This window comes from Macaca fascicularis, chromosome 7, assembly GCF_037993035.2.
Source record: "Macaca fascicularis isolate 582-1 chromosome 7, T2T-MFA8v1.1".
Taxonomy (NCBI): domain Eukaryota; kingdom Metazoa; phylum Chordata; class Mammalia; order Primates; family Cercopithecidae; genus Macaca; species Macaca fascicularis.
In genome coordinates, this window is record NC_088381.1 from 83,378,788 (window position 1) to 83,450,876 (window position 72,089).

Here is a 72,089-nt window from a genome sequence, read left to right on the forward strand (position 1 = left end):
CGGGGACAAGGACACACGCCTCTCACCCCCGCTGTAGGGAAAGTGAAGTCACAGTTTCTTAAAGGGGAAAGGTGGAAAGCTTCATTACGTACATCATAACAGCAGACTGCCACCACGAACGATAACCACTTGCCACAGGGGAATTCACAATTCCAGGATGTTTTTCATTTGCTTGTGGAGTTATCGGAAGTGACTGTGATGAATTCAACCACCTTATCAATAATTAACTCACACCCAGGGCTTATCAAACAGCTTCTGATTCCTTTAGCTTCCATTTAAACACACAAATACACAAACATGCACGGCCTTCACAAATAGAACTTCTCCAAGAAAGTGACAAAGGAACTAGTGATAGCATTCTCCACGGTCACAGCTAAGCATAGAGGGGAGGTGACACATTTGTCAAAGCTGCGAAGAGGGTCCCTGATACCATCGGCTGCTGCACAGTCCACATGCTTCAAGTCACAAGACATGCTCTGGAAATGTGCGATGTGTTTGGGAAAGAACTCGTGTCTGCTTCCAAATACCGGATTAAAGAGCGAGAGCGTGGGGCTCCAGGAACACCTGAGTGCTTTTTTTGAAACCATGCAAAATCACAGCCAACACAATTGAGCCCACAGCAGTAGGAAAACATTTCGAAACGTTATTTAAAGTGCTATTATATATAACGAATGGTCCATAGTGAGATGTCTTGGAGCTTATGAATATTTATTATAGTACATTCTTGAAAACAACAAAAAAAATTAAGTCCAATACAAATGAGAAACAGATTTATAAGAGTCAGTCATATGTTTACATTATGCAAATTGTAGTTAAAGACCTATAACCAGAATATTGTTAAATGCCTAAAAGGGGGTGGTGGGGCAGCTGATATGTGAGCATTTTCTTAAAATGGGCAAACAATATTCTTAGAGTTTTTGACAATCTGTGCACTGAAGGGTTCATGTGGGTACATCTTGTTACCTTCAGTGACTTGGTGGTGGAGTCACAAATTCAAGGCAACATCAAAGGCCTGAGTTTCTCATAGGCCCTCTGTTCACAACACCCAAAGCTCTACCGGACAGAGGTAGGAAACACCCTGAACCTTGATAGAAAGCTCTCACACACATCTCAGCCACCTCCAGCCCTGAAGCAACGAGGAGGCTTTGCCAGCACGCTGAAAACTCCCACACAGCTAGCTAAGCACACTTGAGTTTCACGTTTAGCAAAGACAGAGGCCTTGAGGACGTGCGGAATAGCTTGCCCCAGAGATGTCACCTTGGGCTTTGTGACATGTACCAAGCGGGGCATCCTCTGAGTACAGGTCCCAGACAGATATGCAGGTGACAGACAAAGGTCTATCTCTAAGGAAACTGGAAGCTGAAGGAGGCCCCCATTTGCAGATATAGTAAAAAACCCGTAATCCCAAACTTTCACCAGATACCACATCATCAAAGGAGGGCTGACCAATAGTATTAGCCCATTTTCATGCTGCTGATAAAGACATACCCGAGACTGAGTAATTTATAAAGAAAAAGAGGTTTAATGGACTCATAGTTCCACATGGCTTGGGAGGCCTCGCAATCATGGTAAAAGGCAAAAGGCACGTCTTACATGGCAGCAGGCAAGAGCGAATGAGAGCCAACCGAAAGGGGAAACCCCTTACAAAACCTTAGATCAGCCAGGCACGGTGGCTCACGCCTGTGATCCCAGCACTTTAGGAGGCCAAGGCGGGCAGATAACCTAAGGTCAGGAATTTGAGACCAGCCTAGCCAACACGGTGAAACCCCGTTTCTACTAAAAATACAAAAATTAGCTGGGCTTGGTGCCACAGGCCTGTAGACCCGGCTACTCAAGACGCCGAGGCAGGAGAATTGCTTGACCCAGGAGGTGGAGGTTGCAGTGAGCTGAGATTGTGCTACTGCACTCCAGCCTGGGCAACAAGAGCAAAACTCCATCCCCCCAAACAAATTAAAAAATAAAAAAATAAAACCATCAGGTCTTGTGAGACCTATTCACTACCACGAGAACAGTATGGGGGAAACTGCCCTCATTATTCAATTATCTTCTACCAGCTCCCTCCCACAACACCTTGGAATTATGGGAGCTACAATTCAAGGTGGGATTTGGGCAGGGACACAGCCAAACCATATCACCAATTAAAATGTATTATTATTATTTCTTAGTAGGAAAGCAGTACACAGCCATTGTAAGAGATCTGCAAAACACAAGATAAACTATAGGTATAATAGAGGAGAAAATTTCTGCATAGGATTAAAATTAAACTGAGAGCCCTCACTGAAACGAGTTCCTTCACTTCTTCTCAGGGAGGACAGATAGGCTGCACCCCTTCTCTGCTCCCCACCTCACACTGCCCACTGCCACAGCCCCCAGCCCCTGCCCCAGATGCCATGGAGCCTGGTGGTGCCTCTTCTCCAGAGGACTCACTCCAAGGATATGAAAGCCAGCCACAAATGGTCTCTCCATAACACAAAGGAATAATAAATGAGTTACAGATTACCTAAACTTCACCACCAGAAACAAAACCCCACCCAATCATCACCTGGCAAAAAAATCCCTACCATGCTCTAACTGTGTGGTCTTAGGTCAGTTACTCGACCTCTCAGAGGCCGCATGTCCTCGTTTGAGGCCGCATGTCCTCGTTTGAATGTGGGGGATGAGAATGGTCCCCAGGCTGCACAGGGCTGTGGTAACGCACCAACAAAAGAACCCCACTCAGCACTTGCAATTCTGCGCGCTGTTAATAAGAACAGCAAGCGCCAGCCTCAAAAGCAGCTCTGAGGCCTGCTGCTCTGGGCAAGAGGCAATTCTCATGTCTTTTAATACAAAAACCAATATACAGGCCAGGCGTGGTGGCTCACATCTGTAATCCCAGCACTTTGGGAGGCCAAGGCAGGCAGGATCATTTGAGGTCAGGAGGTCAAGACCAGCCTGACCAACATGGTGAAACCCCATCTCTACTAAAAATACAAAAAAATTAGCCAGGCGTGGTGGCACACCCATAGTCCCAGCTACTCAGGAGGTTGAGGCAGGAGAATCACTTGGGCCCGAGAGGCGGAGCTTGCAGTGAGCTGAGATCCGGCCACTGCACTCCAGCCTGGGCAACAAAGCGAGACTCCGTCTCACAAAAAAAAAAAAAAAAAGCTGGGTACAGTGGCTCACACCTGTAATCCCAGCACTTTAGGAGGCCAAGGTGGGCGGATCATGAGGTCAGGAGATCCAGACCATCCTGGCTAACACAGTGAAACTCCATCTCTACTAAAAATACAAAAAATTAGCCGAGCGTGGTGGCGGGTGCCTCCAGTCCCAGTTAGTTGGGAGGCTGAGGCAGGAGAATCGCTTGAACCTGGGAGGTGGAGATTGCAGTGAGCCAAGATCACACCACTGCACTCCAGCCTGGGTGACAGAGTGAGACTCTGTCTCAAAAAAAAAAAACAAAAACAAAAACAAAAAAGCAACAACAATATATATGTCAATAAACAGAAATACGAATGCACTACTGGATCCCTAAAAGCTGAAAATAAATCAATTCTGCTTTCATGTCCTTCTAAGTTCAGCCTATGAGCACAACCATCATCTCCTAGGGATTTGATTCCATCCATTGTTTATGATGAAGTCAAGATGCCCGTTTTTGAAATCCATTAATGACCAGAAACCTGTCTTTGCGTCCTGGGAATTAACCAAAACCGGTATCTTACGTTGAGGTTCATCAAGGTGTACTATGCAAAAACAGACATATGAAGCTTCAAGTTTCACCTGAAAAAATAATAAAATAACCATTTTGTTATTTCATCATAATACAGGCATGCGAATTTACTTAACATTAATTAGCATGGTGTGCATTGAAAGAAGACTGTTGCACAGAACACAGGCTTAATTTGACAGAACATAGCCACCACAAAAATGGAAACCTTACCCTGCTGAGCTAAACACAAGGGGAATTTCAAAAACTTCTCGCATTTCCCACCCAGCACACCTTTTCTTTCCCACATCCACATGTCCATCTATCCATGTGTCAGCCAGACACCTACTTGTCGGCCAATTGCCCTTCAGCAATCCCTTCCAAACACTTTCTACCGCAGCAGCCTTCTGGATCCCAATCTGCCCATCTTGGGCCCAGCTCTTCTCCCAGGGTCCCAGTGGCCACTGTATGGACAGCCTGGGACGTGCCCGCCTCCTCCTGGGATGCCACTCAGGCTGCCTGCTGTCCTGGCTTAGTCCAGCAAGCAGTCTCAAGAAATGTACACCTTTGGCCATGCGCAATGGTTCACACCTGTAATCCCAGCACTTTGGGAGTCAAGACAGTTGGAACACTTGAGGTCAGGAGTTCAATACCAGGCTGGTCAACACAGCGAAACCCAATCTCTACTACAAATACAAAAATTAGCCGGGTGGTTGTGCCACCTGCCTGTAATCCCAGCTACTTGGGAGACTGAGGCAGGAGAATCACTTGAGCCTGGGAGGCAGAGGTTGCAGTGAGCCGAGATCGTGCCACTGCACTCAAGTCTGGGCAACAGAGTGAGACACTGTCTCATAAAAAAAGAAAGAAAGAAAGAAAGAAATTGACATGTTCTCTGGGCCCTGCAGGCCCAGTCCAGGTTCCCTGTCAGCCCTGGGACAGAGAAGCTCAACTTTGGGCACTTGTTTGTCATATGAGAGAGAAACCAGTGTCTCTAATACTGAGACTGTCCCAGAGGCTTCTCGCAAATGTCCATATCCAAAGCCCTCTTTGTGGTCATCAAATGAAAAAGGTCAGTGTGCTCTGGTACCAAGTCTGTTTCGAAAACCAAGAACGGTGTAAGAAAATTACAAAAGAACACATTGGCTGAGCTAGGCAGGCAGAATGCTTGTTAAAAGTTGATAGCGGCCAGGCGCGGTAGCTCATGCCTATAATCGCAGCACTTTGGGAGGCCGAGGTGGACAGATCACCTTAGCTCAGGAGTTCAAGACCACCCTGCTCAACATGGCAAAATCCCTTCTCTGCTGAAAATACAAAAAAAAAAAAAAAAAAAAAAAAAAAAAAAAAAAACATCAGCCAGGCGTGGTGGTGGGCGCCTGTAATCCCAGATGCTCGGGAGGCTGAGGCAGAGGAATCGCTTGAACCTGGGAGGCGGAGGTTGCAGTGAGCCGAGATAGTGCCACTGAACTCCAGCCTCGGCAACAAGAACAAAACTTTGTTTCAAATCAGTTGACAGCAGACCTCCACAGTTTCAGAGAACTATTTCTTAACAAATCCTGCAATCTATAAATGTCTTGGTCTTCGGCGTCACTTTAATGAAGAGTCTCCAAGCTGGCCCTCCTGAAAAGGTTGTGTGCAACATGGTTCATCCACAAGCCAGTTGTTACAGGCCATTAAACCCAACATTTAAAAAGCATTGGATCAACATGGAAAGTCGGCTGAGTACAATGGCTCATGCTGTAATCCCAGCACTTCGGGAGGCCTCAGTGATCACTTGAGCCCAAGACTTTGAAAGCAACTTGGGCAACATAGTGAGACCCCATCTTTACAGAAAGTAAAATATTAGCTGGGCGTGGCGGCACATTCTTGTAGTACCAGCTACTTGGGAGGCTGAGGTGGGAGGATCACTTGAGCCTGAGAGGTGGAGGCTGCAGTGAGCTGTGATCACACCACTGTACTCCAGGCTGGGCAACAGAGAGAGACACTGCCTCAAAAAAAAAAAAAAGAAAAGAAAAAGAAAAAGAAAAAAGAAAAGGAAAAGATGTTTGTTATAAACCACATTGTATTCAGAGAGTAATCTCACCTATGTTTTAAGAAATGCAAAAATACGAAAGTCAAAAGCAAACACATCAAAATACTCACAGCAGTTAACTACGGATGATTTTATTTTCCCCATCCTTTGTAACAGTTTCTAAACATTAAATGACGAGTATGTACTGTTTTATAATCAGAAAAATCGGTAAGTATTAATATTATTGTATTTTAAATGTGATGGGACAATTTCAAGACTGGAAAAAGAGTTAATTATCAGAAGGAAATATTTTTAGGGGGACCAAAGTGAAATGCCATGATGTATCCTCAAATCACTTCCTTATCTTTCTTTTTGTTTTGAAAAACTTCTCTACATTCAAAAAGAAAAGTTAAACCTTTGGAAAGCAATGAGGAGGTCCAATACTATTCCAAATCAGACTCTTTCAACATCCTAAATGGCAGAAGACGGCTCCCATTTCTGTCTGTTTTTGAGATGGAGTCTCCGTCTGTTGCCCAGGCTGGAGCGCAGTGGCGCGATCTCAGCTCATTGCAATCTCCACCTCCCACGTTCAAGCCATTCCCCTGCCTCAGCCTCCTGAGTATCTGGGATTACAGGCACGCGCCACCACACCCAGCTAATGTTTTGTATTTTTAGTAGAGCCGGGGTTTCACCATGTTGACCAGGATGGTCTCGATCTCCCGACCTCGTGATCCACCCGCCTCGGCCTCCCAAAGTGCTGGGATTACAGTCGTGAGCCACCGCGCCTGGCCTCCCATTTGTTATTAACTACAGAAATAGTAAAACAGTAGGAAATCAAATGATTGTTTTCATGAAACTTTCTTTTTTTTTTTTTTTTTTGAGACAGAGTTTCACCCTTTGTTGTCCAGCCTGGAGTGCAGTGGTGCGATCTTGGCTCACTGCAGCCTCTGCCTCCGGGGTTCCAGCAGTTCCCCTGCCTCAACCTCCCAAATAGCTGGCATTACAAGTGCCCACCACCACACCCGGCTAATTTTTTTTTTTTTTTTTTTTAATTTTTAGTAGAGATGGGGTTTCACGATGTTGGCCAGGCTGGTCTTGAACTCCTGGCCTCAGGTGATCTGCCCACCTCTGCCTCCCAAAATGCTGGGATTACAGGCGTGAGCCACTGCACCCAGCCGAAATTTTCATTTTTTAGAAAGGGAAAAGGGAAATAGGTATAGTCATTTCGCATTTCTATCACATTAAAACAACTTAATTTTAATAGCTGTCTTATGTTGTTGCCAATAACACTAAAATTCTTCACTCACTGAGCATACTACATATTCGGGTGGGGTGTAATCCATAAATACGTGTGAAATAAAAGCAGATGATTGAAACCGCATCCTAAAGTACGTCAGGGCTAACTCTTGTAATTCTCCCCACTTCCGAGATGATGTAGCACCCCTATACTCCAGGCAACCCTGCCCCTCACCACCCGGGCTCACTAAGACAGCCCCTATCTTTGACAGAGCTTTCGCCTTTTTGGCTTAACAGCCACTAGAGGGCGCTAGAAGCGTGTGAGGAAAGCGACCTCCCCCTGCAGATCAAAAACGTGGAGGCTTTTGATCACGGATGAGTGCTGGATTCTTCAGGGAATGACTGCGAGCTAGCATCTCCAAAATCTCAAGGAAGCCACACAATAAACTGTACAAGCCATTGTTTTCATTAACTCAGGAACAACTTCAGTGCAGTGAAATAAAATCCTGTCTTTCTCAACCAACTTTGCCTGCCAGATAACAATATCTGGTATGAGTGAAATTGTATCCGTACAAAACAAGAAAACTTGGGCTCTTTCAACAGATCAGCCTCAAATGTGAAAGAAAGGTAGCTGACATAGGTATTGACTGAGATTTACATATTCTTTTTACTTACTGCAGGGAGGGAAATAAAGATCTTAAGAGTAACACAATTTTAATATTTCACCCACAATCCTACTGTCCTAACAAATGGTTTTCATTTCTCTCTGTTGCTTTCCAGTCCCTACTCACAATGCATAGAATTTTATCAGTGCTAAAAATCAAAATTGATATAACTTCATTCTGAATCACAAAGTTTTGGAACTGAATCAAACCTTAGAGACTGAAGACCAACCAATCCCCTCATTTACAAATGGGGAAACTGAAGTAGCTGGGCATCAGACACAGTATCTCACTTAATTCTCATAACAACACCATAAGGTATGTGCTGTTACCGTCGCCAGTCTAGAGATGCCAATACCAAGGCCAGAGAGGTTAAGACACTCGCTCAAGGTCACACAGCTAGTAAGTGAGTGGTAGACATTCACACAGGCTGTCTGGCTCACTGCCTGGCAGCTCTGGACTCACACTCTGGACTCCAGAATCCCAATGCAGGATTCATTCTGCTTCTCAGGGTGTGCTTATTCTAATACTCACTCCAGAAGGGGTTGGTTTTTTTTTTTTTAAATAATCTATTTTATTCTTTCAATAACATTCTACTCTGTAAATTAGATTTTACAGAGCTCTTCGCCAAGGAGGATCACGCATACCTTCTCCCCAGTGGGAAGACAGAAAACCCCAGTTGAGGCCCCAGCTCCTTCCCTAAGTGAAGCATAGTAAGCCAGAGCTGCTTCCTGATATGTGTCAGGGTCATCTTCCAAAACATCTACAGGGTACACGCCTGCTGGGGTGAAAGAGGCAAGAAAGGACATTAGTTTTACTCTTTTGTGAAAGGAAAGTAACTTATCTCTTGAGGAGTTTTTTAAAAAGTTAACACTTGGGCTGGGTGCGGTGGCTCACGCCTGTAATCCCAGCACTTTGGGAGGTGGAGGTGGGAGGATCACAAGGTCAGGAGATCGAGACCATCCTGGCTAACATGGTGAAACCCCATCTCTACTAAAAAAAAATACAAAAAAATTAGCCCGGCGTGGCAGCGGGCGCCTATAATCCCAGCTGCTTGGGAGGCTGAGGCAGGAGAATGGCATGAACCCAGGAGGTGGAGCTTGCAGTGAGCCAAGATGGCGCCACTGCACTCCAGACTGGGTGAGAGAGTGAGACTCTATCTCAAAAAAAAAAAAACAAAAACAAAAAGTGAACATTTGCTCTAAAAATTATGTTCACCCATTTTTTAAATTTTTTTTTCCAGAGACAGGGTCTGGCTATATTGCCCAGGCTGGACTTGAACTACTGGGCTCAAGTGATCCTCTGAAGTAGCTGGGACCACAGACACATTGCACCTTGCCCAGCTCACCTATTTTTTTAAAAAAATAAAACAAACAAAAAAAAAATAGCAGCACAGCAGAGGGTACCAAAGAAAACAGAAGACATTCCTGACAGCAGGGTTGGCCCCAACCCCAAGAAGATGAAGCATGAGCCCTCTTAGATGGCTGTAAAGTCAGCCTAGAGACCATGTAGACACGCTGGTACCCTGAACATGAGACTAACGGGATAGAACTTGATAACTTGGTCAAAATCCAGCTTGAGTTATTATTTTGCTAGCTTATGTTGGCCGTGCAGATTCATAAGATTATGCCAATTCTTCTGCTTTAATTGGGCTACTCTTTGTAAGACTCTGTAAGAACACTGCTAGTATGACTTATACAACTACATGTCCACACACAGATGGGCTATCGTACATATTAATGTGCTGGTTATTCATCAACTCTTCCTCTGCATCTCTTTGCTCTCACCTTACTTTTGGAGGTAAATTATATCCTTGAATACTCAGATGATGGTTTTGTGTGTGTGACAGAGTCTCGTTCTGTTGCCCAGGCTGGAGTACAGTGGTGCGATCTTGGCTCACTGCAACCTCGGCCTCCGGGATTCAAGCAATTCTTGTCCCATAGCCTCCCAAGTAGCTGGGACGACAGGCACGCACCACCATGCCTGGCTAGTTTTTGTATTTTCAGTAGAGCCAGGGTTTCACCATGTTGGCCAGGCTGGTCTTGAACTCCTGACCTCAAGTGATCCGCCTGCCTCAGCCTCCCAAAGTGCTGGGATTATAGGCGTGAGCCACCACACCCGGCCAGCTCAAACAAATAGATAGCATCCAACTTCAGCTGAGAAGCAGCAGTCGGTTTCCCATTCTGCAGCAACCAAAGATTCTGCCTGGCATGTCCCCAAGTGGGGAGGGGACTGTATCCCCAATCTGCGGACCCCACCTCAGCCTCTGATTCACCTCTGAGCATCCCATAGGGGAAGGAGGCTGCCATCGCAACTGGCTCCTCCTCCTCCTCCTCCTCCAAGGTAAGCCTGGACGTAAACACCCACTTCGTGCCCCTTGTGGAACAGCAGCTTCCCCTGCTTGTTTCAGAGGCACCATTCCCCCTGCCAATCACTATTCTGGAATCAAAGACTGCAATAAGTGGCAAAACATGTCAAGTCTTCAGTCCACCAAGTTTGCCTAGGAAGAATTTTACTGCTGGGAATAGTTCTTGGAGGGAACGGCTCCTATCTTTGGAGGATGTTGACAGCTTCAGTGGACCAGGACTCAGCCTCTGCGGAAGCCTAACCTCCTTGTCTCCCACTTTCCAGGGTGAAAATGTCATGGGCATACAGAGTGGTAAATAAACAGCTGAGTAAACACATTCTTCCAGCCCCCTGGCCTGAACCTACAGGTCTTCCCTACTCCTTACTGGGCCCTCCAGGTGCACAGCTTAGGAGCCAGATGGATTCGCGATGGCACCCCAGTTCCTTACTCAGGGACCACTCAGATCTGCCATGAAGACCAAACTGAGCCTACACCACCTCTCTCCCATTGTCCTGACATTCATCCCTTAGCTCAGGGCCTCAGCATCTTTTTTTTCTTTTCTTTTCTTTTTTCTTTTTCTTTTTTTTTTTTTTTTTTTTTTGAGACAGGGTCTCATTCTGTCATCCAGGCTGGAGTGCAGTGGTACGATTTCAGCTCACCATAGCCTCAACCTCCCAGGCTCAAGGGCTCCTCCCACCTCAGCCCTCGAGGTAGCTGGGGTACAGGTGCAAGCCACCATGCCCGGATAACATTTGTTGGTGGTGGTGGTTTGTTTTGTTTTTGTTTTTGTTTTTTCCTTAGAGACAGGGTTTTGCCATGTTGGCCAGGCTGGTCTCAAACTCCTGGACTCAAGCAATCCACCCACTTCAGCCTCCCAAAGTGCCAGGATTACGAACTTGAGCCACTGGGCCAGGCCCTCAGCATCTTGTAACAACCACGTGCTCCATCCATCCATCCGCTCTCCCTCCATCACCAATTAAAATAACAGCAGCTGACGTCTTTTGGGCTCCAGTTGCCAACAAGATGCTGAGCACTCCACACCCGTGATCTCACTGAATCCTGCTTAACTCATTTACACAAGAAGAAACTGAGGCCTCTAGAGGATAACACTTGGCCAGTAGGGGACAGCACTGGGGCATAAGCCCAGGTCTATCTGATTTCGAAATCTGTGTAAAACATTCAGATGGGGCTACCGACCCGATCAAAACAGTCCCCTTTACCAAGCTCAAATGCCATTTAAAAGTCCCAGGTCAGGCCAGGTATAGTGGCTCACGCCTGTAATCACAGCACTTTGGGAGGCCAAGGTGGGTGGATTACCTGAGGCCTGGAGTTCGAGACCAGCCTGACCAACATGGTGAAATCTCATTTCTACTAAAAATACAAAAATTAGCTGGGCATGGTGCCAGGCGCCTATAGTCCCAGCTACTCAGGAGGCCGAGGCAGGAGAATCATTTGAGCCCGGGAGGCAGAGGGTGCAGTGAGTTGAGATCGTACCACTGCACTCTACCCTGGGTGACAAGAGTGAAACTGTCTTTAAAAAAAAAAAAAAATCCCAGGTCCCTCCCCTGCAGCACCCAGGGTGCCCTATGCCCTCTGCTGCAGGGCTCTCTCTGTCTGTCCATCCTCAAGGCCCATCTCAAATGCAGCCAGCTCTCTCCTGGAGCCCTAAAACACAAGGGCAAGGACTCTGGGGGACACTGAGTCCTGTGTTCAGCCTAGGATAGGATGAGCACATGTGGGCCACATCCTCTGTCTTGCAGGACTCCCTAACTCACACCTTAACTCTGTCTCAAAGTGGTCACTCCCCATCTCACAACAATGAGAGGAGCTGGGGCATGCCAAGTACAACACAGCTTCCCTCCCCTCCCCAGCCCACCATGAAGACCCCTTCCTATGCTTTTCCCATATAAAGCATTTAGTCCATTTGGGTGGTTGTTCAGCTAAGCTCTCTGTTGAAACTGCTACTCATTTCAACTCACTGGGCAAGTGGCTTCCCACAAGTCTGAAAAAAGATTCACTGAATGTTCAAAGAAATTAAGAAAAACAAACTGGAGAGAGGGCTGCCTCCACCCTGGGGCCTGCACGCATGCTGCATGCTCCTCCCATGGAAACCAACTTCAATAGCTACCTTTCTCAAAACACACCCAGGAACTCCAGCGTTAAGGGGCAAGGAGAGATCTGACCTTGATTTTCACTCTCTGTCGCTGGCCCCGTGTTCTGGGAAAGATGTTTGTCAGATCTGGACCACCCGTCTCCTACAACGAGGTTGCAAGTTCAACCGAAGAGCTTGATTAACCAGCCCCATGAAGACGCTGACCGTGGCCCCTTGTGAATTGACCTCCTGCCAGGGGAGTGCAAAGACACTGTGGTCATTTGGTTTGCAGGGAGGGGGGCACCTCACCCAAGGCCATCAGGTCTGAGGCCTGGGTGCTCAGGGTCCTGCCTGATTCTCGCAGGAAGCCTAGGGTTGCTTGGCATCATTTCTGGTCACATGCGATCAGGAGAAATGCAATGAACGTTTTGCTCCTTCCACACCATGAAATCGTTTCCCCTGCAGGTTATGCTGCGGGGGCTGTCAAACTCCCTCAAAGAACTCAGTGGGCTCTGTCCCAGGGCACCCACTGCCCCAGAGCTCTAGTGCCTGGGCAGCCAAGAGGCCACAGGGACAGGTCCCTGGGGGAGTGTTCTCAGCACTGAAGCCACCAGGATCAGCAGACACAGCCCAGCTCAATGATCCTGAGAGTGGGGGCAGCATCAGGCCCACCTCCGGAGAGCAGGGTCCCAGAGGCCACATAAATTAACCCTCCCAGACCACAGCAAACTGGGGGAGAGCTTAATGCTCACAAGTAACGTGGCACCCAGAGGCTTGGTTCCCTTTTAAAGACTGAAAGCAGGATGCAGTCCCCTGTGTTCCCAGGAAAAACAGCCACAGAGCAGGCGCCAGGGCCACCTCTCCCGGGCCGTCCCTCAACGCAGCCTGGTGACAAGGGGCACCAGACTGAGGCCTGCAGCTCCATCCCACACTAAGGCCCCAGGCTGCCCGGCGTTTTTTGTTCAAATGAATTCTCTTCCCTGAGGGATACTTCCCTCTCACACGGAGAATGTTTGGGTTGGCTTTCTGGAAAACTGGGTGGGAGTGAAAAATAGGAGCTGCTTAAGGCATGAGGGGAGGGAGGATGCAACACTCACTAGGAAGAAAGATTCCCTCCCCACCCCGGGCGAAAGAAACCCTCCTCATTACCCGAGAGGAAGACCCCTCCATCTCCATCCCCGGAAGAATGAACACACACACACACACACACACACACACACACACACACACACACACCCCTGCCCTGCCCTGGGAGCAAGGAAGTGCCTCTCCCCGGCTCACAACCCCTTCACTCCCCGAAAACCCGCAAGGCTGAGCTTTGGGAAGTAAACAAGTCCGGGGCTTTACACAGGCGCTGGGGGCCCAGCCAGGCCGCCACACTCGCTCCACTGGTGACGGGAGGCACAGGCTTCCAGATGTGAAATGCTAACAGGCTTTAATGGCTTGAACTGAACAGGAAATATTTTTCCAAAGCCAAAAGAATGTAATCTTTTCAGTACAATGTAAAATGCTTTTATGAAAACGGCACAGAGTTAAAACGATAATTCACTGCAGACTGTAAAGAAACTGAAACCCCCCAGCAAACCCCAAATATAAGAATTCCCTTTAAGCATATGTTGACGTAGTTACCTTAAAAACAAAAATAATGGTGCGTCTTAACGTGTTCTTTAGGGAAAATACTTAAATTGTTCAGAATCTTTGTATCAAAGCTTGGGTTCCCAGGGTTGCAGCAATAGAGTAATTCACTCCTTCAGCCACTGCCTGTCCCATCAGCCGCTACCATGGCTGGGTCAGCCACTGCTGATCAGTCCAGCAAGGCCTAATGGTCAAGGCCTACCAACTTTTGGTCCTTTCTATGTAAACTGCAAGGCCAACTAATGAAGATCTTGAACAGGATCAATGTTCTGCAATTAATCATTGATTTAGTATCACTAGCAAAATACTCTCCTCAAAGACTGCCTTACCACAAAGGTTAGCAAAATCTTTTCATTTGAACAAATGTAATTTGTATCATATGGACCCATTATTTTAAGAAACACTACCAAAGGTATTTTAAATTTTACTAGCCCCACTCTTAGAAACTTGGACTTTCCTGAAAGCCACTACCTGGCAGTAACTATGAGGCAATATGTCATGGGAAAAGCTGGCTGAAATCATTTGATTTTTTTTTTTTTAGTAACGTGGGCTGTCATTCTTCAACTACAGTAAGAACAATTCTTGCTCTTGTGTGAACACATTTCTAAGGACACAGAATTATGAAGTAGTATTCAAGTCTTTTTTTTTTTTTTTTTTTTTTTTTTTAAAGGCACGGTCTCACTCTGTTGTTCAGGCCAGAGTGCAGTGGTGCAATCATGGCTCATTGCAGCCTCCACCTCCCAGGCTCAAACAATCCTCCTGCCTCATTTTTAAATTTTTTTGTGGAGACAAGGTCTCACTACATGCTGATCTCAAACTCCTTGGCTCAAGCAATCCTCCCACCTTGACCTCTCAAAGTGCTGGCTGGGCTTACAGGTGTGAGCCATTGCACCTGGCCATCAAGTCATATATACATGTTGGGAGCAAGCCCCCCAAAATCTGGCCACAAACTGGCCCCAAAACTGGCCATAAACAAAATCTCTGCAGCACTGTAACATGTTCATAATGGCCCTAACACCCAAGCTGGAAGGTTGTGGGTTTACGGGAATGAGGGCAAGGACCACCTGGCCCACCCAGGGCGGAAAACCACTTAAAGGCATTCTTAAGCCACAAACAATAGCATGAGCGATCTGTGCCTTAAGGACATGCTCCTGTTGCAGTTAACTAGCCCAACCTAGTCCTTTAATTTGTCCCATCCCTTCATTTCCCATAAGGGATACTTTTAGTTAATATCTATAGAAACAATGCTAATGACTGGTTTGCTGTTAATAAATATGTGGGTAAATCTGTGTTCGGGGCTCTCAGCTCTGAAGGCTGTGAGACCCCTGATTTCCCACTTCACACCTCTATATTTCTGTGTGTGTGTCTCTAATTCCTCTAGCACTGCTGGGTTAGGGTCTGCCTGACTGAGCTGGTCTCGGCATATAAAGATATATATGTACTTTTTTTTTTTTTTTTTTTTGAGATAGAGTTTCACTCTTGTCGCCCATGCTGGAGTGCAGTGGTGCAATCTTGGCTCACCGCAACCTCCACCTCCCCAGTTCAAGCAATTCTCCTGCCTCAGCTTCCCGAGTAGCTGGGATTACAGGTGCCCACCACCATGCCCAGCTGATGTTTTTGTATTTTTAGTAGAGACAGGTTTTCACCATGTTGGGCAGGCTTGTCTGGAACTCCTGACCTCAGCTGATCCACCCACCTCGGCCTCCCAAGGGGCTGGGATTACAGGCATGAGCCACCGCGCCCAGCCTCAAGTCCTATTTTTAAACGATAGTTAAGAATAGATATTGCTCATACAAAACCTTTTTTTATTTTTGTTTTTCTTTATTTTGTCACATAGGTGGTCTGTTTCTTCACAAATCAATTTTCTTGTAAAAGGAATTTATTATAGAAGAAATCCTTATTAAATAAGAAATCTGCCCTGGGTGGGGGGCGGGGAGTTAAATGACTAATTTTGGGCTTAGCAGAGAGCATGAAAACTAGTTTCTAATCAGAAAGAGGACAACATCAGAAAATATAGGAAGCTTCTGCAAGGGTCTGAACCCAGGTGTCCTACACACCCACGGTAGTGGTATAGCATCTAAAGGGAGAAGAGTTCCAAATGCCACCTCAGCAGCTCAGAATCCAGAACCAGAAATGCATCAGGGGCCCCAATTTCTAGGGAGTCGTGCACTTCACAGCACAGTCCAGTCCCCAGAACTGCGTGTTCTTAAGCTGTATGCTTTAAGAAAACTCAATACTCACAAATGCAAACTTCATTCTGAGCCTTCAAACCTCACCACATGATGCTTTAAAACTCAGAGCTACTTTTAACTTAAAGTATGCTTATGTTTAATTTTTTTGTAAGGAGGGCTGTTGGATTCAGTAAGGAATGCCCACAGTTGTGCAAGGCAGTGCCAGGCATTTATTTAATATCAGAGAATCTGAGGTTTTGTGCAGTCATCACTACAACCTCGCCGGTATCATGCTGGCCTTTTCCCAAGTGCATCTGCGGAACGCTAACTCCACAAGCTATGCTTGAGATGCGCTCATGAAAGGGGGTTTCCAAAGTCAGCAAGATTAGAAAAGGGTGGCATGCCACGCCTATCAGAAATCGAGGACTTTTGGAAATCCTGCAACAACAGAGTTTGCTTAACTCAGCATTTATTTCCCAAATGTATTTAACTAGAGACGCTTTGTCCCAGAACGTTGACAGGTAACAAAACCACCTTGGAGAAGAGTGCTTTGGAACGATGTCACAGTGGAAGGACCCATTACTGTCAGACAGAGGGCAAACAGGCAAGCACCCGGAGTTCAAGGTCAGAGCGTAAGAATTCAGGGCCATTTGAAAGAGCCATGGTGACAGCAGTACATCCCTCTACACAGAGGAGGAGAGAACAGAAGGTAAGACAAATAAACACTTGGATATTTTTGTTGTTTTTTGAAGAGCATTTGATTGCCAAAATATTCTTAGCAAAGAATTTTTTTTTAAGTTGGAAGACAGAATGTAGAATATGTTAGAATTTCTTGAGCAGATGAGCAAAATTGTCAGGGAATGAGGAGGCGCTGCTGGAGGTCTGCAGGTGGTGGCGGTGAAGGTTCTATTACCCAGTAATTGACAGGCAGCCTGTTGCTCTGTTATCGCATATTTAGTATTGGACAACTTGCAACTTGTCATTGCCTTGACTGAAAATAAATCACTTTTCCCAAATCTAAGAAGGTAAAATATGCAGATGACTTTCTGTGCCACCCACAAAAAGGTTTATATAATCCCAATTGCTTTTAATAAGAAGGTCTTGTAATCTGAGCATTGTTACCTCTTACTTTTAAGCACTTTTACAAGATAAAACTATCTTTTCCCTTTGAATCAATCAAAAGGAGATGAGGTGGGACTAAAACATACTGTTCCTTTTACATTCAAAGAGGTGTCACGTCTGGGGACCAATAAGTCTCTACATTTGGGGCAGACAGGAGGATATAACACCTCGAATATCTGCTTCTTTTTGAATGGTAACCAAAGACAGGTCCTGACCTTGACCCCATGCAGGAAGCTCAGGCTTCCCTCACCACTGACCTTGAGCCACCCTATCCCTGCGGTCATCATGATGTTGCCCTATTTGTCTAACCTTTACCAGGAAGGAAGAGGGCTTTGGCACATGCACAGGAAAACACGGAAAGCCCGACTTTTCGTATCCTGAATTTAATTGACCAAGAACTTGTAAAAATACCAAGTCCCAGTGTCAGTAATACCACAGCACCATGCGGTGGCCCCAAAGCTGGTGGGAAAATGCTGTGGTGGAACAACTGTCCAGCATGGATCCGGAGCCCTAAACCACACAGCACACATGAGAAGAAAAATAACCCCTCATCACCATGATACATTTGCCCATTAGTCACAGAATAACATTTCTCAGAACTTACCCCCAAATTGTGTCTATTAACGGGCGTTATAAACTGTCATCCAAAGATCACATCCTTACATGTTCATCTATTACATTTCAAACAATAAAACCTCTGAAAAGGAAAAAATGTTTTTCTGTTTGGCATGCCTAGTTCTGTGCAGGCAATGAGGAGACTTGAAAGCACATTGGTCCTCGTCTGCACAGCTCACTTCTGGACTAAGTTGGTGCACACCGTCTAAGTACTTAGACTCCAGATACACTGCCCTCAAAAAATGAATGGTGTTGAACGTGTTTATCTTAAACTTAGAAAATGATTTACTCAGGGAAAAAGGAGTCACTTCCAAATAATTGAAAATGTATTAAGATGACTATATTTTTACAAGGGCACTGAACTCATTTGTGTAAAACTGAAAAGTAAATGAGGAAATACACGCAGAATACTAATATTTGTATCAAGGTTGCAATATTGGTACCAATTCAGTTTTAAATTGAAGAAATAGTAAAGGAATGTAACATTCTGCCTTCTGCAAATAAACAATATTTCTGAAGTACTTACTGGGAGAAAATGTATGATACTACAAAATTTGGTTATATGTTCCTATATTAAAATGTACTCTTTTACGCCTGTAATCCCAGCACTTTGGGAGGCCGAGGCGGGCAGATCACGAGGTCAGCAGATCAAGACCATCCTGGCTAACATGGTGAAACCCCATCTCTACCAAAAATACAAAAAGTTAGCTGGGCGTGGTGGCAGGCACCTATAGTCCCAGCTACTCGGGAGGCTGAGTTAGGAGAATCACTTGAAGCTGGGAAGCGGAGGTTGCAGTAAGCTAAGATCACACCACTGCACTCCAGCCTGGAAGACAGAGCGAGACTCTGTCTCCAAAAAAAAAAAAAAGTGCTCTTTTAAACCTTACATTTGCATAGAGTTTTCCAGTTTACCAAGGGCTTTCACATTTCCTCTCTTGTTTGAAACTTACATCAACCCTACGAAGGCAAAGATGCACGAAATCCTAACCCCATTTTTCAGGTGTGGAAACAGAAGTTCAAAAACAAGAAGTTATTAGTAATGAGGCTGGGGCTCAAACTCAGGTCTTGAGATTTCTAGCACAGCCTTCACTGACTCACCTACTTACTAACTGCTATTGTCCTACCCACACACTGTGCAAACGGCAGCCAGGGCTCAGCATTGCATTTTGAAAATACCACTAAACTGACTTGCACACCCACGTTCATAGCAGCATTATTCACCATAGCCCAAAGATAGAAGCAACTCAAGTGTCCATTGATGGGTGAGTGGATAAACAGAATATGGTATACACATACAATGGAATATTATTCAGACTTAAAAAGGAAGGAAATTCTGACTCATGTTACAACATGGATGAACTTTGAGGACATTATGCTAAGTGAAATAAGCCAGTTACAAAAGGACACGTGCTGAATGATTCCACTTATATGAGGTACCTAAAATAGGCAAATTCATAGAGACAGAAAATAGACGTTATCAGGGGTTTGGGGGAAGGAAGAGTGGAGAGCTTTGTTTAATGTTTGCAGAGTTTCTGTTTGGGATGATTTAAAAAATCCTGGAGATAGATGGTGATGAAGCTTGCACAACAATGTGAATTTACTTAATGCCAGTTAAAAATGGCTAAGATGGTAAATTTTATGTTATGTATATTTTAACACAATAAATAAAATGTCGGCCGGGCGCGGTGGCTCATGACTGTAATCCCAGCACTTTGGGAGGTCAAGGGGGGGTGGATCACCTGAGGTCAGGAGTTCGAGATCAGCCTGGCCAACATGGTGAAATCCCATCTCTACTAAAAATACAAATAATTAGCCGGGCGTGGTAGCAGGTGCCTGTAATCCCAGCTACTTGGGAGGCTGAGGCAGGAGAATCACTTGAACCCAGGAGGCGGAGGTTGCAGTGAGCCGAGATCGCATCACTCCACTCCAGCCTGGGCAACGAGAGGAAAACTCCATCTCAAAAATAAATAAAATAAAATAAAATAATAACATAAAATAAAATAAACCAGTCGCAGTGACTCATGCCTGTAATCCCAGCACTTTGGGAGCCTGAGGTGGGTGGATCATGAGGTCAGAAGATTGAGACCATCCTGGCTAACACGGTGAAACCCCATCTCTACTGAAAATACAAAAAATTAGCCGGGTGTGGTGGCATGTGCCTGTAGTCCCAGCTACTTGGGAGGGTAAGGCAGGAGAATTGCTTGAACCTGGGAGGTGGAGGTTGCAGTGAGCCGAGATCACACTACTGCACTCCAGCCTGGCAACAGACAGAGACTCCGTCTGAAAAAACGAACAAACAAAAAAACTAAATAAATTTAAAAAAATAAAATGGTAAAAACACTGAATATCTGGCCCCTTCCTTCAAAAGTTTTATTTTATATGGAAAAGCATGACACATTATTATTTTAGATTGTTTTCACGGAGGTAAAATACATATAACATAAAGTTTCTCACTTAAACGTTTTTAAGTATACAGTTTTGTGGCATTATGTACATTCACACTGTTGTGCAATCATCATCACCACCTAGCTCCAGAACCTTCTCATTTTACCAACTAAACTTCTGTACTCCCTGTACAGAAGTGACTAACCCTCCCTGGCAACAGCCATCCCACTTTCTAACTCTATCAATATTGCTACTCTAGGTGTTTCAGATAAGTGGAATCTTACAATATTTGTCTTTTTGCAACTGGTTAGTTTCATGTACCATAGTGTCTTCAAGGTTCATCTATGTTGTAGCACATGTCAGAATTTTCTTCCTTTTTAAAGCTGAGTAATATTTATTTCGCATTATTAGGTTTATTGAAACCATCCTCTTTTTATCATACATATAGACCACATTTTGTTTGCCCATTCGTCTAGCAGTGGACACTTGGGTTGTTTCCGCTTCCTGGCTATTGTGAAGAAGGCTGCTGTGAACACAGGTGTACAAATATCTGCTCAAGTCCCTGCTTTCAATTATTTCGGGTATATATTCAGAAGCAGGATTGCTGGATCACACAGTAATTCTGTTTACGTCTTTGAGGAACTTCTACACTGTTTTCTGCAGCAGTGACACCATTTTACATTTCCATCAGCAATGCCCAAGGATTTAAATTTCTCCACATCCTCAGCAACACTTGCCACTTTTTGTGTTTTTGTTTGGTTGTTGTTGTTGTTGTCATTTTGTTTGTTTATTTTGAGATGGAGTCTTGGTCTGTTGCCCAGGCTGGAGTGCCGTAGTGCAATCTTGGGTCACTGCAACCTCTGCCCCCTGGGTTCAAGTGATTCTCCTGCCTCAGCCTCCCAAGTAGCTAGGATTACAGGTGCTCACCATGACGCCTGGCTAACTTTTTGTATTTTTAGTAGAGACGGGGTTTCATCATGTTGGCAGGCTGGTTTCAAACTGCTGACCTCAGGTGATCCACCCACCTCAGCCTCCCAAAGTGCTGGGATTACAGGCATGAGCCACCACGCCCAGCCAGTTCTCATGTTTTTGTGACTTGCATTTCTCTAATGATTAGTTACGTTGAGCATCTTTTCATAAGCTTATTGGCCATGAATACATCTTCTTTGAAGACATGTCTATTCAAGGCTGGGCACGGTGGCTCATGCTTGTAATCCCAGAACTTTGGGAGGCCAAGGCAGGCGGATCACTTGAGGTCAGGAGTTCAAGACCAGCCCTGGCCAACATGATGAAAACACAGGAGGCAAAGGTTGCAGTGAGCTGAGATCGTGCCACTGCACTCCAGCCTGGGCAACAGAGCAGGACATCATCAAAAAAAAAAAAAAAAAAGAAGAAGAAAAAAAGAAAGGAAAGGAAAGGAAGAAAGAAAGAAAGAAAAAGAAAGAAGGAAAGAAAGAGAGAGAAATGTCTGTCTGTTCAAATCCTTTGCCCATGCATTCATAATTTTTAACATCAACTTTGAAAAACTTGCAAGAGGCAGAAAGGTAGATATTCATTCAGCATGGGATAAGTAAGAGTGTGTGTGTGTGTGTGTGTGTGTGTGTGTTGCTTCCTCTAGAATACACTGCAATAGGAAACCAAATCAGAGAATCAGAGTGCCAAGAGTTCATGCAAGATACGATGACAACTTAGTCTAGTGATGGCATTGAAGATGGAGAGAGCGAGATGGGAGACTTGAGCCAGGTTTTGGCAATGGACATGGCAGTACTTGCTGCTAAGCTACAGATGCAGGGTGAGGGCCAAGCTGACCTTCTCCTTTAACTCGTCCCCTCAATAAAATTCAACTGGCAGCTTCCAAATTGTGACAGACTAAGACTGTTTCCAGTGTTCGTTTATAAACCTATTAAGATCCTAGCCTTCCCAAAGGGTTAAACTGATGAACACACCAACACAAGAATGAGATGCACATTACTCTAAAACAACAAATAGTTTTAAGGTATTTTAAACTGAGCAAGTATGAAAAGGCAAATGAAATGCCCACAAGAGGATGGCTTTCATATATTAGATTGAAACCTGGAGAAACTCAAAAAATGATACCATGACTCTCCTCAATATTAGGCCACGCAGATGTTTGGACACGAGGGCAAAGGCACCCATTTTGAGGTCATTCACACTTGACTTCAAAAATCCCTGAGCATATGATTAAAGAAATTGCCAGGGAAGAATAAGCATAAACTACAGAATTGGACCCACAAAGACCACAGATATTAAAACTATTCCATATAGAAGATAATGATATTAAATAAGTTTCAAGACATTTAAATAAAGAATTTAAAGGGCCAAGATTTTTCAAATTGCCCAATAAGATTCCAGGGGGAAAGAACTTCTAGAAAGGAATGTCTTTAATCACCAATAAACAGGAAAACGTGTCTGAAGAAATTACCCAGAATGCAGCACAGATGAACACACAGATGGAAAACTTGAAAGGCAGGTTAAAAGAAAGGAAGAATAGAATGACGAAGCCCCAGTAACTATCTAACTGAAGTTCCAGATGGAGAAATTAGAATGAGGAAGAGTCAAGATTTGAAAAAATAATGCTTGAAATTTTTCCAGAATTAATGAAAAACATCTACCCTAACATTCTGGAATTCCAACCAATCCCCAAAGCAGGGAAAATAAGGGAAAAGTCCCCACTTAAACACACAGTAGTCGAACTGCAAAACAATAAACACAAAAAGATGACTATAAAAGGAGCCAGAAGGGCTGGGCATGGTGGCTCATGCCTGTAATCCCAACACTTTGGGAGGTCGAGGCGGGTGGATCACCTGAGGTCAGAAGTTCAAGACCAGCCTGACCAATACGATAAAACTCCATCTCTACTAAAATTACATAAATTAGCCAGGCATGGTGGCATGCGCCTGTAGTCCCAGCTACTAGGAAGCTGAAGCACGAGAATCGCTTGAACCTGGGAGGCGGAAGTTGCAGTGAGCTGAGATAGTGCCACTGCACTCTAGCCTGGGCGACAGAGAGACTGTGTTTCAAAAAAAAAAAAGAACCAGGAGGAAATGACAGATCCTTTCAAGAGAATGGCAATTAGGACCAGGCGCCATGGCTCACGCCCGTAATCCCAACACTCTGGGAGGCCAAGGCAGGCAGATCACCTGAGGTCAGCAGTTCGAGACCAGCCTTGCCAACATGGTGAAACCCCCGTCTCTACTAAAAATACAAAAATTAGCCAGACATGGTGGCACGCACCTGTAGTCCCAGCTACCTGGGAGGCTGAGATGGAAGAATTGCTTGAACCCAGAAGGTAGAGGTTGCAATGAGCCGAGATCATACCACTGCACTCCAGCCTGGGCAACAGAGCAACACACTACCTCAAAAAAAAAAAAAAGAAAATGATAATTAGATTGACAGCTGCCTTCTTAAGAGCAACTATGGAGCCAGGAGACAATGGAGTACTATTTTTTAAAGTGCTAGAAGAAAAATAACTTTCATTCTCCATCTAGCAAAAGTAACTTCCAAGTCTGAGGCAAATAAAGCAATATTTAGAAAAATAAGACCCGAGGAAATTTACTACAAGAAGATCCCCCTAACGTTATTTCTAAAGGATGCCCATCAAGGAATAGAAAAACAACTCTCAAAGAAGAGGTGATGGTTGCCATGCATGCATGAGGGCAGACCCCACTGCCACCACCCCAGTGAAGCACTTTGGCAGGTACCCCCCACTGGAGTGTTGTAGCCAGTGGACTGGGAACACACTGGCCCCTGCAGTGCAGCAGGTGCTTAACCTTGAGGGGCCAGAGAACAAAGCCATAGGCCTGGTCCCAGCCCCCCAGGGTTAGAGCACACAGCCTAGTCGGGCTGAGCTGTGCCTTTGGCCCCTGAAATCTTCCAGAAGCCAAGCCAGTTGACTGAACCCACCTTATACCACAGTCAAACCCTTAAGGGCATCAAAGAAGATAAAAGCAAAAAATCCATTGAAAGGACAGCAACTTCAAAGATTAAAGGAAAATCAACCCACACAGAAGAGAAAGAACCAGCAAAAGAACTCTGTCAACTCAAAAAGCCAGTGTCTTCTCACTCCAAATGACCACACTAGTTCACTTTAAATGGTTCTTAACCAGACAGAAATGACAGTCTGATAGGATAGGAATGAATCTGTATAGGAATGAAAACCATCAAGATTCAGCAGAAAGTTGAAACCCAATTCAAGGAATCTAAGGAATCCAATAAAACAATACAAGAGCTGAAAGATAAAATAGGCATTTTAAGAAATAACCAGGCAGGGCGTGGTGGCTCAGGCCTGTAATCCTAGCACTTTGGAAGGCTGAAGCTGGTGGATCGCTTGAGCTCAGGAGTTTGAGACCAGCCCGGCAACATGGCGAAACCCCATCTCTACAAAAAATACAAAAATTATCTGGGCCTGGTGGTGTGCACCTGTAGTCCCAGCTACTTGGGAGGCTGAAGTGGAAGGATCTCTTGAGCTGGGGAGGCAGAGGTTGCAGTGAGCCAAGATCATGCCACTGCACTCCAGCCTGGGCAACAGAACCAGAACTTGTCTCAAAAAAAGAAAGAAGGAAAGAGGGAAGGCAAGGGAAGGCAAGGGAAGGCAAGGGAAGGGAAAGGGAAGGGGAAGGCAAGGGAAAAGGAAGGGAAAGGGAAGGGAAGGGAAGGAAGGGAAGGGAAGGGCTGAGAAGGGAAGGGAAGGGAAGGGAAGGAAGGGAAGGGAAGGGAAGGGAAGGGAAGGGAAGGGAAGGGCTGAGAAGGGAAGGGAAGGGAAGGGAAGGGAAGGGAAGGGAAGGGAAGGGAGGGAAGGGAAGGGAAGGGAAGGGAAGGGAAGGGAAGGGAAGGGAAGGGAAGGGAAGGGAAGGGAAGGAATAGAGAAGGGAAGGGAAGGGATAGGGAAGGGATAGGGAAGGGTTAGGGAAGGGAGAAAAGAAAGAAAAGAAAGATCAGACTGCTACCATGAGAGGACAAGAGAACATGGTCTCCTTAGTGCGGGCCATGGTGCAAGATCAGGCCCCAGCCTCACCTCAGGGGCAGGGACAGCAAGGAGCATGGGACAGGGGGATCCAGTCTGCGTTGCATCAAAATTTTGTTTTGTATTTTGTTTTTAATTTTCCGATGAATAATTCAGTGGCTATGCCAAGGTTGAAATATTTTTCTGTTTTCAGTAAGATGTGAGAAAAGGAAATGAATTTTAATGAAATGTTTTGGTTTACTTTATCTGAGGCTTCCAGTGTAAGGGGATTCCCACGCCCTAAACAGATGTCAGCTGTTTTATCCTCTTGCCTGCAAAAGGCAACAGAGGGCTGGGGCTCCCCTGCTCAGCCCTCTTGCACCCGCCTCCCCTATTTCCCAGATGGCCAGGACTACCTGTGAGCGCAGCACTAGGAGAACTTTGAATGTCCCAGTCATTCAGAAAACTAAAACTGCTAGTGATGATTATGATGTCTTCACAGATGCAGACCAACAGGTCTCCATAGGTGAGACCAAAGCACCTGTTCCAGGTTCCTGAGGCCTGTGCATCCCTGCCCCGCCAGGAGGCTCAGACTTTGGCAGATGGCCTACGCTCTCTGAGCCAACGACTCCCAGGAAGAACTTGAGTGTCATAAAATTCTGAAAACAAGATTTAAGGAGAGGTGGAGAAATGTGGCAAGATCTCTAAGGAGAACGCAGAGCTGTCAGGTGGAGGTGATGTCACAGACGTCTGAAAATCTGCCAGAGCATGAGCTAACTTATAGCTGCAGGCTCAGGACATGTTTCTGAGGAGAAGTTTCTGAACTAAGTTGGCAACTAACAGACCGCATAAATTCCCTTAAAGGGGATTACTGATGGGATTCCTTCTGATTCAATAAAACACCTGCCCAAAATGAGCTGTCATCAATGGATCCATCAAAGGAATGATACACTGAGCCCTTCTCAAGTGTTCGTGCAGTTGGGGATGAAGAGGCGAAGATAACCAGACCCTGCCTGCAAGGGCTTATGAGAATATGCTTGTTGAGACAGCGACTCTGCATGACAAACTGAAGAAAACCCAAAGAACATCTGTAACCAAGTGCTCCTTGCCTAGATTCTCAGCTGCCACCATCCCTGGGGTGTCACCATGTCTAGAGACCCGAGTGAATATCTGAAAAGAAAAAAAGAAGAGTAGTTGTTGAAAGAACACGGCTATAAAATATTTATGTGGTCACTGGGGGCTCGTAATAATTATCTTTTCATATCCTTTGCCAGTTAAGATTTTCAAATCACATTCTGTATCATTGTTCCCCTGGTATGAAAGGGTGAAGGTCTTTGTCCTGGTTTTACTGGTGATTTAGAGCACTGGGATTCCCAATCCCAGCTTCCCAGCAGCAACTATGCTTGCCTTTCCTGTATTGTGAAGGGGTTGTCTAGCAGGCAGAAAACCTGAAGACTGGAGGACTCTAACGAAAGCCACACCAGAGCCTCTCCTGCTCCTTCTTTTTCCCTAGGTCCAGTTCTCCAACAGGGGAAATGTCCCAAGCCTTCCTAGTGGAATGTGACTGTGTCACTCACCTTCCCATAGGTGGCCAGCAAAATGAGAAATGTTGTTAATCAACTTTCAATGTCCTCTCTGCCCAGCGCTTTGATTCCAACAGCCTGTAAATGCTGTTTCTACACTGGATTAGTCCTTCAACCCCACCGCACACGCTGTCTACTGTGCTCAATTTCATCAACCTGCATTACCTAGAGGCCAAGCAGACACCATCATCCTCCCTTGGGGATGAGAAGGTGATGGAGGGGACCTCAGGAGCCCAGCAGGAACAATGTCTGTCTCTGCAGGCTTTGCAGAGATCCTGGAATATGATAATGTGGCGGGCAGAGGCAGGTGGGAGAGGCATGTGTAGATCAGGCTTGAGGAATGGATCTGGTTAGGAAAAATGGGGTCAACAGAGCAAATGAAGCACCCCAGTGTGTAGACAGCTGCAACCAAGGGATGAATGAATCAATAAAAACCTGTAGGAATGTAATATAATGCAGAAAAACATAACTACCCCTTTCTCTGCCATTAGACAAGCTGATTCTCATTTACATGGGAGCAACAAACAAGAAAGACTGGACAGAAAAGCTGTGAAAAAATACAATAAGAAGGAAAATTTCCCTGCCAATAGAACAGACTACAAAGTGTTCATAATTGAAACAGTGAGGAAATGGCCAAGTGTCCACAAAAAATCCAGAAAGAGACCCAGAGACATACAGAAATATATCTGGTGACTCATTTCAGAGGAGGTAAATGTTAACATTTTAAATACATGGTGCTAGGACAAACGGATAACCATCAAAAAGACAGAGCTGGATCCACACCTCACACTGTACATGAGGATAAATTCCAAATGGATTGAAATTTAAACGTGAAAAATGAAATTTTAACAGCGTAGGAAGAAAACATGAACAAATTTATTTGGAATTTTGGTGTAGAAAGGCCTGTCTATGATTTTAAAGATCCAGAAGCCATAAACAAAAAAAAATTGATTATATAAAAATAAAAAGCTTCTAGAGAGGGAAAAATATCATAGCAAAGCCAAAAGATAGGTAAATGAGAAAAAAAATTTTCAACTCATACCTTCTTAATATATAAAGACTTCCTAGAAATTGAGAATATGAAAAACCTATAGCCCAACAGAAAAGAGGCAAAAGATTGGAATAGAGTTCACAAAAAAGAAATACAAACGGCTCTTTTTTGAGACAGAGTCTCGCTAAGGTTGGAGTGCAGTGGCGCAATCTCAGCTCACTGCAACCTCCACCTCCCAGCCATTTTTTTTTTTTTTTTTTTTTTGAGAGATGGTCTTGCTTTCATGCCCAGGCTGAAGTGCAGTGGCTCCATCATAGCTCACTGTAACCTTGAACTCCTGCGTTCAAGCAATCTTCCTGCCTCAGCTTCCTGAGTAGACAGGACTACAAGTGAGCACCACCACACCCAGCTAATTTAAAAAATTTTTTTGTAAAAACAAAGACAGGGTCTCATTATGTTGCCCATGCTGGGCTCTTAAATTTATAAAGGATGTTTGATGAAGAAAATGCACATTTAAAACTACACTGAGATACCATCTTTTATACATCAGCTTGGAAAAATCCAAAAGTTTCAGAACACTCTACAGATGTCTGTGCACAAACCTAGCTCATGGAAAGAAAAAATGGTTCCATTCTTGTAGAAGGCAACCTGGTACTTAAACGTCTAACAGGATGGCTAATGTACTACTGTTGCCCAGTGATCCCACCTCTGGGAATTCAACCACAGCTGCACATGGACAAAATTATGCAAGAACAAGATCTATCATTGTAACATTATCACAAGGAGGAATATTGGAAACATCTCAAGTGTCCATCAATGGGACAGCAGTTAAATAAACCTTGTAACACCATGCAACTGTTAGAAAAAATGAATGAGGGGCATTCTGTATCCTAATATGGAAAATTCTCCATACTATAGTCAGGGGGGAAAGCAAGTCTTAGAACAGTATGCTATCTTTTCTGAAAGAAAAGGGAGAGATAAGATTGCATATGCATGTTGGCATGTATTTGCATAAACAACACAAGAGTAATACACAGGAAACTAATAAAAGTGGTTATGGGGGCAAGGGATGGAACAGAGTAGCCAGGGATGGGGCAAGGACTGAGACTTTTGGTCTGCATCTGGTTCCGAGGGGGAATCCAAAGTCTTCTCAGAGGAACCAAGTGGAGAATTAAATTTCAAATTAAAAAAACAGGGTTGGGCACAGTGACAGTGGCTCACACCTGTAATCCTAGCACTTTGGGAGGCTGAGGCAGGAGGATATTTTGAGACCGAGTTCAACACCAGCCTGGCCTCAAATATCAAATAGTGAGACCCCCGTCTCTACAAAAATGAAGAAATTAACCTAGCAAGGTGGTGAACCTGCAGTCCCAGGTACTTGAGAGGCTGAGTGGGGAGGATCACCTGGGCCCAGCAGTCAGAAGCTGTAGTGAGTTGTAATCACACCACTGCACTCCAACCTGGGTGACAGAGCAAGACCTTGTCTCTAAAAACAAACAAACAAAAAAACAACAAAAACAACTAAACAAGCAATCAAATTTAAAAAAAAAAAAGAAAAAGTCAATAGGAAGAAATTCAAATGACAAAGAACTTACTCTGAATCTCTGCTCCACCCTCCAGATCTTTAATCTGAGTTCCATCCCTCATCCTGTCAAAACTCAACAAGGAGTTCCAAGTTTGGAGTTGGTGTTTCCTGAGAAAATCAGTTACAGGTGATTTGCAGGTTTAGCATGGCTATTTGTGCAGTCTAAATGTCCAAGCCAGATTTCTACAAGACAGTAAGATTACACCACGACAGGGGGAGCACACATGTATGTCTCTCCTATGTCTGATGTTATGTTGTAAATATTTAAAATAAAGCAATCTGGCCAGGTGTGGCGTCTCGTGCCTGTAATCCCAGCCCTTTGGGAGGCCTAGACGAGTGGATCACTTGAGGTCAGCAATTCGAGACCAGCCTGGCCAACATGATGAAATTCCATCTCTATTAAAAATGCAAAAATCAGTCGGGCGTGGTGGAGCGCACCCTGTAGTCCCAGCTACTCAGGAGGCTTGCTTGAGAATTGCTTGAGTCCAGGAGGTGGAGGTTGCAGTGAGCAGAGATCGTGCCACTGCACTCCAGCCTGGGAAACAGAGAGAGACTCTGTCTCAAAAAAAATAGAAATAAAAATAAATAAATAATATATAAAAATAAAATAGAGCAATCCTTTATGATGTTTTAAAAGACTATGAAAGATGTATTTACAGGGTAGTTCCCTCCATGTTTTCTGAGCGTGTATTGCCGGGAAGGCTCTGCATCAGACCTCAGGGCCTCCTTGCTACTAGGAGAACCAGCAAAGTCCCTGTGGGCTGGGTCTTCCCCAGTACGCTGTGCTGTAGCTCAAGCCACTCACCTTCATATTCTGTGCCCTGGCCACGCAGGTCTCCTGTTAATTTCTTGCCTTCACCTGTGCTGTGCTAGATACTGTTCACGCTGCTGTCCGCCTTCCCTCACTATCTGACAGGTTGACTTCTATTCACATCTCAGGTCTCAGCTCAAGAGCCTCTCTTCACACAAAGCACACCCATGGTTGCCAGGGGCTGGGTTGGGGGTCCTGGAAAATGACTGCTCAGGGGGACAGAATTTCTTTCTGGGTTGATGAAAATGTTCTGAAATTAGACAGTACTGATGGTTATAAAACTCTGTGAAAATGCTAAAAACCACTGAACTGCAACACTTTAAGAGGTAAATTTTATGGTACGTAAATAATATTAAATCATTCTTTAAAAATCCCTTCTTAACTGGGTGCAATGGCTCACACCTGTGGTCTTAGCTACTTAGGAGGCCGTGGTCACAGGATTGCTTGAGGCCAGGAGTTCAAGCTCAGCCTGGGTAACACAGTAAGATTCCCCAATCTCTACCAAAAAAAAATTAAAATTAAAATTAGCTGGGCATTAGTGGCATGCACCTATAGTCCCAGCTACTCAGGAGGCTGAAGTGGGAGGATCACCTGAGCCCAGGAGTTTGAGGCTGCAATGAGCTATGATTGCACAACTGCTCTCCAGCCTAGGTGACAGAGCCCCGTTTAAAAAAAATAAAATAAAAAATAAATCCCTCTTCAAGGAAGTCCTCCTAGGTACACCTGGACACTCTACCTCAGAGGACTCTGTGACACCCATTACAGCAGATACCACAATTATAAATAGTAATGGTGTTGCTGGTTACTAAATGCAGTAGGATACTGAGGGTGTGGTAGGAGGGGTACACTGTCAATAATTTAAAAACAAGAATAGGATGGGCACAGTGGCTCTTGCCTGTAATCCCAACACTTTGGGAGGCCGAGATGGGTGGATCACGAGGTCAGGAGATTGAGACCACCCTGGCTAACTCGGTGAAACCTCGTCTCTACTAAAAACACAAAAAGTTAGCCGGGTGTGGTGGCGGGCACCTGTAGTCCCAGCTATTCCGGAGGCTGAGGAGGAGAATGGCATGAACTCGGGAGGTGGAACTTCTAGTGAGCCGAGATCGCGCCACTGCACTCCAGCCTGGGCGACAGAGTGAGACTCTGTCTCAAGAAAAAAAAGAAAAAAAAAAAAAAACAAGAATAAAACCAACTAAAAATTGATCCTCTCTTTACCATGCTATGTCCTGGCAGTTCTAAGTAACATCAGTGACAAAAGCCACCTCCCCTCCTCAAATATTTTTTGGTTTAAGTTCTAAATAATTGCAGGGACTACTGTTGAGTTTGAGTGATACGCTTGTAAGCTTCAAATTAACACATTCTAATTACTTATCCCTTAATAAGCATTATCATTCTACATATAACTTAATTCAGAAAATTCCTAATTACAGCAGTCCTCCACAGATGAACTCAAGCAATAGGGTTTGTTTGTTTGTTTTTGAGATGTTTGTTACTATAACAATTTGGAGTGGCTCAGCTAGCATTTCCAGCCCTGTGATACTATTTATGCCTGCCTTTAAAGTGTAGAATCAAAGTAAACACTGATAGCACACTGATAATAGAGAAAGAAAACAGAACTTGATGTAGCTCAATTCTCTCACTCTATGTAACTGCCTGAGTTTTGATCTGTGTTTTAAAATTTGAAACAGTGAAACAGTGAGAAGTACAAGGTGTAATATTTTTGTTTGATGAATGCAAATTTTAGTCCATGTATAAAATATTTAATTAAATTTGACACTTAAGTTTATTCTTTTCTTCTAATTGTTGTTTGTTTTAAACTAAAGGACAAGGCCAGGCACCGTGGCTTACACCTGTAATCCCAGCACTTTGGGAGGCCGAGGCGGGCAGATCACGAGGTCAGGAGATTGAGACCATCCTGGCTAACACGGTGAAACTCCGTCTCTACTAAAAAATACCAAAACTTAGCCGGATATGGTGGCAGGCGCCTGTAATCCCAGCTACTTGGGAGGCTGAGGCAGGAGAATGGTGTGAACCCGGGAGGCAGAGCTTGCAGTGAGCGGAGATAGTGCCACTGCGCTCCAGCCTGGGCAACAGAGCTAGACTCTGTCTCAAAAAAGAAAAAAAAAAACACTAAAAGACAAATTTAAAAAAATTGTTACAACAACATTAGTAGTTGACTAAGCTCTACCTTTTACACAGTTCACTTAGAGAGAGAGGAAGAAACAAGAGAGACAAAGAGAGAGACAGAGGGAGAGACAGAGAGACAGGAAGTCAAAGAAGGAAAGAGAGGAAGAGTCAAAGAAGGAGAGAGAGAGACAAAGGAGAAGTCGAAGAGAAAGAAAGAGAGATGGAAGTAGTAAAGAAAAAAAACTGTAACCTATTCCTTTAAAAGCCAGGGTAAATTTCTGTCTACCCAGCCACGGTATATTCTTCTTATGTGGAATGTCGACCTATATCTGCCTCCCCACTAACTGGACAGGTACCTGCACCTTAGTCTTTCTAAGTCCCAACATTAACATTGCCCCCAGAAATCAGACTTTATCAGTACCCCTCAAAGCTCAAGTCCATCAGCACAGAGCCATACAACTATTACCCCTACCTATAGGGTTAGGAATGGCTACTGCTACAGGAACCGGAATAGCCGGTTTATCTATTTCATTATTCTACTACCACACACTGTCAAAGTACTTCTCAGACAGTTTGCAAGAAATAACGAAATCTATCCTTACTCTACAATCCCAAACAGACTCTTTGGCAGCAGTGACTTTCCAAAACCGCTGAGGCCTAGACCTCCTGAGAAAGGAGGATTCTGCACCTTCTTAGAGGAAGAGTGTTGTTTTTACACTAACCAGTCAGGGATAGTACGAGATGCCGCCCAGCGTTTACAGAAAAAGGCTTCTGAAATCAAAGCCTTTCAAACTCTTATACCTCTGGAGTTGGGCAACATGGCAGTCTCCCCTTTCTAGGTCCCGCGGCAGCCATCTTGCTGTTCCTCGCCTTTGGGCCCTGTATTTTTAACCTTCTTGTCAAATTTGTTTCCTCTAGAATCGAGACCATCAAGCTACAAATAGTCTTACAAATGGAACCCCAAATGAGTTCAACTAACAACTTCTACTGAGGACCCCTGGACCGACCTGCTAGCACTTTCACTGGCCTAGAGAGCTCCCCTCTGGAGGACACTACAACTGCAGGGCCCCTTCATCACCCCTATCCAGCAGGAAGTAGCTAAAGCAGTCATCGGCCAAATTCCCAACAGCAGTTGGGGTGTCCTGTTTAGGGGGGGATTGAGAGGTGACAACATGCTAGCAGCTCTCACTCTTGGTGCTTCCTCGGCCTCGGCATCCACTCTGGCAGTGCTTGAGGAGCCCTTCAGCCCACCATGGCACCATGGGAGCCCCTCTCTGGGCTGGCTGAGGCCAGAGAGGGCTCCCTCTACTTGGGGGAGGTGTGGAGGGAGAGGGGCAGGTGGGAATGTGGGCTGCACATGGCTCTCTTGGGCCAGCGCGAGTTCCTGGTGGGTGTGGGCTGGGCGGTCTGCACTTGGAGCTGCTGGCTGGCGCTGCAGGCCCTGGGCAGTGAGGGGCTTAGCACCTGGGCCAGCAGCTGCAGAGGGCGAACCAGGTCCCCCAGCAGTGCCGGCCTCCTGCACTGCACTCGAATTTTAGCCGGGTCTCAGCTGCCTCCCAGTGGGGCAGGGTTCAGGACCTGCAGCCCACCATGCCCAAAACCAGCGCTCCACGCACCTCTTCCATGGGGCCCGAGCCTCCCCAACTAGCGCTGCCCCCTGCTCCTCTGTGGGGAGTCCCATCAACTGCCCAGCGGCTGAGGAGTGCCCGTGCATGGCACCGGACTGGCAGGCAGTTCCCCCGTGGCCCTGGCACAGGATCCACTAGGCGAAGCCAGCTGGGCTCCTGAGTCTAGTGGGGACTTGGAGAACTTTTATGTCTAGCTAAGGGATTGTAAATACACCAGTCAGCACTCTATGTCTGCTCAAAGTTTGTAAATATACCAATCAGCACTCTGTATCTAGCTAACCTAGTGGGGACTTCTAGAACTTTTCTGTCTAGCACTCTGTGTCTAGCTCAGGGATTGTAAATGCACCAATCAGCACTCTGTCAAAATGGACCAATCTGCTCTCTGTAAAATGGACCAATCAGCAGGATGTGGGTGGGGCCAGATAAGGGAATAAAAGCAGGCTGCCCCAACTAGCCAGTGGCAACCCGCTGGGGTTCCGTTCCACAGTGTGGAAGCTTTGGTCTCTTGCTCTTCACAGAAAATCTTGCTGCTGCCCACTCTTTGGGTCCAGGCTGCCTTTAAGAGCTGTAACACTCACTGCAAAGGTCTGCAGATTCACTCCTGAAGTCAGCAAGATCACGAACCCACCAGAAGGAAGAAGCTCCAGACACATCTGAACATCTGAAAGAACTCCGGACACACCATCTTTAAGAGCAGTAACACCGCGAGGGTCTGCGGCTTAATTCTTGAAGTCATGAGACCAAGAGCCTACCAATTCCGGACACATTAGTTACTGAACAATTATTTACATAAAATAATGTTACACGAGGCTATAACCAAAATATTAATGTTTAATCTTTGGCAAATATAAAACTGATTGAATAACTGGATTGAGTTTTTTCCCTTTTTTTGCATGATAATTTATTTTTATTCATTTTATTTACAAGATTATATAAAGATTCAATAAATGGAAATTTCCAGTGTTTGCATTTATTTTCTATCTATTTTTGTTATTCATTTCATGTTATGATTATTGCTAAAATATAATTTAAGCATATAGAGATTTTCTAACACTCCCTTTATTAAACTGTAATATTCATGAATATATTAATGAGCTACACACATTCTTTACTATATTTCTAAATATTCTCAATATATATCAAATACATAATAAGGATCTATATTTTGAAGAATATTCATATTCATTTAAAATATCTAAAATATTGTTTAATGCAAGGCTTTGGTAAATTGCCAAGTTTGGTGAATTAATTGTTTGGTGATTTAGCCATTCAGTGATTTGTTTTTTGCCCCGTGAGATAGTTTTATCTTTACCTCCATGGGAAAACTGAGTTATAGGGTATGTAAAATATTTGTTTATGGTCAGAAAACCAGTAAGAAGAGCTATGATCTCAACCAAGATCTTCTAATTCTAGCCATTATACTATATTGCTTCCTCACATACCTCCCATTAAAACTAAAGTTGACCATGAAATACCATACAGCTATAACTTCATCAGAAATGCTGCCTCGGTGAGGATGAATAGCCACATGGGCCTACAGACCCCCGTCTACACACCTATGAGTCCAGCTCTCACTTCAGCCTAGTCATCAAGAATTAGAGATCACACAGGGGCAACTCATCAAATGCCAAGGACATGTGTCCAAGGTGGTTCACTGGGTCCATCCTCTGGGCCAGGTTTTTTATCATGTTAAGTTCATTCCTGCCTCAGGGCCTTTGCACACACAGTTTTTTGTTGTTGTTGTTGTTGTTGTTGTTTTGGTTATTTTTGTTTTTGAGATGGAATCTTGCTCTGTCGTCCAGGCTGAAGTGGAATGGCGTGATCTCGGCTCACTGCAACCTCCGCCTCCTAGGTTCAAGTGATTCTCCTGCCTCAGCCTCCCAAGTAGCTGGGGCCACAGGAACACACCACCGCACCTGGTGAATTTTTTTATTTTTAGTAGAGATGGGGTTTCACTTTATTGGCCAGGTTGGTCTGAAACTCCTCACCTTGTGATCTGCCCACCTCGGCCTCCCAAAGTGCTGGGATTATAATCGTGCCTGGCCTGTTTTGTTGGTTTTGTTTTGGCCTGGCTTTCCCCTCTGGCTTTTGAAATAACTCTTCCTCATGTTACCTCCTCAAAGAGGCTTTCCTTGATTACCATATCTAAAGTTACTCCTCCCAATCACTAACCATCGTTCTAGTGCTTTTATTTTATAGCATAAAGTACTGTTTCTAGGCACCATTCATCCATCTATATTTTTCTTTCTCTCTCTTTTCTTCTTTCTATGTCATATCAGTGACTTGTATAGAATAGATTCCTAGTAAGTATTTATTAAGTTATTGAAAGAATGAGGCCAGGCACAGTGGTTCATGCCTATAAGCCCAGCACTTTGGGAGGTCAAAGCAAGCAGATCTCTTGATCCCAGGAGTTGGAAGATCAGCCTGGGCGATGTGGCGAAACGCCGTCTCTACCAAAAAACACACAAATTAGCGGGGTGTGATGGTGCGCGCCTGTAGTCCAGCTACCAGGGAGGCTGAGGAGGGAGAATCACTTGAGCTCAGGAGGCGGAGGTTGCAGTGAGCCACAGTGGCACCACTGTACTCCAGCCTGGATGACAGAGACAGACCCTGTCAAGAAAGAAAGAAAGAAAGAAAGAAAGAAAGAAAAGAAAGAAAGAAAGAAAGAAAGAAAGAAAGAAAGAAAGAAAGAAAGAAAGAAAGAAAGAAAGAAAGAAAGAAAGAAAGAAAGAGAAAGAAAGAAAGAAAGAAAGAAAAGCATGAAGAGATTTAACGGTGCTAAGGATTCTTCTGAGGTCACATCCAGGCTCAGTGGGACACAGTAGTGAGAAATGAGCCTGTGCTGTCATATGCAGGATGTGGGGAGAGCTGGTGCACCAGCACCTGAGAACCCTGACTTCCATATTATCCATAACAAGGGGACAGGCTAGGGCTTTACCCCATCAGCACCCAGCAACACACTAGCATCTCTCTATTCACAGGTGGGAGTCTTCAGGAGGGGAAGTGCGTAAGGCACAGGCAGGGCCCTGCCCAGCTGGAGACTGGTTTTGTGTCCAGAGTTTGTTCCTTCTGGTGGGTTCATGGTCTCGCAGACTTCAAGAATGGAGCTGCAGACCTTCGAGGTGAGTGTCAGCCCTTAAAGATGGCACAGACCCAAACACTGAGCAGCAGCAAGACTTATTGTGAAGAGTGAAAGAAGAGAGACTCCACAGCATGGAAAGTGATCCAAGCACGTTGCGTCTGCCGGCCTGGTGGCCAGCTTTTATTCCCTTATTTGTCCCCGCCCATGTCCTGCTGATTGGTCCATTTTACAGAGTGCTGATTGGTCCATTTTACAGGGTGCTGGTTGGTGCATTTTACAAACCTCTAGCTACAGGGTGCCTATTGGTGCGTTTTTACAGAGCATTGATTGGTGCATTTCACAAACCTCTAGCTAGCTACAGAGCGCTGACTGGTGCGTTTTACAATCCTCTTGTGAGACATAAAAGTTCTCCAAGTGACACCTGACCCAGAAGTCCAGCTGGCTTCACCTCTCAGTTTCGTATTCTACTCCAATACCATCTGGACACCTTCATTCTGGGATTAGGGATTTGACGGGTGAGCAGGTTACTCAATAGCGTTCAGAGTTCATAAACCAAGACTCTACCTGCTTCCCACAGCCTGCGTTCATGGGAAAGAAGCAAGAGAATAAAACCAGCCTCAGCTATATCGAATTCTTTCCTTCTCCTCCCAAGTCATTAACAAAGACTGACACTGTAGTATTTATCAAAAAATCTTGTTCCCTAAGTGGTGATACAGAATAATTATCTCAGCATGCAATCAGCTCAGCGATCTTCTTCAAAGTAATTTGTAGCAAGGATATGCATTTTTTAAATACATTAAATTTTCAAGAGCTTGCCTCTGAAACCTGGTCAGAATGTATTTACAACTCACCTGGTAAGATGATGCATATCTTGAAGCTGGAATTCTCTTTCGTTAGGTCTTGCTTAATTGAATCAAGCAAAGTCATTTTGGGATCGTCCCAAAAGAAAACCTTTTATCTCAAGGCAAATATGTTTTAACAAGGCCCTAAGGTAAATAAAAGCCAGGTTTCCACTCACCGGAGCTCTGTGCTCCTCCTTTCAAAAGCCTACCACTCTACTTCATTTGTTTTTCTTTTAAGTGAGGAAACTGCTTATGGAGTTAACTGTTGCCAGGGAAAGCAACGAGTTGCCTCTCCCCTCCTCCCCGCCTTTACTGTTAAGAAACACCTTGTTTCTCTCCCTTTCTTCCTTCTTTCTTTTAAAATAAATAAGTTATGCATAGCGGGAGCGTGCATGCAATGCTCAGGCGTGGTCCTGGTATAGCCAATAGCGTCATATTTAGCCCTGTTTAATTCCCACTGTCTTGGGTCTAGAACTTAGACTTTTGAGAAACCTTTATGGAATTAATGAAAGCTCAAAGACCAAGATTCTGCATTCCCCCAAATCCTGGAGTGCAGTAGGAGCCCATGTAGGGCTTGGGACGGGCTCTTTCCCTCAGCAGGCAGGACAGCCTCTGCATCCGTGACCACCTTCCCGCCCCCACCATCTCCCTCCATCCCCCCCCCACCCCATCCACTGGTGATATCCTTCTAGCGCAGGCTGGGGCTCTGGAGATCGGGTGGGGCCGAGATTCTGCAACTGTAACCAACTCCCCTGTGGGGGGCATGGGGCTGGTCCCTGGGGCGCACTCCAGCCTAGAGAAGTTGTGACAGATAATTGACGTGATCGGGAGGGGCGTCCAGGCAGACCTCATGTGACTTCTAAAACCAACCCCACAAATCTAAAGTGTGGCTTGCGTGGTCAGCCGCCTGACCGGCACCCGGTGAACAGTTTCTCCCGGACTCTCTGCATCTAGCCCCAAAGAATCTAAGATTCTTTGTCCAGAAAAGTGCCCTTGTCTTCCCTGGCACCCTTCGCGGTGGGTTTCCTTGACTCAGCATAAACTCCCGTTCCAGCCCAAATCAGAGGCGGTCGCAGCAGCCAGTTCCTCGTCTCCATCAGCATCCGCGTTGCCATTTCCCCGTCCTGAGCTGTTGCTCATATCAAATGTCACTTGGGGATGACTAATAATCGATGTTGATTACGAGCCTTCAGCGTTACGGTAAAGGAGCGCGTGCAAACTTAGACCCCAGTCATCTGACGGTCACGTGGGCGGGCGTCGCGGCCCAGGCCCCCGCCTTCTCTGTCCTCCGTGATTCGGTGCATGACACGGTACTCCGCGAAGGGCAGTCGTTACATAAACCCAGCGAGCTCACACCGTGCGGCAGGCAGCCGCGCGAACGCTCGACCCGGACACCTCCCTTCAGCTCCCGGCCCCTAGGCGGGGCCGCTCCAGAGGCACAGGGAGGCCTGCGCGGCGCCCGAGGTGTCTGGATCCCAAAACAGGACCCCAGGAGTTTCTCACACCCAGCACTGGCCCCTAGTTGTCAACCCAGAAAAGCCATCCTCCGTCCTAGATCCAGTCTGTTATTTCACAGAAAGCCTTCCTCCCCCATTCCCAAAGACGGCAGGGGTGGGGCGGAGAGGGGAGGCCCGGGGAGACTGACTCTATTATATAAACTTGCAATTGGCTCCGGCTCCTGCGGCTCGGGCACTGCAGGACGTTTCCAACCAGATGGGTTGTGAGGCCTGGCGGCTTCCTCCTCCTCCCCCCTCCCCCTCCGTCCCCGTCCCCTGGCCAGCCAAGTCCCACCCTTCTGCCTTCCCAAGGCTACCAGAATTTCCCTGTCTTTCCAGTCCTCCCCTGCACAGGAGATGGCACCCAGAACAGAAATGCATGATGATTTGAAAATGGTATTCCATTGTTAAACGAACGTATTCGCAGCCTGCTAGTCCTGGCTCCAACTGACTCTTAGGCTCAATCACCTCAGTAACTCAAGTGTTCCAAGCTGAGAATCAGTCATCTCAGACCAGCGTTCTCAAAGGAACTGGGGGTAGGGGGGTTGTCAAAACTCAGATCGCTGAGCCCCACGCCCAGAGTTCTGTTCAATCTCTCTAGATTGAGCCCTAGAAATGTGTATTTCTTTCTTTCTTTTTAGAGTTAGGGCCTTCTTCTGTCGCCCAGGCTGGAGTCCAGTGGTGGAGTCATGGCTCACTGCAGCCTCCACCTCCTGGGCTCAAGCCATCCTCCTGCCTCAGCCTCCCTCATTATAGACATGAGCCAGCACACCCAGCGAGGAAGGTGCATTTCTATAAGTTACCAAGCGATGCTGATGCTGTGGAACCACTAGTATACACAGGGGCAGGGTGGTGGTTTATATATTTTTTCTTCCATTAAAACGGTTTGCAAAACAAATTAATAGTGAACAGAATGTCAGGAAGACCAGCCTCCTCTCAGGGATTCTCTGGCAGTTTAGAAGCACACATTTACAAACAACAAACATGTTCATTATAAATTATAACATCTATCCCTGTGCAGGATGAAACAACTCTTCAGGAGCACCTCAAATTAGCAACAAAGGTTAGCTCACTACAGCAACTTGGAAATTGAGCATTTTATAGCAGCAGGTGACTTCAGAGACTGGCCAAGCAAAAACCTCATCTAATAGGTGAGAAACAAATGAAGGGCAGCAAGGTCGGTGGATTTGTGTGGTGAACTGAGAAGGCCGACATCCAGGTAAGCAGGTGTAACTCCCTGGATAGGGTCAAACCCCAGCCTCCACCACTAGCTAGTTCTGTAACCTTCTTTTCTCCATTTCCTAAACTGTGAAATGGGATCAAAGTCTATCTTGCTGCAATGTTGTGAAAATTATATAGGATGTATGAAAGAAAACCACATAATTCAGATCAGACTTCCATATGTGTCATAGTGTTGCTATTATTATTATTATTTTTTTTTTTTTTTTTTTTTTTTTTTTTTTTGAGACGGAGTCTCGCTCTGTCGCCCAGGCTGGAGTGCAGTGGCTGGATCTCAGCTCACTGCAAGCTCCGCCTCCCGGGTTTACGCCATTCTCCTGCCTCAGCCTCCTGAGTAGCTGGGACTACAGGCGCTCGCCACCTTGCCCAGCTAGTTTTTTGTATTTTTTAGTAGAGACGGGGTTTCACGGTGTTAGCCAGGATGGTCTCGATCTCCCGACCTCGTGATCTGCCCGTCTCGGCCTCCCAAAGTGCTGGGATTACAGGTTTGAGCCACCACGCCTGGCCGCTATTATTATTATTAATGGTCAAAGCCACCGTGCTCATTAGCAGGACCCCTGATTTCTCATCCAGATTGATTTTTTTCACTGCCCTAGTGAGTAGGGAATGTTTCTTTAAAAATATGTACCTATGGCACTTATGGCTCAAGCTTCTCCAGTGAGAAGTATTTGCTCCTAATTAGTCCAAATAGATGCAGCGTGTTGGACTTTGTGGTTGTTTATGAGTCTGATGGAAGTAACAATCACAGCCTAAGAACCAGGAGGATTCAAGATGCCACTTTATAGTTTTTATGAAATGCATACACTGAATGGTGTGACTCAGTCTCTCCTGGTATTTATTTACTTATTTATTTTTGACACGGAGTCTCTCTCTGTCGCCCAGGCTGGAGTACAGTGGTGCAATCTTGGCTCACTGCAACCTCTGCCTGCTGGATTCAAAGCAGTTCTCCCTGCCTCAGCCTCCCAAGTAGCTGGAATTACAGGCGCCCACCACCACACCCGGCTAATTTTTGTAGTTTTTGTAGAGACAGGGTTTCGCCATGTTGGCCAGGCTGGTCTTGAACTACTGACCTCAGGCGATCCGCCTGCCTCAGCCTCCCAAAGTGCTGGGATTACAGGCATGTGCCACCGCGCCTGGCCTCTCCTGGTTTTCGAAACTGGTGTTTTCAAATGTCACGGACCAGGGACAGATGTTGTATAAATTATTACTGCTGCCCCTGAGGGCAAATACCCTGAGAACTAAAGAATCTTTGAAACTTCAGTCTAGAGCTTAATATTGCCCCCTCTGAGCCCCTAAACAGGTGATATTAGTGCCAAAACTGCTTTCTCTGTATTTTCAAGAAACAGGCTATTACTCATACCTTTGCAGCCTTTCACATCAACCCCCCTGCTGCTGGGAGAGTCCCAGGAGTGAAAGGGGTGGGGGAGGAAGGGAAAGCAATGGGACGATCCAGGTGGGTAAATTGGAAGTATAGAACCTCCTGGTGTGGCACTGAGCACCATTGTGGGTGCTTGAGTACTTGGGTACGTGGCATTCACATTCCCACAAGAAATGAGATGCTAAACTGCTAATAGCCTCCCAGGGGTTTAGTTCCCTGCTGCTATGCTTTCCATGATTTCATCAGAGTTTAGGCGCATTAAAATATCACGTTTTAGGCCCCCATGTGAGGCATTCACTCATGCTCTTGACATTGATGCTGAAATCCTGTAAGGAAGAAAAACCTCTTTTCCTCGTAATCCGATTGCAATTGTCAGTGGCAACGGACAATTCCAAACGGGATCACTCTTACTCTAAGAAGCAGTGATATCCATGGCTTTTAAGTTGTTATAGTGATACACAGAACAAGTTTGGCCTGTTGCTTTTAATTCTCAGAATTTGTGTATTTTCCACATTAATTTGTTTTCTATCTCTCCAACCTGACTAATTCAGCCTTCAGTTTTATTTCATAATTGCTCATAACATTTTTAATCCTCCCCATCTTTGATCCAAATGGTCTTTAAGATTTTGAATTTCTATTCTGGTTCCCACAACTCTTTGGATTATGAAACCACAGGCACAGTTTTTAAATCCAATCAAGCATAGTGAGATGTGCGTGTCTAATGTGTCTTCAGGTAGGTGGCATCTGTAACTAGGTAGAAATCTATTTTAAATAAATATACTTACTAGTCTGCACATTTATTCTGGTTTTTTTCAAGTTGTTGTCATAGAGCAGTCACTTATTTTGTCTTTTCGTGTTCTTGATATTTTCCTTCTGGGTTGGTAAATTTTTAGCATGTCCTTAGGTACCGTAAGAGAAAGACTTTGATTTACCCAACTTTTTGCAAAATCAAGAGCATGGCTCATGCTTCTTGAGATTGCAAGTGAGATTTTGATTGTTTCTCTGACAATTATTGATGTATGTAATATATCCAGACCTGTCGTTTACAGATCCCTCCTAGGAGGCAGAGTTGATATAAAATTGAAATAATTGCTCACTTGGTGCCCTTTCAAAGTTGCAGTGTGATTGTTCCTCTTGGGTTAACACTTGGGTGTTAAACACATTTCCTTATCCAGCAAACACACTGAGAACCCATTGTGCCAGCCCCAGTTCCTCATGCTGGGCATACAGAGGGAAGCAGAGTGAAGTCAGAGAAGGGCCTTTTCTGTGGGAATCTGGTGATAGTGGCAAAATATGAACAAATTTTATCCCTAATGGAGCATGATAGGAAGAAGGGCCAGGGGCTGTGGAAGCCAGAGGGAGGGGCATCTGAACTGCCTCTGGAAGGCCAGTATGGCTTCCCAGTGCAAGCAACACCTCAGCTGAGCATCACAGGAAAAATAAGAGTTAGGCAGACAGAATAGGCCAGTCAGTTTAAATGGTGTTTGAGGCCAGGTGTAGTGGCACATGCCTGTAATCCCAGCACTTTGGGAGACTGAGGCAGGCAGATCACTTGAGGCCAGGAGTTCAAGACCAGCCTGGCCAACATGGTGAAACCCTTGTCTCTAAAATAATAACAATAATAATAATAATACAAAAATTAGCCAAGTGTGGTGGCACATGCCGGTAATCCCAGTTGTTCAGGAGGCTGAAGCATGAGAATCACTTGAACCTGGGAGACGGAGGTTGCAGTGAGCCAAGATCGCACCACTGTACTCCAGCCTGGGTAACAGAGCAAGACTCTGCTTCAAAAAAAGAAAAAAAAAAGTACTTGAAAGCACTTTTTATATAAGTTAAGATCTTGCTTGTTTACAAATAGCCAAGACCTAAATGAATAATTGCTGAAACAAGATAGAAGCTAATTTCTCTCACATATGAAGAGGCTCGTGATATTGAGGCGCTCTGGTGTCAGCAACATAAGGTCCTGTTTCTTGTTGCACTGCCATGTGTGGCTCCATCTCCACATCACCTCTTGGTCTAAGATGGTTGCAGGAGCTCCAGGTGCAACAGCCTCATTCCAGGCAGCATAAACATAGAAGGGAAGGAAGAGATGCCCTCGCCTTTTAAGGAGGCCTTTTGATATGCCATACTTTCCTCCTTGACCAAAACACATCACATTGTTCTACATAGCTGCAAGGAAGGCTAGGGTATGAGGTCTTTGACTGCATGGCAAAGTGTCCAGGTATTATAGAATTCAGTGTTGTTACTAAAGAAGGGGAACTACTGGGAAGCGACCAACTGTCTCTGCCCTAGTGACTGAGTGTGGGGAGAAGGCTGCCTGAGCAAGGCAGAGAAGGAAAGCTTATCATGTTTCAGAGAATAGAAAAAGATAAGTAAGTCAATCTGGTTTAGAGTTTAGTTTGCCAAGCGATAAGGCTGGGAAAATAAACAGATGCTGGGTTGTGGGAGGTCTTGTAAACCGTGCCCTGCTGGGAAGCTGGAGTTCTATCCTGAGGACCATAGCGAGTGGTTGAAGGGGTTTTATCATTGAGGTGGAGGGGAAAGGCATTGGGAGGTGAGAGCAGGCCCATCATTAGGAAGCACTCACAGCCTTTCAAAAGAAACTATGACAGCCTGAACTAGGTGGTGGAATCAGGGATGGGGAGATGTGAACAGATTCCAGAGATATTAGAGAGGCAGAACTGGTCAGAAGTAGGTGAGATGTAGGTGACACGTAGGTGTAGAGAGATTAATAATGGCAGACACCCAGGCATATGGGTGGATGTGACACCATCCATTGAGAGAACAGGGATTCCGGAGAAGGTGGGTGGAGAAGATGAGCATGGTTTGGACATTGTATCTACACATACAGATTGGGTTGATCCATTTTTTAAGCAGCTTTGATGGGGCATAATTTACGTAACATAAAATACACCCATTTTAAGCGTACAGTTGGACGAGTTTTAGTAACATACAGTTTTGCAGAGGCTGAGGCAGGAGAACTGCTTGAACCCGGGAAGCAGAGGTTGCAGTGAGCCAAGATCATGCCACTGCACTCCAACCTGGGCGACAGAGCAAGACTCTGTCTCAGAAGAAAAACAAAAGAAGTATTCTTCAAGTTTGTTGGGGCAGGCAATGATAGAGAACCTCTGAGCCTGTTGGTGGTTGTTTTTGTTTTGTTTTGTTTTGTTTTGAGATGGAGTCTCGCTCTTGTTGCGCAGGTTGGAGTATAATGGAGTGATCTTGGCTCACCTCAACTTCCGCCACCCAAGTTCAAGCGATTCTCCTGCCTCAGCCTCTGGAGTAGCTGGGATTACAGGCATGTGCTACTATGCCCGGCTACTTTTTGTAATTTTTTCTTTTTCTTTTTTTTTTTTTTTTTAGTAGAGAGGGGGTTTCTCCATGTTGGTCAGGCTGGTCTCGAACTCCTGACCTCCTGTGATCCACCTGCCTTGGCCTCCCAAAGCGCGGGGATTACAGGCTTGAGCCACTGCGCCTGGTCACTTGTTGGTTTTTAATAACTAGCTTGATAGATATTTTATTTTACTCTATTGTTTTCAACTAGACATTGACACTCCTGGAATAGAGCTCAGATTTCTGTTATGTCCCAAATAGCAGATGAGATGGAGCTCAAAAGCACACACTATATGACATGGCACTTTTTGAGGAAGTCCCCTTGATTCCCCGCAGAAAGTATCTCCATATTACCAATTGCACTCCTTGAATGAAGTTTTTCAAATGCAATTCAGCAATTTACAAATCCAAAGGGTGCCCCAGCCTCACTTGATACTATAACCATCTTTTTTGGCTGTGAATAATTCCACATGTAAACACAGATGGAAGATTCTTTTTTAGTGGCAGTGCAACTCTGTTGAGTGGTTTGAGGACACACTGGTTTGAATGTCCCCGGTTTTCTTCAGGAAGGACTGTTCCATCAGGGACACCTTTTCTTAGTACTTGACTTTGAACTAATTACAGATATCTGAAGCCTCTCAGACTCCATTTCAATTATCTCTATCTTTAGTAATATCAAGATTTCTTAATTAGTTGCTAATACCATCAATGCTATGAAGCTTAAGATTGCTGTTTTACAGTAGAGTATTACATAGGCACTTTTTCCTCTGCTCTCTTGTCTCAAAGCATGAAGGATTCAAAGTGGCTTTTGGTTAGAGACTGTAGTTCTAACAGGTTTCCATTCCCCAAAAGGACTTCTCTACTGTCTCACCCTCCCTTGCATAGGTAGGAAAAGTGAAAATATTAAGCACCATACAACCCAAAGCTTTAAAAATCATCTTACCAATTACTCTTCAAATTCAACTTTCCTTCTAGCTGGCAGTACTGGTATTGTAAGTCTTTGAAATCAATGCACAACTTCTCCAGGAAAAAAATGGCAAAGACAGGTTACCAGGCGTTTCTTCATCCCACACATAATTTTTGAGCATCTACTATGTGCTAGGCCCTGGTCTAAGCACATGGGATACAGCACTGAACAAGGCAAGAAAAGTTTCTGCTTCCTGTGGTGGACATTCTAGTGGGGCAAGAAACAAATAATAAATAGGATGATGTCAAAGTAGTAAAGTAAAGCAGACAGAGTGCCAATAAGTGATGTGAGGAGAGTCATCAGAGAGACATTTAGGGGAGGTGAAATTTACACTGCATCCCAGATGGAGAAGGGAGTAGCTGAGGTCAGGAGGACCATTCCAGAGAGAGGGCCTGGGAGAGAAGAGGGCTTGGCATGCTCAAGGCGTTTCTTCGAGGCTGGGGGTCTGCAGAAGAATGATTAGGATGGGAGGAGAGTGGTGTGTAATGGGGGGACCACAGGGCACCCTTCAGATAAGCTGGACTGTAGCTCTCAGCAGGACATTTGGATTCTATGGTAAGGTACGTGGAAAGTCACTGGAGGAGGGGCTTTGAGCAGGCTAGAAGCATGGCGCATTTGGCTTGGTAGGAAGATTAATCTGACTCTGCAATAAAGCATGGGTGGGGCAAAAGGAGGCAGGGAGACAGGTTAGGAAGCCATTATATAATGGAGGTGAGAGATGACTATGGCTCTGAGTTGCATAATGGTGTGGCAGGTGGAGGGAAGGGGTGGGACTGGGGGCATATTTTGGAGTTGGAGCACTGGGCTGCGATGACATGGGAGGTAAGGAAAGAGAGGAGTCAAACATGGCGCCAAGGCTCTTGGCTGGATGACAAGATGGCAGGGGTGCTGTTTACCAGGGTGGGGAGGAGAGCGTGCGGTATAGAGAGCTCTGTTTTGAACATGTTAAGTCTGAGATGTTTAGTCATTCATTCATTCAACTCTCCTTGAATGTACATTCTGTTTCAAACACCAAGCACTCTCACTGGAATCCTAAAGATAAATAAACCAGAGCCCCTGCCTTCTAGGCGTTCCTAGACTACTAGAGGACGTGGACCTGCAGGAAGAGGGCTGCGACGGTCATAACAGAAGGGTGTCAATGGACCAGGCATGCCCACCTGAAGCAGGGCTTAGGGATGCTTAGGAGGCAGGAGCTCTCTGAGCTGTGTCTTGGGGGATGAGGCCAGTAGCCAAGTTTTCCCATGAGGGAGATTTCCTTTGGGCACTGGAGATTGTGGCTGTCGGGTCATAATCATCCAGCCCTGGAAGGGAGGACCTTACAGAGCAGCAATCAAACCACAGTGACTGTGGACCAAATTGAAATAGTTACACATACCAGATAGCACTGATTAAAAAAAAAAGTACACATACACTATACTACATTGGCCAAAAACAATAATTTTGAAAAGGAAAATGTATATTCTTTATTTTATTTTATTTTTTAAATTTTTAGACAGGGTCTCACTCTGTCACTCAGGCTGGAGTGTAGTGGTGCTGTCATAGCATACTGCAAACTTGGTCTCCTGGGCTCAAGTGATCCTCCTGTCTCAGCCTCCTGAGTAGCTGAGACTACAGGTACGTGCCACCACAGCCAACTAATTTTTTTTATTTTTGTAGAGACAGGGTTTCTCTATGTTGCCCAGGCTGGTCTCAAACTCCTGAGCTCAAGCGATCCTCCCACCTTGGCATCCCAAAGTGCTGGGATTATAGGCATGAGCCACCACGCCCATCAAGAAAAGGTATTTTTCTATGTCTGGAGGTGTCTCTCCATGTAGGGGGATGTAGAGAGGTTAAGAAACTTGCCCAAGGTCACTCAGGTAATAAGTGCCTAGCCAGAATTTTATCCGAGTAAGTCTAGCTCCAGTGCCCAGTCTTGCCCCTGCCCCTGTATGTACCATCGTGGGATGATTAGCTGGTGAAAATTAGGACATTTCAGAGCAGTGTGTTCAGGGTGATCACAATCCTTTTTAAGTTTATGGTGGGGGGGGCACTTCATCACAAACATATATTCACATATATGTTCTGTGAATAGAATTTTTCTAGAAGGATTTTTTTTAACTTAAAGGTTACATTTGGGGAGTAAGAATGAGGTTAGAGGAAAAGGAAACTTGAAATGTTATATTTTTCTGTTGCTTGGATTTTTTTTAAGTGAGAATGTATTAATTTGTCATTAAAATAGTAAATTCAGGTCATCCAGGCAGGGCCAGGCCGGCATCCATGTTCCACCTGGCTGACCACCCCTTCCCTCTTTGTGGAGTTCTTAGGATCCTGGGTCATTTTCCATTTAGTTGCTGCCCAAGACCACTTTGGGGCATACTTGGGTAGCAAGGACCCTCACTTTGGAAGCTTATCTTTTGTAAATTTAGTTCCTGAACCTTCTTCGAGACCTCACACCAATCTCTATTGCCCTCACCTTGGAGCCTGAGGTCTAAAGAGAAGTCATAGAATTCTTTTATTGTTACCCTGGGAGGAACATTCTCTATTGTCTTGCCCTGAGGGATCGCAATACAAGCCAGCAATCTTTTAGGAGTCGGAACCCTAGATACTGGACAACCCGGAATAACTAGAGGGTACAGATAGCCCAAGCAGGGCACTTCCAGGCAGCAATAAAGAGGAAAAGGGGTGATTGGGGTTCAGACATTTCTTTTCTACATTATTTACCTGGCACCATCTCAATGTGACAAATACCTTAACTATAGATGTGGCAAATAGGCTTTTACCATGAGTGCCAAATATGTTCAGTGATTGTTGGCTGCCAGGAGCACTAAATTGAGAAAACTTCTGAGACAGCGTCTGAGCTCTCCAGAGAAAAATGAATTAGTAATTGATTAGTGATATCTGCCATTGGCAAGACACATTGCCATTGCCATAGATGCCTCAAGTATGTGTACCAGGTAGTTCTCATCCCAACTTGAGTTCAATCCTGCCTTTGGCTTTGTCCTCAAATGAGATGAGTAATTCAGTCTCCCAGCTGATATGTATTGCTTTCTTCCCCTACACTCATAGCACTTGGTTCATGCTTCTGGAACCACACTTGCCACAGCCTGCCTTGTGCGTGCCTGAATTAGTCACATGTGTGTCTGTCTCTCTGGAGCTCACTGCTCCAGAGGGAAGGAGTGGTGGACAGGTTTTGCTAGAGGTGACAAAGAAGAATGGGGAGAGAGGGGACTGTCTTGAGGATGAGGAAAGGCTTCTGCTGGTCCTCTTGTTTCCAACCCTACTGCACTCCATGGCATGCAATGGGGAATGGCACACAGGGAATGCATGTGGGATTGAACTGTGTGGAACTAAATGTTCGTGGGGTCCCTAAGACATGGGCAAAATGGAAAGTCTGGAGGAAGCACAGCCAGAGAGGAGAGAAGCTGTGAGGCAGAAGTGGCCAATGTGTATGAAATACTCATTTCATTTAGTATTACTTACTTATTATTTTTTCTTTTCGGTTTTGAGACAGGGTCTCTCTCTGTTGCCCAGGCTGGAGTGCGGTGATGCAATCAGGACTCGCTGAAGCCCCAACCCTCCAGGGCCAAGCAATCCTCCCACCTCAGCCTCCTGAGTAGCTGGGACCACAAGTGTGTGCTACCATGTCTACATTTTTTATTGCTTGTAGAGACTGGGGTCTCCTTATGTTACCCAGGCTGGTCTTGAATTCCTGGGCTCAAGAGATCCTCCTGCCTTAGCCTCCCAAAGTGTTGAGATTACAAGTGTGAGCCACGATGCCTGGCCTCAATTTATTTCCATGGTTGCTGTAACAAGTCATCATAAACTTAGTGGTTTAAAACTCAGATTTCTTATCTTATAATTGTTATAAGATAAGAAATCCAACCCCCTGGACCTGTGTTCCATTTGAAGCCTCTAAGATAGGATCTGTATCTGCCTTCTCCAGCTTCTAGAGGCTACCCGCATCTTTTCCATCTTCAGAGCCAACAACAGAGCATCTGCAGATCTCTAGATCTCTAGATTCTCTTCTTTCAACCACTTCTCCCACAGTCAGAGCCCCTTGTGTTTACATTGAGCCCACCAGGATGACCCCAGAGAGTCTCCCTGAATTTCCTTTGCCAGGTCAGGTGCTATATTCATAGGTTCCAGGGATTCAGATGGGACATCTTTGAAGGAGCCACGATTCTGCCTATCACATCTTCAAATTAACATACAGATGACTCTGAAGCTGCTGCCGGCGCAGTTGAGGGACGTTTCACCTGACTCAGAATCGGAGCTCCCTCCCGTTGTTTCACAAAGACCAGAGAGGCCCACGGGGCCCCAGGGACATGGCACTACCTGTCCTGTCCATCATAGCAGCATTATGGTGGCATCAGTCAGGCTTTGAGGTTCCTGTGGCGTGCCTTTCAGCGTCCTCTTTTGTTTTGTTTTTTTTTTTTGAGATGGAGTTTCACTCTTGTCGCCCAGGCTGGAGTGCAGTGGTGCCATCTCAGCTCACTGCAACCTCCACCTCCTGGATTGAAGCAATTCTCCTGCCTCAGCCTCCCAAGTAGCTGGGATTACAGGTGCCTGCCACCACACCCGGCTAATTTTTGTATTTTTAGTAGAGACAGGGTTTTGCCACATTAACCAGGCTGGTCTCAAACTCCTGCCTTTCAGTTTCTGTAGCATTATCCAGTCTGAGAGCCTCAGCAGGGGCATCCTGCTTCCTTGAGTACCAGCAGGAGCCTTTCTGTGGCCTGAAGACAGTCCCCTCTCTCCCAGCTCTTCTTTGGGACCTCTAGCAAAATCTGTCCAACAAGCTGAGAGTTTTTCAAGACAGGATCCTCTTCTTCCAGACATGCACACGCTTTAAGCTTTTAGTAGAGCAAAATTCCCTGAGGTAAGTAATTACAAAAGGCCCAGTGAGATGCTTGGAAATAGGGCGGAGGAGGGAAAAACACAGAGAAGGAAATATACATTAATACCTCAGAAATGTCTCAGGCCGCACCTTTTGCCCAGTTTTGCCTGGGGCCTGTCTCAGCTCCCTAAATGCCTCATTACAACTCTGCCTGGGGTGTGCTTCCCATGTGGGCCTGGGCCGTGGGAACTGATCCTCTCTAAGCCCTGGGCAAGAGGCAGCCCCTTGGCCACTGGCTGCGATGCTCATAAATGCCCAGGCCAGGCTGGGCACATCAGAGCATCCCTGGGAGCTGGCGCATGTCTACGAAGCTGGCAAGGAGACCTGCCTCCGCGTGAGAAGAGGCCTGTTTAGAGTAGAACGCCCGGAAGGATTTATGGAGGGCCGGCTACTGAAATAGAGCAGTCATTAAGGAGAGGTGGGCAGCCGTTGGAAGCGGGAATATTTAGTAATGACATGGGCACAAACGTTGGTCAGGGAGGGCCTTCCTAGAATGTGCTGTTTTCTATTTGCTTTGTCGGGGAGGAGAGTCTGCTGCCTTTTTTGGAAAACAGGGATAAAAAGATGTGGATTTAATGCTTGTGAGAGGCAGAGGAGAGCCCTGAAAACAAAAATCATTAACTCAGCCCCAGAGGCACAGGTGGGCCCTGGCTGTGACCCTGGGGCTTGCTGTGGGGCTGAGACCTGCGGGAGAAGCTCCCTGAGTGGACAGGCCCTGGAGACCTACCCGAGCAAATCATGCCACCCCAGAGCTAGCTGGGAAAGACTTCCTGGTTTTCCATCTTGTCTACACTTCATTTTATCTGCAAAGATCAGCAAGACAAGCTTTTACTCTTTCCCTTCCGGGATTCTTTTTAAAATTCCTAACGCTTTTTTTTTTTTTTTTTTTTTTTTTTTTTTTTTTTGAGATGGAGTCTGGCTCTGTCGCCCAGGATGGAGTGCAGTGGCCGGATCTCAGCTCACTGCAAGCTCCGCCTCCCGGGTTTATGCCATTCTACTGTCTCAGCCTCCTGAGTAGCTGGGACCACAGGCGCCCGCCACCTGGCCCGGCTAGTTTTTTGTATTTTGTAGTTGAGACGGGGTTTCACGGTGTTAGCCAGGATGGTCTCGATCTTCTGACCTCGTGATCCACCCGTCTCGGCCTCCCAAAGTGCTGGGATTACAGGCTTGAGCCACCGCTCCCAGCCTCCTAACGCTTTTGAAGGGACATTACCTTAGAATCTAAGGCTTAGATGGATATGTTTTTTGTTTTGTTTTGTTTTGTTTTTGAGATGGAGTCTCACTGTTGCCCAGGCTGGAGCGCAATGGCGCAATCTTGGCTCACTGCAACCTCCGCCTCCTGGGTTCAAGCGATTCTTCTGCCTCAGCCTCCTGAGTAGCCGGGACTACAGATATGCGCCACCACGCCTGGCTAATTTTTGTATTTTTAGTAGAGACGGGGTTTCACCATATTGACCAGGCTGGTCTCAAACGCCTGACCTCATGATCCGCCCACCCCGGCCTCCCAAAGTGCTGGGATTACAGGTGTGAGCCGCTGAGCCCGGCAAGATGGATATAATTTTATATGTGCTACGGGAGAGTCTTTACAAACTTTTCCTGTAATTTTTGTTAAGTTTCCTGCATTGACTTTCCCCCAGCACAGGTAGCTGCATCAGAAATGATTTCCCTAGGCAGGAGGAACATTTGAGCCCAGGAATACTAGGTTGCAGCAAGCTATGATTGCGCCACCGTACTCTAGCCTGGGTGACAGAGCAAGACCCCATCTCTAAAAAGAAATTTAAAATTTAATTTAATTTAAAAATTAAAAATTAAATAATTTCCCAAATAAATTATTGAAATCGGAAACCCCAAGTACAGTCATTTCTTTGGGTCTGCCCAGCTCCCCTTCCCTTGGGAAAATCTCCTTCCCTCCTCTTTGTGGTCCTGCTGATCTGCCAAGTATGAGACTCTTTTCTCCGTGCAAAAAATGGGTACATGGGTACATGACCTAGGGCAGGCATGGTGATTGGTCACAATAAAAAATTTTTTTTTTTTTTGAGACAGAGTCTGGCTCTGTTGTCTAGGCTGTAGTGGCACAATCTCGGCTCACTGCAACCTCCATCTCCCGGGTTCAAGCGATTCTCTTGCCTCAGTCTCCCAAGCAGCTGGGACTACAGGTGCGTGCCACCAAGCCTGGCTAATTTTTTTTTTTTTTTTTTTTTGAGATGGAGTCTCGCTCTGTCTCCCAGGCTGGAGTGCAGTGGCGCGGCCTCCGCTCACTGCAAGCTCCACCTCTCTGGTTCATGCCATTCTCCTGCCTCAGCCTCCCGAGAAGCTGGGACTACAGGCGCCCACCACCACGCCCGGCTAATTTTTTTGTATTTTTAGTAGAGACAGGGTTTCACCGTGTTCGCCAGGATGGTCTCGATTTCCTGACCTCGTGATCCGCCCACCTCAGCCTCCCAAAGTGCTGGAATTACAGGCGTGAGCCACCGCACCCGGCCTAATTTTTCATATTTTTAGTAGAGACGGGGTTTCAGCATGTTAGCCAGGATGGTCTCAATCTCCTGACCTCCTGATCCACCCGCCTCGGCCTCCCAAAGTGCTGGGATTACAGGCATGAGCCACCACGCCCGTCCCACAAATACATTTTTTTAATGTAAAGACATTTTATAAATTCAAATGAGCACTTAAAATAATAGTTTTCCCAGTTTCTCTCTTTTGTTCATAATGGCTCATTTCTTCATTTGCTGTATTTGTACCTAACTCATGTGTACATCTTCATTGGTCTTGTAACATTGAGAGAGCAGAGGGCCAGTTCTTGTCTCCACCTGCATCAACAGGACCTTGCCCCAAGTCTTTTGGCCAGCCTATGCAGCTGAGGGGCCACCCTGTTGCTGACAGCCAAGTACTTGTCATGAGACAGAAGTCTACGCCACCGAAATTGTGCCCCAGTGCTCCCAGAACTGCCTGAGAATGGTGCAAAGAAGGAACGTTAGTCATTGGGAGGCAGCTTGGTGTAGTTTATGGCATGGTTTCAGGAGCCAAAATAATCATAGTTCCATTCTGGAGCTACCACATATCAGCTGCATAAGGTTGGGACCTGCTCTCTAAGCTTCCTGTTCTCGACAGCCTTATCTACTAAATGGACCTGATAGTAATATCTAACCCATAGGGCTGGACTGAGAAGTCAGTGAGTTATTGTTACTAATTGGACCCCAGATCCCAGAAGCAGGACTGGTTAGGCCCAGAGTCTCACAAAATCATTCATGAAACCCCAGGTTAGCCATTTCCCAGCTATATAACTTTGACGAGTCACTTACTGTCTCTAAGTCCAGTTTTCCTACTTGAGAAAAGAGGATAATAACGACAGCATCCTTATAGGAATGAGCGAGGACTGGATAAAATAGCACTTGTCAAATGCTTGGTACATCGTAGCTACTCAGGACACATCCACTGTCATGGGGACAATCAAAAAAGCTCTTTCCCAACAGATTAGAATGGGCCCACCTAGCTGTCTTTGCAAGCAGCAAACCTCTCCCAAGTGTGAGGTGCGGCAAGGGGCAATCAGCCTAAGCTGGGGCATCAGGGATTCTGCTTCTGGCACATTCTTCAGCTGCTTGCATACATGGTCACACATATGCATGTCAGCACACACACACAGTGGGGACACCTTGTGCCAGGAAGTCTCAGCCTTTTCTTGGACAACAGGCAATTGCTATGAAAATTGGTTTCAATATTTTCTATTTGCCAATTACCCGTTTTAATTCAAATGGAATCTCCTTGGGCTGCAACACACAACACTCTCCTCTCCAATTTCTCAGGTGAGGAAATGCATTTCCTGGCCAGGTATGGTGGCTCACACGTGTACTCCTAGCACTTTGGGAGGCCAAGGCAGGCAGATCACTTGAGCTCAGGAGTTCAAGACCAGCCTGGCCAACATGGTGAAACCCCATCTTTACTAAAAAAAAAAAAAGAAAAAAAAAATAGCTGGGCATGGTGGCAGGTGCCTGTAACCCTAGCTACTCAGGAGGCTAAGGCAAGATAATTGCTTGAACCAGGGAGGTGGAGGTTGTAGTGAGTCGAGATGGTGCCACTGCACTCCAGCCTGGGTGACACAGCAAGACTCCGCCTCAAAAACAAAAAAAAACAACAAGGAAATGCATTTCCATGAAACTTTGCTCTTCCTTCAAAAGGTATTTATTTTAAAGGGTTCAATTTTCTTATTGTGCAGCAATAAGTTGATATAAAATTTATTTATTTTAATGTAATTGGCTTTTAAGTTATCAAATTTTACCTTTAACTAACTGTGTTTTTGGTCTGATACTAACTTGATAATTTAGACGTTGTCTGGTTTTAAATGTGCTGTCATTATACTAGGATGATTTGGCATGGTATATTTTATTCTCTCCAGAGAAATACTGATGCTCTGGAAACAAAAAACAGTTGAATTTTTATTTATTTTTAATTTTTAATTTTTTAATTTTTATTTTTTGTGACAGAGTCTTGCTCTGTCACCCAGGCTGGAGTGCAGTGGCACAATCTCGGCTTACTGCAAGCTCCACCTCCTAGGTTCATGCCATTCTCCTGCCTCAGCCTCCCAAGTAACTGGGACTATAGGCACCCACCACCACACCCAGCTAATTTTTTTGTATTTTATTTTAGTAAAGACGGGGTTTCACCGTGTTAGCCAGGATCATCTCGATTTCTTGACCTCGTGATCTGCCCGCCTTGGCCTCCCAAAGTGCTGGGATTACAGGCATGAGCCACCACGCCCTACCTGAACTTTTATGTTTTTAAAAGAAAACCGATAGGCTTTTTGGTCACTTCAAAGCTAAAAACAAATCATACTGATATATTTAAACATGCTTGTGAACCATTATTTTCAAGAATGAAAAGTATGAAGAACTGGTATTTCTAAATAGTCTTAGTTGAGAGGGTAGGAAATCCCAGTCTAAACATAGCCTTGCAAAACAACGAAGGAGAAAGGCATTCTGCTCGCAGGACACGGTGCCCACTGTGGCTCCCCTGGGCACAGAAGAACCCTTTCCAGGTCTGGCCTCAAACTTGATGGGCAGGCGGACCCACGAGTGAATGAAAGTTCCATTCATATGGCTCTTTTCATCCCAGAATCAAAAAAGACTGCTAAGCGCCCAGGTCAATGAGCCGCGGTGTAACCGCAGACAGGCAGCCACCTCTGAGACAAAACACAAACCCAGGTTCTTGCCAGAATATTCCACCAAGGGGATGGGCAGCCACCATACACACCTCCAAGGAGCCATGTGCCACACTCTGTTTCCTTAGATGTACCAAATGTTTTGGCCCATTAGCGTTCAGCTTAGCATTTTTTCCTATCTGCCTGTGTTTGTCTCTAGTCCCACTCTCTATATTTTATCTCCCCAGCCTGCTTGGGGCATTATAACTAGCCCAGCTCAGGTTTTTGTTTGTTTGTTTGTTTGTTTGTTTTAGAGATGGAGTCTCACTCTGTTGCCCAGGCTGGAATGCTATGGTGCGATCTCGGCTCAGCAACCTCTACCTCCCCGGTTCAAGCGATTCTCCTGTCTCAGCCTCCTGAGTAGCTGGGATTACAGGCCCATGTCACCATGACTGGCTAATTTTTTTGTATTTTTAATAGACAGGGGTTTCACATCATTGGCCAGGCAGGTCTCGAACTCCTGACCACAGGTGATCCACCCGCCTTGGCTTTCCAAAATGGTGTGATTACAGGCGTGAGCCACCGCGCCTGGCCTCACTCAGCTTTTAAAACCAGACAGACTGGCTGGGTGCAGTGGCTCATGCCTGTAATCCCAGCACTTTGGGAGGCCGAGGTGGGCAGATCACAAGGTCAGGAGTTTGAGACCAGCCTCGCCAACATGGTGAAACCCCGGCTCTACTAAAAATACAAAAATTAGCTGGGCATGGTGGCGCATTCCTGTAATCCCACCTACTAAGGAGGTTGAGGCGGGAGAATTGCTTGAACCCGGGAAATGGAGGTTGCAGTGGACCGAGATTGCGCCGCTGCAGTCCAGCCTGGGCGACAAAGTGAGACTCTGTCTCAAAAAACAAGCAAACAAACAAAAAAACAGACCAGGCTCTGAATCTCAGCTGAGTGTCTTAACCAAGAATAATTTAACACATATTTATTATCTATGCATTGGAAAGTTTTAATTCTAACATCCCTTCTGCACCTCAGTTTCCTCATCGGTAAAATCACAATAGTGCCCGCCATATAGGTTTGTTGTGAGGATTAAATGAGATAACCCGGAGAAGGTACTCAGCACAGAGGTTGGCACCTAGTACATTCTTAATAAATATTAGCTATTATTATTTGTATTTTTATTATCATCACTGGAATATGTGGGTAGCCTTCCAAAGTTTTAAATGCCCTACTTTGAAGAACAGCTGTCACTCAATGACAAGCTTCTTGCATAATGTTAAAAAATAAGTTCCACATCATCACAATCCCACAACTTTAGGAGATGACACCTTCTATAAATTTGAACACGATTGGGATAGAAATGAAATAAATATCAGCTCCATGATCCTACCCAGCCACATGAAAAAGTGGGGAGAGATGGCCTGTGTATGGGAGGCTCTATTTAAAATAATTTAATCCTTTTGACCTCCTGCAATTTTTATTTCTCTTTTTAAAGTTTAATTTCATTTTATTTTAAGTTCCAGGATGCATGTGCAGGATGTGCCGGTTTGTTACATGGGCAAACGTGTGCCATGGTGGTTTGCTCACCTATCAACCCATCACCTAGGTATTAAGCCCAGCATGATGCATTAGCTATTTATCCTGATACTGTCCCTCCCCCCAGCCCCCGGAACAAGTCCCAGTGTGTGTTGTTCCCCCCCAGCGTGTCCATGTGTTCTCACTGTTCATCTCTCACTTATAAATGAAGACATGTGGTGTTTGGTTAAGATTTTTATTTCTTTCCTGCTCATTGGAATTCCATCACAGGTGGACAGGTTGGTGTACGGCTTGGTTTTCTCTCTGGAAGCCTTCACTTTCCCAGAGGCTGACCCCGTACCTTTATGTTGACTCTTAAGCAACAGACAAACCTAAGTCACTTTAAGTCACAGATTAAAAGCATCCAGGTTAAGACATTTGTCAACATTTTAACTGTCACTCAAAGCTCAGACTTCTCCCCTTCAAGCAGCTAAGAACTGGATGCCCATACATCAGGGTTTGCTTAGAACAGCCCCAGTTTACATCTGTTGCCCTGAAATCCTGTCCTTGTTGGTATCTGTCATGGGTTTTCCAGTTTTCATGAAGTATTACTAATAATAGTTGCATTAAAAGAAGCTAGGATGGGTTTGGGGACCTCCACTTGGTACTTCCAGCTCTTCCAAGTTCTCTACTAGAAGCATGCAAAATTCATGCACAATAAACAGACTCATACACAATTAACTCAAATGTGAAAACTGAAAGATGAATGAAACTCTCCCTAGTTCTTTCCAGATCCAAAGTAACTCACACCTTCATTTCAGGGATGGCATGTCGGGTGATGGCTAATAGAACAGTTTGCCCACACACAACCATCTGGGGACAGCTGGCTCCTTTCAGTCTCAAACAGTGGTAAGAGAATAATTGGTGCCGCTGGGCTGACCAGCCGCATGGTGTACCAGCCAGGCATACCATGGTCTGTGCTGAGTCACAAAGCTGCCAGGCTTCACTCGGCAGAGTTAGCAAAATACGGGAAATCATAGGTTAGGTGTGAGTGAAATATGTACAGAAAATAGAAGCTGCAGTCCTGCTAACAGGCATTTAGAGAGTCATCTGAAAATCTTTGCTCTAGTTGTATTGTTACTTATTATATGATAAATCCACAACTATTAATTGGTAATGATATTTATTTTATAACAGACCTGCAGCAGCAATGACCCATAAAACAATGTAGGTGCATGTTTAATGAAATATATTAAATACTGCATTTCCATTTCTTAAAAAATTTGATGAAGAATATATAATTTGCACAAGATGTCTGTCAACATTTCTCCCATCAGAGGAACTGTGACAATTTTACTGACCACATGAAAACCAGAAAACACCAATCTGCTGAAAAAGCACTAACATCTATTACACATGATGCTTGCAATTGCAGATGGGGTTTTATATATTACTCTGGGAAGCAGGACTTTTCAGTTAGATCAAACGTCTTTATTCTAAATGAATTTTGCTCATTTTCAATTCCACATTTTCTTGTGCACATAGAAAAGGGAAACCATAGCTGTTAATGTGCTGGCTCCACTGGAAGCAGAAGAATTGTGCATATGGTCAAGTGATCCCTGATTTATATCAGTAACAAACAGGTGCTTCAAACTGAAAAACAGTGAACTAATAATATAATGGTTTTCATCTAATTCATGGTATCAAAGTCAGGTTTTTGGAGGATCACTCTGTCAACACTGAAATGGTTGATATATGGATAATTTTATAAATCCAAGTAAGAAGTTCTACATTAAATATAAAATTGTTTTTATAGTGATAACAGAATTACCAACTTTAGTGGAGCGCATAGTATTGTAGTTAAAACATTGTTATTGCTAAATTAAGAACCGTATGGAACAGAAATTGATTTAGAAGTGGTTGTGGTGCACAGATAATTTATTGCATCTAAACAAGCTGATACATTTTCTTTTTTTTTTTTTTTTTTTTTTTTTTTTTTGAGACAGAGTCTCGCTCTGTCGCCCAGGCTGGAGTGCAGTGGCCGGATCTCAGCTCACTGCAAGCTCTGCCTCCCGGGTTTACGCCATTCTCCTGCCTCAGCCTCCCAAGTAGCTGGGACTACAGGCGCCCGCCACCTCGCCCGGCTAATTTTTTGTATTTTTAGTAGAGACGGGGTTTCACCATGTTAGCCAGGATGGTCTCGATCTCCTGACCTTGTGATCCGCCCGTCTCGGCCTCCCAAAGTGCTGGGATTACAGGCTTGAGCCACCGCGCCCGGCCACATTTTCTTTTTAAAATGGAAGCAGTGGTTATCTGTTTATCTATCTTTCTACCCACCTATTAGTAACTGAACTACAAATTTTTTGCAACTGAGATGATGGTGAGCACAAAAACATACTTTGGCAAGGCAGTATGTCATGTCCTTGGGCTTTTTTTCCCCCCTTTTAGTCATGAATAAGATTATAAACATATTGGAGCCTTTAAAGAAATATTTTATAAACCAACCAAATATCCTGTAATGGAATTAAACATTTCTGAAAATGAGTCATCCAAATGTTGGTTGCATTTTGGTTACATTTTGTTCCAAACAAATTGGTTGGAAATATTCAATCAAATATTAAAAGAATGAAACAACCAAAAAAAAAAAAATCAGCTTTTAAGGCTTTTTAGAGAATGGCAATTGCTGAAAACAAGGCTTGAAGTGGGAAAATATTAAATTTTTTTCTCCACAAAAGTAAGGAAGGCACAATGAAATACCATTTTCATGCCCACTAGGATGGCTATAATAATAATGATAATAATAAATTAATTAAATCGGAAATAAGCCCAGGTGTGTGGCTCATGCCTGTAATCCCAACACTTTGGGAGACCAAGGTAGGTGGATCACTTGAGGCCAGGAGTTTGAGACCAGCCTGGCCAACATGGTGAAACCCTGTCTTTACTAAAAATACAAAAATTAGCCAGGTGTGTAGTCCCAGCTACTCAGGAGACTGAGGCAGGGGAATCGCTTGAACCTGGGAGGCGAACGTTGCAGTGAGCCAAGATCATGACACTGCACTCCAGCCTGGGTGACAGCGCAAGACTCCGTCTCAAAAAAAGAAAGAAAGAAAATAAGTGTTGGTGAAGATGTGGGGAAATTGGAATCCTCGTACACTGCTATGAAATAGCAGTGGAATAGAAAATGGTGCAGTTGCTAGGTAAAACAGTTCAGCAGTTCCTCAAAAAATTAAAACTAGGATTACTGTATGACTTAGCAATTCCACTCTTAGGTAAATAACCCAAATAATTGAAAACAGGTCTTCAAACACTTGGACAGGACTATTCATGGCAGCACTATTCACATTAGCCAAAGGGTGTAAATAATCCAGATGTCCATCACTGTATGTATGAATAAACAAAATGTAGTATATCCATACAATGGAATAGTATTCAACCATGAAAAGGAATAGAGTACTGATATATACTACAACATGGATAACCTTGAAAACACGTTAAATGAAGGAATCCAGAAACAATGATCACATACTGTATGATACCATTTATATGAAGCATCCAGAACAGGTAATTTCATAAAGACAGAAAGTAGAATAATGACCAGGCATGGTGACTCAAAGCCTGTAATCCCAGCACTTTGGGAAGCTGAGGCAGGTGAAAAACTTGAGGTCAGGAGTTCAAGACCAGCCTGACCAACATGGTAAAACCCCATCTCTACTAAAAATACAAAATTAGCTGGGCATGGTGGCACATGCCTGTAATCCCAGCTACTTGGGAGGCTGACGCAGGAGAATCACTTGAATTCAGGAGGCGGAGGTTGCAGCGAGCTGAGATTGTGCCATTGCACTCCAGCCTGGGCAACAAGAGTGAAACTCCATCTTAAAAAAAAAGAAAGCAGAATAGTGATTGCCAGGAGCTGGGGCTGAGGAGTGGAGAATGGAATCGGGAATGGCTGATCTGCTAAATGGGTATGAGGTGATGAAAATGTTTTAGAACTAGATAGAGGTGATGGTTGTACAACATTGTGAATATAGTAAGTGCAACTGAATTGTACACTTTACAATGATGAATTTTATTTCAAATTTTAAAAAAGGAAAAAAGGAACTGAACATTTTCAACTATATCATCTGCAAGATTTAACTTTGAAATTCTGTAGTCATGCTTTGAAATATCTTGATTTATAGAAGGAATATTTAGGTGGGGCTTCTTTTTTTATTAGATAGTAGTATGTTCAGTCGCAAAATAGAATGTAATTGAAATACCTAAAATGAGGTGAAACGTTTTTTTAAAAATAGAGAAAACGTATTTAATTAATTGCGTCTTGCACAAATATTTGTCAAGGAAAGAGTATCTGAATGAATCCAAAATGACAATACCTGTGAAAATATGTTGACTGAAATATTTGCACATTTCAAAGACTGAAAAAACAGAATACTCTGTTCAACAGAATTTGCTCTGTGGTTACCATGTACCTCACTCTGCACCTATCAAGAGAGGTTTTTATGTTGTTGTTGTTTTGTTTTTAAGAGATGGTCTCTTTCTGTTGCCCAGGCTGGAGTAGAGTGGCACCATCACGGCTCATTGCAGCGAGAGTATATTGTTAAAGTTATTATGGTCTACAGAGAAAACTCAGCTGAAGATGTTACCAATTTCAGTTTATTAGTCATAATAAATGCATAATAAAATGCTTCTTTGAGGATGGCTACAGCCAATTTTATTTTAAAAAAAAAGACGACTGCATTTTTAAAAAATATGTTAAACAAATAAGGCTAAGAAACTGATAAAAAGTATATGAATATGCACAAGATTTGTAATTCTGCTTATGTGTTTTTTGTTGTTGTTGTTGTTGTTGTTGTTTTGAGACAGAGTCTCACTCTCTCACCCGGGCTGGAGTGCGGTGGTGCAATCTCAGCTCACTGCAACTTCTGCCTCTCGGGTACAAGCGATTCTCCTGCCTTAGCCTCCCAAGTAGCTGAGACTACAGATGCCTGCCACCACACCCAGCTATGCTTATGTTTTTTAATGTTCAGATTAATCATCATAAAGGCATTTCATTTTTCTCTTTAATGTACAGAGATATTTTTATTTTTAAAGAAATGTTGTTTTAAAAATTATTTTTGAATAGGACTATTTTTACAATATAATACAACAGGCTGGGCGCAATGGCTCACGCCTGTACTCCCAACACTTTGGGAGGCTGAGGTGGGTGGATCATTTGAGGTCAGGAGTTGGAGACCAGCCTGACCAAAATGGTGAAACCCTGTCTCTACTAAATAAATTAAAAACAAAATTAGCGGCCGGGCGCGGTGGCTCACGCCTGTAATCCCAGCACTTTGGGAGGCCGAGGCAGGCGGATCATGAGGTCAGGAGATCGAGACCATCCTGGCTAACAAGGTGAAACCCCGTCTCTACTAAAAATACAAAAAAAAAAAAAAATTAGCCGGGCGTGGCGACGGACGCCTGTAGTCCCAGCTACACAGGAGGCTGAGGCAGGAGAATGGCGTGAACCTGGGGGGTGGAGCTTGCAGTGAGCCGAGATCGCGCCACTGCAGTGCAGCCAGGGCGACAGAGCGAGACTCCGTCTCAAAAAAAAAAAAAAAAAAAAAAAAAGAAAAAAATTAGCTGGGTCTCTACTAAATAATAATAATTTAAAAAATTAGCATCCTTGTAATCCCAGCTACTTGGGAGGCTGAAGCAGGAAAATTGCTTGAACTTGGGAGACAGAGGTTGCAGTGAGCTGAGATTGCATCACTGCACTCCAGCCTGGGTAACAGAGTGAAACTCCATCTCAAAAGAAAAAAAAAAAAAAAAAAATATATATATATATACACACACACACACACACACACACACACACATATAAAAATACAACAAAGGATTGTGTAACATATATTTTAAAATAATATTTTATTTATGTTTAGTGCCAACTTTCACCCTCAAAATGCCTACTTTGGATAATTAATCATATGACCGCCCCAGGGGAGTCGTGGAAGGCAGGGAAGCGGACATGCTCCACACCTACCCCTTCTCTTTCCATCCTTCCCTCCCACAGTGGTTAAAGAAGGTGAAGCGAGAAGTAAGGGTATTGGAAAGTCCAAACCTGACTGAATGTTTTGAGCTTTCCGGGTCTGGAAGATATTTGAAGATGACTGTCTCGTGGGCACTTTCACAGGCTCTACGAAGATTGTCTGCATTGGGAACCTCCACCGAAGATCCCAATAAGTCGGCAATGCATATTCTTTGGGAACCACTGCCCACTCGGCTCCCACCACTGCCATTCATTTGCTCTGATTCTGGCTATTGGAGTCATGCCATTCTCCAGGAGTTCCTGTGGATTGAGAGCAGTACTCAACATTAGCCTGGAAATCTCACACCAGAGAGCAAAGAAATGCTCAAAGACCAATGTAGTCATGTCAAAAGGACACGAGACTTCTCAGTGAGTTTCTGCTGGCCAAATTTAGACAATTTGTGCATCAAACTAATAATGAATATGATTGATTAGAACATATTGACTGTTTTTGTTTGTTTGTTTGAGACAGAGTCTCCCTCTATTGCCAAGGCTGGAGTACAGTGGAGCGATCTCCGCTCACTGGAACCTCCACCTCCTGGGTTCTACTGATTCTCCTGTGTCAGCCTCCGGAGTAGCTGAACTACAGGCGTGCGCCACCACGCCCGGCTAATTATTTGTATTTTTAGTAGAGACAACGTTTTGCCATATTGGCCAGGCTGGTCTCGAACTCCTGATCTCAAGTGATCCATGCCTCAACCTCCCAAAGTGGTGGGATTACAGGTGTAAGCCACCGTGCCTGGCCCTGATTAGAACATATTGAATGAATAAATATTCATTAATGAATAAATAGAAAACAATGAGAATGCAGGGGGGAAAAAGAAACAGCTCTTCTTTACTGAAAAACGTCATCTGATAAATATACAGGTGTAGAATTTAGAAAATTACCATTTTGCACCTTCAGTGTATCAACTGATTCAGGTAAGGGTCTTCTCTAGGTGATAAAACCATTAGATGAAAAAGTATTGGGGTACTGGATATCTGTATGATGTCAAGGCATTACTCTTTTTAAAAAGATATCTTTGACCAGGTGCAGAAGCTCATGCCTGTAATTCCAGAATTTTGGGAGGCTGATGTGGGAAGATTATATTTGTAATTTTGTATGCTTAAAAAGCTGCTTCTTCTTTTTTTTTCTTTTTGAAACTATGTCTTGCTCTGTTGCCCAGGCTGGAGTGGAGTGCCATCGTGTGATCTCGGCTCACTGCAACCTCTGCCTCCTGGGTTCAAGTGATTCTGCTGCATCAGCCTCCCCAGTAGCTGGGATTACAGGCACGCACCACCATATCCGGCTAATTTTTGTATTTTCAGTAGAGACAAGGTTTCACCATGTTGGCCAGGCTGGCCTCAAACTCCTGATCTCAAGTGATCCACTGGCCTCAGTCTCCCAAAGTGCTGTGATTACAGGTGTGAGCCACTGTGTGCAGCCTAAAAAAGTTTCTTACACAGTTTCAAATCCTACAAAATCTGGTTCCCTTCAGGAATGCCTTACCTGAATCCCAAGATTATTGGGATTATCCTATGAATGCCCTAAAGGCACCTCCTACTTTTGCTTTGTGGTTCTGACCATGGTTTATAGTTATACACTCATCATGGCATCTGCCTCCCCTCACACCTTAGTTTCTGAGAGGGCAGGGACCACATCAGGTATTGTTCCCAGTTATATTCCCCGTGCTCAGCACAGTGCCTGGCACATAGTAAATGCTCAATAAATGTTTGTTGAATGAAGGCATGAACAAATGAATGAATATATAAACATGCCTTCTCTCTTTATCAGCATTAAGTAACCTGATACTCTATCAGTCTGATTCTCTGATTGTTTGTGTAGTGATTTCTCAATTTCAACAGGTGGCCTAAATTGTGAAGGTGGTAAGGTATTGCCTTGATGTGTTTTCTAGGTATTAGCTTTTTTTATGTATTTATTTTTCAAAAGACGGTTGATCATAAACCTTTATTTTATATCTGTAAAGTATTGTACTGCGAAAGGTTTTCCTACTTTGTTACTTAAAAAGAAATAATGTTCTTTTTTGGTGTTCTCAAAAAAGTATGTATTTTCTCCCTCATGTACTAAGCTTTCTATGCTTGTATGTAACTTTTGCTATTAATGTCCATGAAATGCTATCTTCCTGCATGAAAATTAGATACCTTGGAGGAATTCATTCAGAAATTGGAAGGACTCTTGGTGGGTGTGGAGTACCAGGAGCCAGGGGTAGTCCCAGCAGTGTCAAGTCAACTAGGAAACTACTCACTAAAATGGGGAGAGAAACTCTTGTCAGGGCAGTTCTGAGGATGGCAGGGAGATGCTGTGTTTGAAAAGCCCTCCCCAAACCATAACGTATGCTGCATTTTTTTTTTTTTTTTTTTTTGAGACAGAGTCTTGCTCTGTTGCCCAGGCTGGAGTGCAGGTGGTGCTATCTTGGCTCATTGCAACCTCTGCCTCAGGAAGTCAAGTGGTTCTCCCACCCCAGTCTCCCGAGTAGCTGGGATTACAGGTGTGTGCCACCATGCCTAGCTAATTTTGTATTTTTAGTAGAGACGGGGTTTCGCTACATTGGCCAGGCTGGTCTCGAACTCCTGACCTCAAGTGACCCTCCTGCCTCAGCCTCCCAAACAGCTGAAATTACAAGCATGAGCCACTGCACCCAGCCCATATGTTGCAAATACTAAGCTGCCCCTTTCTTTCCTCCTCCTCCCTCTCCTCTTCATCACAGTGTTTTACCAAGGTTTTAACATTATTAAATAGATAACTTATACCAATTCAAGGTATTCACAGAAAAAAATCTTGGGAAAAAACATAATTCTATATATTTATTACTTCTATTGCAACATTTTAATAAAATCATATTTTTGTTTAAATGAAATGTTTTCTTCTCTAAAACAAGGCTATGGTAATTTTGTAAGTACTATAGCCCAGTTTTAAAAAATTTAAAATGGAAATTTCTTAAGAATGATTTTCCAGAAACAACAATACTCTTATTTCAATTCACAGAATCCATTGCCAGTTTATTCTTCAGTAATTTTACATGAAGAGGAGGCTAGATTTCTTCCAATATCAGTTCATCTTTTGATATCTATTACCATCTTGTGAGCTAAAATATAGAACTATTTTCTCAATGAAAAAGCATCCTTTCATTGAGAATGCTCACAGTGGAATATGAATTTCAGCCTTGTCCCAGTGCAAATAACAATATGAGAGAAATGGGTTGAGTGTGGTGGCTGAAACCTGTAATCCCAGCGCTTTGGGAGGCCAAGGCGGGTGGATCATTTGAGGTCAGGACTTGGAGACCAATCTGGCCAATATAGTGACACTTTGTCTCTACTAAAAATACAAAAAATTAGTCGGGTGTGGTGGTGCAGGCCTGTAGTCCCAGCTACTCAGGAGGCTGAGACATGAGAATCACTTGAACCCTGCAGGTGGAGGTTGCAGTGGGCGGAGATCGCACCACTGCCCTCCAGGCGGGGTGACAGAGGAAGACTCCATCTCAAAAAAAAAAAAACAAAAAAACAAAAAAAAAACACACACACGAACAAACCCCGTAGAGGAGCAATGTACGTGTGAATGCATGAAAACAAGGAATCTTCTTATTAACCCCCTTAATCCTATGTCAACCAGAAAGGTTTTTTGTTTTTTGTTTTTTGTTTTACTGCAAGCTCCGCACGCCGTTCTCCTGCCTCAGCCTCCAGAGTGGCTGGGACTACAGGCGCCCGCCACCACGCCCGGCTAATTTTTTGAATTTTTAGCAGAGATGGGGTTTTACCGTGTTAGCCAGGATGGTCTCGATCTCCTGACCTCGTGATCCGCCTGCCTCGGCCTCCCAAAGTGCTGGGGTTACAGGCGTGAGCCACCGCGCCCGGCCAGAAAGGGTTTTTATTGTGTTTCTTTCTAAAATTAAAAATAGGCTCGGCACAGTGACTCATCCCTGTAATCCTAGCACTTTGGGAAGCCAAGGTGGAAGGATCAGTTGAGCCTAGGACTTCAAAACCAGCCTGTTCAACATAGGGAGACCCTCATCGCTACAAAAAGGAAAAAAAATATATATATATATATATATATAAAATCTTGGGAAAAAACATAATTCTATATATTTATTACTTCTATTGCAACATTTTAATAAAATCATATTTTTGTTTGAATGAAATGTTTTCTTCTCTAAAACAAGGCTATGGTAATTTTGTATGTACTATAGCCCAGTATTAAAAAATTTAAAATGGAAAGTTCTTAAGAATGATTTTCTTTTTTTTTTTTAATTAACTGGGTGTGGTGGCACATGACTGGGTTGCAGCTACCCAGGAGACTGAGGCAGGAGGATCGCTTGAGCCTGGAAGGTCGAGGCTGCAGTGAGCTATGATTATACTGCTGTACTCCAGCCTGGGCAACAGAGCAAGATTCTGTCCCAAAAAATAAACAAATAAATACATACACACATACATAACATTTATTTTATTTTATTATTATTATTATTTTTGAGATGGAGTCTCGCCCTGTTGCCCAGGCTGGAGTGCAGTGGTGCTGTCTTGGCTCACTGCAACCTCTGTCTCCTGGGTTCAAGTGATTCTCCTGCCTCAGCCTCCCGAGTAGCTGAGATTACAGGCATGCACCACCACGCCCGGCTAATTTTTATATTTTTAGTAGAGATGGGGTTTCACCATGTTGGTGAGGCTGGTCTCAAACTCCTGACCTCAGGTGATCTGCCTGCCTTGGCCTCCCAAAGTGCTGGGATTACAGGTGTAAGCCACTGTGCCTGGCCAAAATAAATAAAATTTAAAATTAATATAATAAAATGAATTTGACCCAAGATACTTCTGTTCAGCTCTGAGCTTGCTTATGCTTTATTACTCATAAAACCTACCCAGGACTGGGGCCATTGACAGACACCTACTCATACCTAAGATTCCGTCACCCTTACTGAAAACTATCACAGGAATACAAATATTCACAGGTACTCTATTTTTATCTGAAACGAGACAAGTAGAGGCTGAGCTGATGGTTCTTCTGATTTACCAGTGACCTCTGTCACCTGACCCTCAGGTCGATCAGTCAGCTCCAGCAGGAATGTTTACCAGCAGATGGTTCACTACTACAAAGGTCAAGTGTGTTCACCGAAGAAAATTTAGAGAAAACAGAAATGCACAAATCATATAATAAAAATTACTGTAACCCTACCCCTGAGAAATAGCCTACTGTGAACATTTGTGTGGAAGTTCTTTCAGTATGTTTTCTGAGCATATATGATGATTTTTTTCATGATTGTCATCAATATGATTTGTAACTTGCTTCTCTCATGTGTATCATGAGTGGTACTTCATATCATTGGATATATCTCTCCCTGCCTCCCCCCCTTCCTTCCTCCCTCCCTTCCTTCCTTCTTTCCTTTCTTCCTTCCTTTCCTTTTTTTTTTTTTTTTTTTTTTTTTGAGACAGAGTTTCACTCTTGTTACCCAGGCTGGAGTGCAATGGCATGATCTCAGCTCACTGCAACCTCCACCTCCCGGGTTCAAGCGATTCTCCTCCCTCAGCCTCCCGAGTAGCTAGGATCACAGGCATGCACCACTACTCCCAGCTAATTTTGTATTTTGAGTAGAGACAGGGTTTCTCCATGTTGGTCAGGCTGGTCTCGAGCTCTCAACCTCAGGCAATCTACCCTCCTCAGCCTCCCAAAGTGCTGGGATTACAGGTGCAACCTTTTTTTTTTTTTTTTTTTAATTGAGACAGAGTCTCTCTCTGTTACCCAGGCTGGAGGCTGGAGTGCAGCCTTGACCTCCTGAGCTCAAGTGATCCACCTGCCTCAGCCTCCCAAAATGCTGGAATTACAGGCAGGTGTCACCAAACCCAGCCAAAGATATTTTAAAATCATGTTTAGAATATATCTCATGAGGCCAGGCAAGGTGGCTCACGCCTGTAATCCCAGCACTTTGGGAGGACAAGGTGGCTGGATTGCTTTGAGCTCAGGAGTTTGAGACCAGCCTGAACAACATGGCAAAACTCCATCTCTACAAAAAAATACCAAAAATTAGCCGGGCGTGGTGCTGTGTGCCTGTGATCCTAGCTACTCAGGAGGCTGAGGTGAGATAATCACTTGAGCCCAGGGGTCACAGTTACAATCAGCTATGATTGTGCCACTGCACTCCAGCCTGGGTGACAGAGCAAGACCCTGTATCTAATGAATAAATAAATAAAATAAAATATCTTCATGGTAGCCATTCTAATGCTTGTGCCATAACATACTTGATGATTCAGTATTTAGTGACATTTGTATACAATTTTGAGGATACCCTTTTCTGTACTCAGAATGCATTCTAAAAGTAGAACTTCTGAGACAAAGGATAGTCATGTTTTTAAAAGCTTTTGATAAATATCTTTAAACTGCTTTTTAGAGGGCTTCCAACAAGTTGAACCTCAGATGTCCTTGCCAAACTTTGATATTATCATCAAAGCAACAATACACTTAAAGAAAAAAACAATTGGCTGGGCACAGTGGCTTACACCTGTAATCCCAACATTTTGGGAGGCCAAGGCAGGTGGATTGTTTCAGCCCAGGAATTCGAGACCAGCCTGGGTAACATAGTGAGACCCCATCTGATACGGTTTGGCTGTGTTTCCACCCAAATCTCATTTAGAATTGTAATCCCCATAATCCCCACATGTCTAGGAAGAGACCTGATGGGAAGTGGTTGGATCATGGGGTGGTTTCCCCCACGCTGTTCTTGTGATCGTGAGTTCTCACGAGATCTGATGGTTTTGTAAGGGGCTCTTCCCCCTTCACTCCTCATTCTTCTCTCTCCTGCCGCTTTGTGAAGAAGGTCCTTGCTTCTCCTTCACTTTCTGTCATGATTGTAAGTTTCCTGAGGCCTCTCCAGTCATGAGGAACTGTGAGTCAGTTAAACCTCTTTCCTTTATAAATTACCCAGTCTGGGAAAGTTATTTATAGCAGTGTGAGAACGGACTAATACACCATCTCTTAAAAAATAAAATAATTAGTCAGGTGTGGTGGTGTGTGCCTGTAGTCCCAGCCTCTTGGGAGGCTAAGGTGGGAGGATCTCTGAAGCCCAGGAAGTCAAGGCTGCAGTGAGCTGTGATCACACCACTGCACTCCAGGTTAGGTGACAAAGTGACAAAGTGAGACCCTGTCTCAAAAAAAAATAATAACATTAATTATCTGTTTATATTCATTGATCATTTGTATAGATTTTTTTGGTGAGGGAGTTGGGGAGAGGAAGAATCACTTCTCCATGTCTACTAGGGTGAGGAGTTGTCTTTTTTTTTTCTTATTGAATTGTGAATAAGCCTAGTTTTTACAAATGACAAATTTCCAGGACACCAGAATAAGTTACTTGGTGATGGTCAGATTATGTTATATTGCGCTAATATCATACTCATCTTTTGGATATAACACTCACCAGGCACAAAAAATATTTTACAATGCCGATCTGGAGCTAAAGTGCCAAGCCACTATAAACCCACCTTTGGCATTTCAAATTGGGGGTCCTTGGAGTGGGGTCCAGCCCTCACACCATCCTGGAGAGATGCCTTCTGAAGGCCACACCACCTCCAAGGGCACAGCTCCAGTGTGCTACTATATTTCTGTGAGGGCCACTTCTCTGTGATGGTCTTGGGGAGGGGGCCGGTGTCCTTTTCTGTGTATGCTGCCATGGAGCACATGGTGTCAGGTGGCTGGCCCCAGACACACCTGCTCTCAAGGCAGCCTCAGGGTCATCATTTGTGAGAAAAAAGACCAGTAGCCGGGCACGGTGGCTGACACCTGTAATTCCAGCGTTTTGGGAGGCCAAGGCGGGTGAATCACGAGGTCAGGAGACCAAGACCATCCTGGCTAACACGGTGAAACCCCATCTCTACTAAAATTACAAAAAATAAAATACAAGCTGGCTTGTAAAAATACAAGCCGGGCATGGTGGCAGGTGCCTGTAGTCCCAGTTACTTGGGAGGCTGAGGCAGGAGAATGGCGTGAACCCCAGAGGCAGAGATTGCAGTGAGCCGAGATCGCGCCACTGCACTCCAGGCTGTGCAATTAAGAGTGAGACGCCATCTCAAAAAAAAAAGAAAAAGAAAAAAAGATTGGTAGTAGCATCTCACTCATCCAATTGTGGTGAGACACAAATGAGCTAAGATCACTAAAGCACTTTGTGTAACACACACACATATCAACTGCAGGAAGCAGTTGACTTTTTCTCATCAATTTATAAGGAAAACCAGGCAGGGAGCTTGCAGTGAGTCGAGATCGCGCCACTGCACTCCAGCCTGGGTGACAGAGCAAGACTCCATCTCAAAAAAAAAAAAAAAAAAAAGTATATGTATGTGTGTGTGTGTATATATATATATATATGTATATATGGAAAACCTTGTATTTTAGAAACAGCACCAAAACTAACTTTCCAGGATGACTTTACTAGCTGGTTGCTTTCTGATGACTCAATTATGAATTCACATGCACATAATCTCATACTCCTTTCTTGAATGAAAAGTTCACTGAGCACCACAAGTGATATTATTTATATTATTTTT

At 44.6% G+C, this 72,089-nt stretch overlaps 1 long non-coding RNA gene across 1 annotated transcript; it reads left to right on the forward strand.

The window, feature by feature from the left end:
• The first annotated feature begins 16,346 nt into the window (after positions 1–16,346).
• On the forward strand, positions 16,347–34,620 carry LOC141407390 (uncharacterized). Its single transcript, XR_012416287.1, has 2 exons — positions 16,347–16,542; positions 32,937–34,620. It is a non-coding gene; the product is annotated as an uncharacterized lncRNA (long non-coding RNA).
• The last annotated feature ends 37,469 nt before the right edge of the window (positions 34,621–72,089 follow it).